General features: G+C 41.5%; 1 long non-coding RNA gene across 1 annotated transcript; it reads right to left on the bottom strand.

The window, feature by feature from the left end:
* Positions 1 to 16,343: 16,343 nt before the first annotated feature.
* Positions 16,344 to 66,633, bottom strand: LOC107200101. The gene is made up of 3 exons (XR_004495981.1): positions 66,367 to 66,633; positions 48,210 to 48,300; positions 16,344 to 18,850 (listed from the first exon to the last, which is right to left on the bottom strand). It is a non-coding gene; the product is annotated as an uncharacterized LOC107200101 (long non-coding RNA).
* Positions 66,634 to 72,089: the final 5,456 nt, after the last annotated feature.

Genomic DNA, 72,089 nt, shown 5'->3' with positions numbered 1-72,089 from the left:
TCAAATTAAATCAAACAAGCAAGGAGAGAAATAACAAATACAGGGAAAACAAACAAGAATGTAACTCACTCTAAGGGCTATCTTGCATTGATGCATAGCATTCACTTCTAGACTACAGCCAGGGGAACACTTTATTTTTAAAGGTCCCACACGCAATAACAAAATCATACCAGACATACATCTAACCATATGTATCACTCATCTTTCCTTACCCAGAAAAACAAGCAAATCTTAAAAAGAGATGTGAAAAAATAAACACCAGCAAACCAAAACAAACCAACTAATGCACAAGCACTGAATTAAGTATTAGAATTCCAGTCCTTATGCATTCCTTAGCCCATTCAGATGTGCTTTCATGTCCTCCACTCACTCATATTTCAAGACTGCAGCAGACTTCCATGAAAATTCTCTGAGATCTGTGATTCCTGTCCTTGATCCTGGGTGATGTAGGATTCATTAATGCCAGCTGCTGCTGTTAGCTTTTCCCCATTTCAATGGCTCAATGTCACCACCACCCAGCACAAAACCCATGCCATGTGGAAAGGCTCTGTGGTTGAGCAGGCTGCCAGCCTTGGAGCCACAGTGGGCATAGCAAGGTGGCAGCCATCCAAGCTCAGAAAAGAGAGCAAGGGCCCATAGGGCTCTTCAAATGAGTTGGCAAGAAAATTTTTAAATTAAAAACAAAAAAAGCAGAATATTGCAGAGCAACCAAATTGACCATCAACTGCTCTTTACAAGCTGGAGGTAACATCATGAGTTTTCAGCCAGCCTGATCAAACTGAAACCTTCTACTTGCTTGTGTGCCTCTGGCACTGGCACATGAGGGCCCTGAACAGCATATCCTGCAAGTCAGGAGAGAGCCCCATATGCTTCTGACAGCAGCCATTGGAACCATTTTCCAGCCACGTTACCATCAGGTATGGGTCATTACTGGAATTTGGTCTGCATCAACAGACTATAGAAACAATATATACTGGACCCAGCAGATACTTCAAATGGGGCCAGGATATCATTGGCAGCACTTAGATCGTCTGGCCAAGCCCAAGCTGCACTGGCCTGCATTAAAAAAAAGCGCAAAGAAAAGCAAGTCTGTTATCAGTGTGTTTAAATTTGTTCAGTAGGAGCACACACCTCCTTTGCAAAACATCTGTGAATCTGGAAAGTAGAAAAGGCTAGACACAGACCAGTCAAGCACCATTTATTTAAAATGTGTGATGCCAAAAAGAACTGAGGATCCTTTCTAGCTAGAAATCCAAGCGAGAGTGGATAGCAGCCCCCCCTGGACAGACAACAGTCCAGGATTTAATTCTGGACCTACAAACAGCTGAACAAGTGCTCATACTAATGGCAAGAGAATGGGAACCCACAGCCTTTGCACTCTACACCTTTTCTTCCAGTGCTCAAAAGCCATGTGCTTTGGGCTTCCATGAGATGATTTTAGTGTCTTTAATGCAATATGAATGCACCAAAGAGCTTGACATCATTTCAACTCTTCTAAGTCACGTCCTTGGACTGCCTCTAAAAAAGCCATCCTATCTTCACTGACAGCGTGGGCAGCCTGGTAAGAGGAGGTTTCCATTGCAGACTCCTGCATAATGTGCTTCAAGTCAAGTAGTGACAATATTGCTCCTGCCCCCTCACCCTTCCACCCCTGTTCTTCCCTTCCTTGGCTAATGAGATGTTTTACTTTGGCAGAGCAAACTATGCCAAATAGGTACAAGCAACTACGAGACTGGAGTAAGAGTGCATCTGTATGAGCAAAACAGCCCTTTCTCAGCTTCACATTGGCTCAAGACCAAGTGAGCATCAATGTGCTCCATCCCATCTCCAGGCCACCACGGGCAGGAGAACCCAGCCCAGCAGCTGGACTGGAGTCCCCCACTGTTGCAGTGAGCACTACCCTTCACACGGTATCTGCTGGCCAATTAAGGTACAACCACAGTAATTTTTTGTCTCTTGAGCATATTTGCAGGGTTGTCCCCTTTGACTTAAGTATTTAATGGGTTGGAACCCAGTTAACACATTTGCACTCCCTCCCAGACACAAAACCACACAGAGTTGCTAACATATCGCTTTCCTTACAGTTCTGATAATCTGGGTAATTTATTCAGGTTGGCAAAGTTTGAGTGTTTTTCCATTTCCTCTGCAGAAGGGGAGCAATGTGATTGTTGCTGTGGTGATTCTTCCCTTAATATTTTTAGCCATAATCTGACTTAAAGTCATGACTGGCAGTGGAAAGTGTCATTTTTTTAAGGCACAATACCAAAACATTTGTGAAGAGCCTTTTATTTTTCACACTGAATATTATATATACATATATTTTTATTACATATATATATATGTATTTTTACATATATATATATATATATTCATTGAAATTCACATTGATAAATGTAAATATGTAGACGCACCTTTATCTTAAACAGGCCTGAGTTTGGCCTTTCTTTTGTAAGCTCTGTTCTCCTCCATCCACTTGGGCTCAAGCTGCACAGTCAGAACCTTTGCTACCCTGGGTTATGTTTTCAGAAAGAGGCTAACTTACTGAAACATATCAATGCTGACATTAAGAGCAGTTACTTGTCTAATCCCCCAGGCATGGGGTTTAAAAATCTACCCCCTTCCCTGTTACTGAGGTTAATGACTTCCCTGCAGAAGGGGAGCAAAGTGATTTCATGTTTTTCCTTCCTTTAAGAGGTTGCAGAGCCAGAATTCCTCTCTGTGCTGAGGGTACAGCAAATGTCAGCTCCCTACCTTCATTTACACCTTGATCCATGAAGCTGTTGGCAGAGAAAACCGTGATGCACAGTGAGGAAAGGAGCACAAACCTGATGGAAACAGTGATGTTATTCTCATTTGTAGCATGGACTGTAGGCATATATCCCTGCAGGGCTCTACCAAAGCAAGGATGGTAGCACCACCCCACCAAACCTAGAGATCTGCTGTCACATGGCATTGGTGCAGAGCACACAAAGAAGCTGAGTTGGAGGTCCAACACTCACGTGTCCTTATGCTTGTGTCCTTCCTTTCATTCCAAATAGGAAACCTAAGAGGCCTGGGAATGAATGTGTTCTGAAAGTCACAAAAATTTCATTACACTGCTTTTCCATAACCTGTTTCACGGTGAGTGAAATGCTTAACATTGAATTAGTCCCATGGGATTAACCATGGAAAAGGATGCCATGAAGTATAAATGAAAATACAGCCAAGGGGGCCAATGGAAAGCTGCCCTCCCATTTAGCTGTGGTTTCTTGAAAATTATCGTTTGGGATGAATTTTTGTTTGTCATTTAAAATCCAGGATTAATCATTCTGGAAGGCTGACAATTCTGTTTTTACACTTTGTACCTCTGGTGGGCGTTTTCCAGCATTTAAAGCAATTTCCAGATTATTATTTTTTTTGAGGTGGGGAAAAAGAAGGGGCTGTTTATTTTCCATTCAGGCAAAAAAAAATTTGACATTCCAAATGATTATATAACTTCCATCATTGGAACTAAATATGTTTGGTGTATCTATACATATACATATCTATATATATACATATATATTTGTATGTATATGATTTGGATATTTGTTCCTGAAATGCACCAAACAGAAACCACCACAATACTTTTCTTCTACAATGGCATTCCAAATATAGGTGATGTGAAACCATATATTATCTTAATTTTAATGTGAAGAACTCCTAGAATCATAAGTAGAGAAACTACTTAATAAAGAGATTAATACATACTTAGTTACACACACATTTACTATGAACTGCATTAAATATGACAGGATTATTATGCCCATGTCTCTTATTTCTCACTGCTCCTCTAGAAATTTCAAGACTTAGTGTTTCATCTGCAAGTTTTCAGTAAGCGCTAGAGATTCGTGCCTTCCAGAAAGGCAGCTCAATCCTCTGAGATCTTAACACTCCCTGGATAGACTCTGGTATATTCAGCAGCCTGTTGATGCAGCAGATTATGTCAGAGGTGCAAAACAACAACCAGTGCCTCACTGGTAAAATTAGGACACAGTTTTCTACCACCACTTTAGTATTTCCCCACCATCACCACCCTGAGCACTTGGACTCTGCCTTCCCACTGATGACCCTGAGGCAATGCATTGGACACAGATAACACACCTGTGGCCAGACTGCACCGGCACAATATTCTGGGGACACCCTGGATCCTCTGCAGTGGCTGAACAGTGACGCTGCACTTGTGCTCATCGGGGCAGTGCCAGCAGACCTCCCATGGCTGCAGCCAGCATGACACTGCTCCTCAGCAATTCCCTCACCAGACCACGCAGGACACGTCACACCTTGGGACATTAATCATGTGCTGGCATGGAAAGGGCAGGAAGTGAGAGCTGATCTGCTTTCACCTTGGCCCGTTTAATGCCCCGTCTCACACTGTGATGCCACCAGCACCTGAGTAATCTGCAGGTGTGCATGTTGTGTGTGTGTATTCTTGCCCACACTGTGCCTCAGGAATGAAAGAATTCAGAGATGACTCTGAATTCTGAAGAGATGGCTCTGGGGGCTGGGAATAAGCACACAGGGTCAGCTAAACCTCTTTTCTAGGTCATTTTATGAGGTTTCACTACATAGACCCACTGTTATCTAAACCCAGTCCCACTGTTAGAGAAAAAGAGCCAAATAAAGCTGACTGTGGGAAAGAGCTCAGCCTGCTTAGAGCTACTTCGTCACTTTTCATTAGCTATAAATGCCAGGTCTTGCTTTCCATACTGACCCAAAGGTGCTGGATCCTGGCTCACTTTCCCTTAGCATGCACCACACCTGACCTAAATGCAGTTTCATGAGACCAGACTGAACCTCCAAAGTCCTGCTCTTCCACACTCAGCTTCATTTTCTCACAAAGCCTTTGAATTAGGCAACTTTCCACCACACATTAGAAGATTTCCTACCTGTTGTAAGGCAGCAGTATTATGAGTGTACACATAGCTTTTTACATGTGATTCCATACCAGGATTGCTGCCTTTTTTGCAGGGGACTGAGCTACAGCCCCTGTGGAAGCACTGAATGGTGCATTTGCAAGCAGAATGTAGGTTTCTGTGCTATTTCTGAAGCTCTGCAATTTACTTCCTGCCTTGCACGTGGACCAGGGTTTTGCTTAGATGCAAAGCTAAGATTGGGCTGTCAGTCACAATATACTTCTCCTTTTTTCACCGTTTTAGAAAAGGGATTCATATCTGTAAAGGATGCACTCAGTTCAAAACACTGTAGCCTTAACTACATTGGCTCTGGAGTAAAATATCAAAGAGAGATGAAGGTATGTGCCAGAATTAAGACTGTGCTATAAAACAAGCCTAACTAATGTCTAAATTACAGTCTTGCTGAAGTACAAACAGCAGCCTCTTTTGCTGTGCAGGTAAAACCAAGCTGATTTTTTCAACAGTATATTTCCTAGCAATTTCAATGATTCTTGCTGACAGTTTAGTTTTAACGACCAAACCCTCAGACAATAACTCATGACCTAATTCTGAAGTCAAGACTTCAGTTCACAGACAATTTTCCCCGTACATCCCTCAGCAATTTTGGAGAGAAAGGATTCTAAAAGAAGGCCATAGTAAGCACAAAAGAGACAAGAGCAGTTATCCTGACATTTAAACCAGATAAACCCAAGTACTAAACAGATTCTCAGCAGCAGTTTTGGCAAACCCATGTCAAGGCAGGTAAGAAGTTGGAGAGTCTTAACTGGTTACTGCTTTGTCACCCAAAACCTGCTCACCTCCACACCATGTGAAATGAAGGAAGAAAATAATTCTCATTTAAAACCAAACAGTGTGCTCCTCCTTCCTCCCTACCAAAAGATATTAAGATATTTACGTATCTTTAGTCAAAGCTGTATTATAAAAGACAGAAAGCACTCAATTTTTAAATAAAGGAAAAAAACCCATACAAACAAACTTAAAAAGGCAGCAAGACCAGGATATTTACTGTCTCACCTGTCTACAAAGCTTAATTTTGAATTACCTTTGTGGCTTGCCTACTTAGTCTACACATTCAGATATTTAAATTATGACTAATTTTTCCAGCTCTTTAGACTATAAGCTTAATTCTAGTAATCACAACTGCTCATTGTTATAGCTTGCTAAAGTTTATTGCAGTTTTGAGACCCAAACTTCAAGCCTCCATCTCTGGGTATCTTTAAGGAGGGTTAGACACTCCTCTGTCATTATGACGTTGATAAATTTGCACTTGCATTTAGAAGGAAATATGGTTTAATGATCTCTTAAGGTCATCTTTGGAACTAACTTTTCATGACAGAGTCGGATCATAACACAACCTAATTGCACTAGTTCAAGAGAAAGTAATCCCATCACAATGGCTCTCCCTCCAGCGTCCCCTTCCAACTTCTCTTCTGTTTCTATTTTAATAAGTCCTTTCCCTGTAGTGTAGTTTGGCTATAAGAAAAGTAGGAAGTATATCTTTGAGAAACAACCCCTAGGCCAGATGGACAACTTTCCAATGACAGAGAACCATCATCTTTATCTTTCTATTGTACCATCAGCTGTATGTGACATAAAAGCTAGGAAATTCAATACTGTGAGGAGAGAGGTAACAGAGAGTTTCTCACCAGGGTTTCACTGTCACAGACTCTGGCTTTCTCTACCAGCAGGCTGCTCTGCAGGACAAATTTGATCTGGGCAGAAGACTGCATTTCTATAAAATTAGTTGTAGTACCTGAAGGTAAAGGTAACATTTGCTCCAGTACAAAATCTGTAATTGCTGTTTCCAGCCTCAGAGAGTCTTTGGACATTTGAACCATTCCTGGAGATATGTGAGTGGTATCCATATTGTTGATATCTGCAATATCAGTGCTCCACATGGTGTGCCCACTTATCTACAAAAGGCTCCTAGGAACCTTCCTGTTGGGTTTGTTCCACTGTCAGAGTCTGGCCTAAAAGAATGAGAGCCTTGGCTCCCTAACATTTCTGACAGACTTTTTGAGGCAGATCCCATAAAAATTATGGAGCAGTTCACAACTCACATTTGAATATTTTTGAAGCGTAAAATGTCCCAGAAATTCCTGGTGTATTCTCTACAATTTCTACCTTCTGTGCTGTTTTCCCTTTTTTTCTTTTTTTTTTTGTATTTCCATTCACTCACCACTTCAGTAAAGATCAAAAGTCAGTATATTGTTCTGTTTTATGGATCAAATCCCTGTAGACTAATCTATGCAATGGCATACAGATCTACAGATATATTTTTGTGGAAAAAGTTAAAAAGCATTTGAATATTGTTCGGTATATTCTAACATTTTGTCTGTTCATTTTTAATTGCCTCTAGAGTGAAGCTTCATGGTTTTTATTTGAACACAAAGATTTCTTTTATGCCTGAGATTTAAATTAGCAGTGGGCAAAACAATTTCATAAAGAGGAAAGGAGAGGGGATCAACATATCACCTTCCATCAGAAAATAATACATCAAAAGTGAGATTGCAGAGGGGGTGTGCCCTGAGCTGAGACATCTCGTCTTCCCACCACTCAGTCATGGGATTTGGTGCAGACCCAAACCCACCAACCCCACATCAGGCTCCTGTTCAACTGCTCCCAGGGAGACTTTGGAAACCAGCACAGAAGCTTTAAACCTCCCATGCTCAAACTGAGTGTTCCTCTTTGCTTCTTTGCCAAAAAACATCTGAGAGGACTTCAGTGGCACTCCCTTACAGATCCTGTTTCCTAAGCAGGGCTGTGCAGTGTGGCAAGCCGTGTTACCAGGCTACTGAAGCCCTTCAAGCACCAGTGTTTGTCCCCAGAAAAGTGTCCAGGCATGAGACCAGGAGGAAAGCACTGGCCTGAGTGGAGCTACCAAAGTTTCAGCAAACACAGACTACACTGGAAGGGAATACTTGGTTTGTGGCCTGTTGGCCAGTAGTGGGAGAAGGAGCAGAGGTGTAAAGAAGGAGTTCCTCAGAGGAACAGATTACAGAGGAAGAAGACCATTTAGTTATCAAAACCATGTGGATGTCAGGGAACCACCTGGACTCCTCTCTGTGTTTTGCAGCTGATCTCCAAATATTTAGTGGAATGCTGCTCCTCGTGCAGCATCCCTACAGGGGAAACAGTAATACACAATTAGAAGTCTGTTTCATAATACTGTATTATTTACAAACACACTCACTTGAAAAGGATGAAAGCTGGTTTTAAGTGCTTTTGGTTTATATTTTAGTTCTCTAAAATTAACTCTGATAAACCTGACTGCTTCTGATGGCAAGATAAAACAGATTCAAAACCTTAATGTCTGCCTCTAAAATAAACCAAAACAAAAGTAGTCATCTGATTTCAATTCTCTCCTTTAAAATCCTCTGACTTTAATTGCATTTGACTCCTCAGATAAAATGAAAGATTTGTTCCCCCTCATTGCCTGTACACAATCCAAGTACAGGCAGTACTGAAGACACTTCCCCAAATGCATATGACCAACTACAAAGTCTGATCTAATGACTTCAGGAAGAGTTTTTCCAGTGGTATGTGTGTTCTGTAACCTGCTAGGGGAACAGCACATTTCTCTGCACTCCTGGTACAGCACTTCCATTACACAGCCCCAGACAGATACATGTGATAGCTCTGTGTCAAAGTCATGAATAACAGAGATATCAGAGATAGAAGAGAAGTAATGGAGAGTAACAATTTCCATTTTCTGATCCTCTAGCAGATGTACTCTCAACACTGACTTTTCCCTGGCAAGAGGAGATCCACAAGATCACACACACTTGTCCTTTGGAGCAGAGCATGATGGGAGGCAGCCCATGACAAACTCTCCTCCTCTTCTCTGTCCACCATAATTTTTAAAATTGCTCTTGTCTTCCTGTGCTTTATGCCAGTCTCCCTTGCAAAGGCTCGGCACCTTTCAAAAGAATCATTTGATCAAGGATTTGTCTATCTATGCTGAGAAAACAATTGCCACAGTCCCTCAAGGAGTTCAGTTTTGATCAGGTGAGAGATACTGATGATGCTGCACTAACACACAGTCCTAACAGTCTTCCATAAAATCCCTGGTGTTGCCAGCACCATTGCCTGGTTTACACTACACCAGTTCTTAGGTACCACAACATTTCTCTGTTCAAAAATATTCTGTGATTTGTCTGGGTAAACTTTTTATGCAAGCACATGCCTCTGTCTATTGGTTTTGTTCCAGTGCAAGGTGTTAGTTTTTCCTAGCATGGCATTGGTCACACTAAAAAATAAACTCACATATCCTGTCCTAATGACTCAGTATTTTCATGCTTTTCAAAGTCATTGTCTCTGTAATGACATCCCTCCAAGGACCTGCTAATGGGTACTAGATTATGCATCACTTTCTAAACTGTACACCACAGGAAAAAAACCCAAACAATACAAGTGAAGTGTCATTTTTGTGAATTGTATTTATAATACCTAAAGAACCAACAAGTGGACTGCCAATGTGATGTACTTGGATTCAGATGCTAACTTCTCATGGGATGAAGTAGTTCCATTGAGTGCTGAAAACCATAACTGGTAAAAGAAGAGCTCCTAACTGTATTCCAGTCTGACCAAGTATAAATGTTTTTCAAATGAGAGGTTACCAGATTTGTCAAAGATATAAAGAAAACCTGCATAATCCTAGAAGCTGGAACAGGGAACTTAATGGAGAATGTCAGCCTAACACCTAATGGACAATCTGTATACTATAAAGACAGAAAATGCTATGGCGCCACCACAGAGCCTGCCATTTAACAAAACAGTTCTGGGAACTGCAGTCACATTCTCTGCCTTGGCATGCCCAAATAGACTGGCACTTGACTCCCTCTAAATATTCAGAAAACCTGGGGGATCTCAATTACAACCCTCTACAATGCAAAGAAAAAAAAAAAAAAAAGAAAGAGAAAGAAAAAGAAAAAGAAAAAGAAAAAGAAAAAGAAAAAGAAAAAGATACATCAAGTACATTTGGACTGGGATGAAATTTGTTTTGATAGGGAACAGATGATATTATGGTTCAGCTGCAAATAAAACCTAACTGCTCTTAACAACATCCTGCAAAGTTGCTAAGGACCTATACACAGACAGCAGGATCAATATAAGCTAAACTTGCATTTCACAGCTGAAATCAGAGCCACTTCATAGTGACAAAATAATAAAACAGCAAAAGAACAATGAGACACTCTGGCACATGTGTACATTTTCTAAAACCACATAATGAAGCTTTAGCAATGCAGAACTCAACCTCCCAGCTCAAAGTTTTATTGGCCATTATCTCACTGGATTTGGAACAGCAGTTCTGAATGCAGTAAAAGACATTCATTTTTCACAACGTTTCCCCACATAACTGACAAATTTATTACTGTTATAAAAAAGGACACTATTTTGAAATCCTCAGGGTGCTTGACTTGTAATGGTGCCAAACATGTTTCTCTTTTCATTAGCATTCAGGGAGCACTGAATATGCCCTAACCAACCTCATCTACTTTTCCCCCTCATGTTGATGCAACTGATACTGGATCTCCAGCCATCTCAGTTGTGGTCCGAGGTAATAGCTTAGGACCAGAGTAATCAGATATACTGAGAGGCCATTTCCGAGTTAGACTGGAGACTGCTAGACATTCCCAGCATAGCCTCACACTGGCCTGTTTCAAAACGGTGTGGCTACCTCACAGAACAGAACAGGCAATGTTAGAAGAGACCACAGTGGGTCACCTGGTCCACAGTTCTCCCTGCCTGAGAAATACAGACAGTATTTCTCAGTTTGTAGGATGATTGCAAAAGCAGATATATTCAGAAATTGGATTAATAAAAAAACACACCTCACAGGTGTTATGTAAGCCTCTGGAGTGCATGAATTCTTCTGCAGGTTTGACATACCTTCCACCTCCACAGGAGAAAAGTAAATGAAATGGCAGCACAACATGTTTTAGGTGGTGTCTGAAGAGATCACAGGCAAAAAAAAAAGGACAGTAATTAATAGGGATCAAGGTATCAGCCAAATTGTGTTTCTCCCAGGGAGAACTCCTCTCCTCCCTTCATATTGCAACCTTTGTAAAGAAAGCAGGAACTCACAGCTCAGAAACCTCCTGCCATCTCCCAGGACTACTCAGCTCTTTGGTCCTCAGCCTAATGACCCAGATCTGAACACCACAATCATTCTGAAATTATCTTTGATATCTTGTCTCTTTCATCCGTGAAGTCACTTTTGGGGCCTTATATGATACAAACTTTGTTCCCCTCAGCTGGACATGACTAAATTTCCCTACTGGAAAGAGGCTTCTTCAGGAAGGCTGAACCCTTTTCGTTCCGTGACTTCCTCACTCTGTCTGTTCACCCTCTTTGTCAGCACAGGCCTCTATCTCCTCTTTGCCCACAACTCTCTCAGAAACGCATCCTGGAGCTCACTATATCCAGCGATACCAGGGTGGTGGCTTTCACATAATCCCCTGCTATCCCCTTGCATCACTTGGATCTCTGTGTCCCACAGGACAGCCAGGCTTCAGCAGTCAATGGTATCACAGCAGGTGCCACTAATCCAGTCACACCCACACATCACATCTTACATTAGAGACCCTGCAGTAAGTATTTGTCATCTTAATTTCCACTTGCCTTTTTCTCAGCCACCTTCACTGTAGCCCTCACTCTGGTTTTGCTTTCTTTGACATACTCAGACCTATCTCCAGTGGGCTCAGGTTAGATTCTTCTCCTCTCACCATGTTTAGTTAGGAGTTTGATAGAGCCTAAATCAGCTCAGCTGTTTATGCTTTCTCTGCAGTAAATAGAGAGAGCTCCAGGGGGCTGTTCATCCCACTGTATTTAAGTACACCAGAAAGAGGGGGAATGCATCTCTTTACACAGAGTAGATCAGACAGCACAAGCTTAACAACAACACAGCTACAGTTCAGCACTGCAAACCTTAGAGCACAAGAACAATAGAGATCTGAAAACCAGAGAGCACTGACTGAGAGCTTCACTCCCATGGAAGTTCAGATGTCCTCTCTGTGCCATTATCACTTTCAGGTTGAGGGGTGGGGATGGTGTTTTCTGGTATTCCCAGGAGGTTGTGAAGATCTTAAGGGCATAATCAACACTGTTCTTATGGGGCTGACATCAGTTCTGTGAAACACCATGCTCAGTGTTAGGTTATCATTTGGGTCAACAGCCACAAATGTTTCGTTCAAACTTCTTCTCAGGCTCTGCATCAAGGTTAAATCTAGTTCTCGAGGATCCACATCAACCTCCATTTAAGGCAAGGAAAACAAAGGAAACTCTTCCTTTGAAACTACTAATGATTGAAGCCTTTTAATTCTTTTCCTGTTTGCCATTAATTTCTGCCCCCATGAGTCTCAGAGCTTGCTGCTTTATCTTCTAAGCCTTAGAAGCCTTGTTCTTCCCAAGGACACATTGGATTTATGAACATTTCTTTCTTTGTTCACCATGTCCTTCCTATTTTTTTTCAGAATAGGGAACTCATTACAGAATCAGTTCATTCTCTCTCCTTGCCAAGTGAACCTTGAGTATGGAAAGTGTTTTCTGTATGCAGGGAACCCTTTCTTGATAATTTTCCAAGTAATACAGAATGCCTGTTATGAAAAAGAAATCTCTGCATATTCTTACAAAAATATAACATTGATAAAAAGAGACAACTCTAGACTGATCCTCAGTTTCCATACCCAATCTTCAAAATGATTAAAGAAAATTATGTAGTATCTTCATTCAGTGAAAAGATTGTCTCCTTTGTAAATCAACAAATCCACTTTTTCTGAAGTCTGCTTTTCCATGGCAGTCTCATACACACTTTCCTCCTTGTCTTGATTCTTCTCTCTCTGCTTATTATCATTAGGAGTCCTATTCTTACCAGGCATGAAACAGGAATCTTGAAGACTTTACTGGCCTAATCTCATTTTTCCCTTATGACCTTCCTTCAGAGTTCAACATAAGCAACACACAGTCAAGTCAGAGGCTGTGTATCATTGCTGACAGTGAGTTCTACTTAAACACAAAAAAATTCAATCTCTTCTCTAGTTCCACAAGTCTATCAGAATGGACATTTGTTCATTATAGGATATATCTTCATAACAGACTTAAAAGTTATTTCAGGTCTCTTAATTCCCCTTGCCAATTTGTACAGGCAAACATCATCCAAAATACTTTTTAAAATAATAGTAACAGTCCCCCAAGCAACACCCCCCTCCCACTGGGCAATCATGAAAAATAGTCTGTATAACAGACCAACTGAATGTGTGGTCAAACCATCCATGCTGGCAGGGAAAGTACTGAAATAATGAACCAACACCAGGCTGAGTTAGTATACGTGTTTGTTACCAAAATCACTCATAAAGTGAACAACAGAAAGGTACCTTGTGCACCTCACTGATCGGCTGTGGAAGGCAACAGCAAAGCAAAGGGCAGAGCCTGGTCACATGCATGGGAATAATGCATTCATTCCCGTGGTCCCTAGGTCCCACTTGACCTAGAAGACTGAGGTATTTCCTACTGGAGTGCTGACTGTGATCCACTGGGAGGGACAGACAGACAGAGATGGGGATTTCCAGTCAGCAACCTCTGTGTTTACTAGAAGACTCAAAAGAAGTGCAGCTCTTAGTGAGGTCCTAATGTTCCCAGAAGTGGGAGAGAAAGTCAATCCATGGAGGAAAAAAAAATAAAAAAGAGAGACTAAGAAATTGATACATTTGCAATTTATCCCTCCATCATAAGCTCAAACCTGTTTCAAGAGAAGTCAGGGACAATCAAGGATTTGGGTCCATTACAGTTTTTATCTTTTAACAAATATTTGAAATATCAGCAAATGTGTAGGTTTCCAGTTCCTTTCAGCACACAAAGTCATGTGCTCTTTTACAATATAAATATTTTAGAACTGTTGACTCCTGCATCTTGCTCTTACCTTTACAGTCCTCAGAAGCTTTAACAATTGTTATGCATACTTAGTTAATTTATTTAAAATCTCATCATCTTGTCTGCACAACAAGGGCTCTTATATGGCTGAAGCCACAGACATTCCACAGGCATATCTGGGCTGCTCTTCAGAGCTTTAAGGAGAGCAAGGCACAACATAAGCAGCAGCCTACACCTGAGAGCTGTCCTCATCTTCCTGCTACACTGAGGTGTAGCAAAGCACATAACCCTCATAGAAAGACTGTGAAAGATCGTCATATGACAAAGCCAGAAAAAGGAGATAAAATTCAGGACAAGAAGCAGAGTTCAAAGATTTCTTATTGTGTTTCCCCATTTGTATCTCCTCCTGAGTATTCTTGGACATGATGAGGAAGTGCAGGAAGGTTACTGCTTTCCTGACAAGCTGGACTCAAGCCTGGGTCCACATAATTCACAAGAGCTAATACAGTCCAAAAAAATCTGCACAGTGAACAAAGTCTGGACATCTCATCTTGCCCCCTCCTCCTGGAAGGAGCTCTCCTTCCAAGTCACAATATCAATATTAAATCAAAAGTTGTGTGAGAAAAATTTACATGAGTGTAAAAGATCTGTAGACAGAAAAGTTGTGGAGGAAGTTACCAACCCTGAAAAAGAAGCAGCCTATATTAAATAAAATCTAAAAAAGGGAGCAAAAAGTATTGATCTGATCTTTTCCAGAATAAAATATTAATCATAAGACCCTTCCCTTACATCAACCACAACCATTATAATGATAAAAAACCCAGGAAGATAATAAAGTAATCTCACAAAAGAAGAAAGAAAATAACCCAGGGAGATATGGAACACCATTTGTATCAAACGTGTTTTCTTAAAATATTTTGCCACAAATAAAAGCCTTAATAAAGTTTTGTTTGGTTGGTTTTTTTCCACTTACTAAAGTTTTACTTCCTTTTCTCAGGCAAATGTTTGTAAATCAGAGAGGAAAATGGCCAGTAGCAATCCCTTGCAGATCTGCAGGAACCTTCTTGTTGCATATTGCAGGACTCTAGCTACTGTGTGAAAGTGATGTCCATTGGGATGGCTGGGATAATCACACAATAAATCATAGAGAATTCTACCAAATTAATCTCTCCCTCATCTTCGCCTGTGCTCTGTCTAGTCATCTCTCTCTCTGAGATCTACAGGATAACACATCCCAATTCTATGGGTAACTCCAATTAGCAACAGGCCATAAATCAGCCTCTTCTTGTTGCTCTGAGTGAGTTGCCTACCCTACAACCCAGGAGTCATGACTTTTTCATATTTTCTTCATCTCCCATCCTGCAAACACTGAAATAGGAGCTCTCAGACAAAGGATATGGGGAATATACAGTTTTTCTAGGAAGAAGCAAGAACTTAGTCAAAGCCCTGGAAAGTCCTGAGGCTTGCATTTAGTGTCATGAGGTTATTTAATTTTTTCTGTGATTTTGGAGTTGCTTTATAATTCTAATTCTAAGAACTTCTAACTAAAGCATTTGTCTTCATGAGCAAATGAAAACAGTCCCAACATACTTTCCAAATCTGTCTAAAATAGTTCTCAATTACTTCGACTGAGTTCTGCTCTAGCAAAATCCACATAGCTTGTAAGCTGTACAAATGGCACAGTCCAAAAAATGTGTATGATCCTAACCCAAACACAGCCCATGAGTGACTGAGCCTGTTTCCATGCACACACAGGCACAGGACAAAAGCATCAATTCTCTTCCCATAAGGACTACATAAAAATGCAAGGCTGGTCACTAACACTCAGCTGCCATGTGCTGGTTTCTCTTTCAAGAGTTCTCCCAAGAAAAACCCATGTGATGGTGCTCAGGGTGCCTTAAGAGCTCAGGGAGCTCTGAGCAGAGCACCCAAAGAGAGACAGACACTTTCTTAACCTTATGGATACTACTATTTCACAAGTCTGTTCTGCCCATGTGAAAAAACCCCAGCTGCCGCATACCTTAATTGGAGCCATGGAGGAAAAAATAGAGGACTCAAGAGTTATGAGGTCACAGACAGACACTCTTCAGTGGCTTCTCACACAGCTGGCCTTTCAATAGGACTGCAATGCCCAGGAGAGACCTACAAATACAGTATCCAATAGAGGATGGAAATGCTGCAGAGTATTTAGTGAGACACGAGGTCAGTAATGTCAACAGTTTTGAAGTAAAAAGGGTACTGAATGTAAGAACTTTAACCTTGCTAGTCAGCCTATAAAGGAATTTAGGGAAGGATGGCAGAGTTTAAACAGTAAAAATGAAAAAAATCCCTCAGCACTTGCAGTTTGGAGAAACCAATGGTAGTGCAAACATGGGACAACTGAGAGATGCAGTTTTCTATAGCTCTTAAAGTAGATCAAATATTTTGGCTTACATTTTTCCTGAGCATTCACTTATACAAGTCCCCAGAGGCTTTTCTGTGACTTTTTTTCCCCAAAAGAAAGCTGAGTAAGAATTTGGCCCAGGTGAATTTGCAATAAAGAAACCACAAAACCACAGAAGAAACTGCATTTGGAAGGATTTACAAGGAACCTTGATACTGTTGCCAAGGTAAGAAAGAGCATTCAAATAAACTTGATGAACATCAAATATATTTCCAGCTGTTGCCATTTCAGCATGATGTGGTCCAGCACTCCCAGAAGAGAAAAGTCCATGTATATTCATCCAGATCTGATTATCATACTCCAAGGGTGGGAGCTGGGCCAAATATGTCTCATAAGTAACATACTTTCTCTGACTATCCCTGCACTGGAAACATAAACTGCTTTATTTTTAAAAGAATTTTCATAAATATGAGACTGTCTTTATCTCCTAAACTAGAAGTTAACTGTTTGTCAGATAGATAGATCTTGTTCTATACAGGGCTAAGGGAAACTTTCTGACAAGAGGGCATTTTCCTTCCTGCCAAATTATTTAGGAGTTCTTGTTGCTTTTCCTTAGGTCCTTTGAGGCACCATGACAACCCTGGTATGTCAAGGACAGGCAGAGGTCAGCGCCAGAGTTCTTTCTTCTGGAAGGTGCTGAGTCATTTTGTTCAGAGAAGTGACATTGCTTCACTAACACCAGACCAGTAACAATAGTACTGAAATAATAACTTCATCTGGATCATCAGTTCTTAAGGGCTGAATTTTGCCCCTAAGTTGCATGACTGCTTTTAGAGGAGGATTTTGCCTGGTGCTCTCTCCTTCTGATGTGAAGGAATCTGTGCCTCCTTGACCACATGTAGTGCTTGGTGCCATCAAATACGATGGAAGGTATCAGGGAGTAGGCTGTTTGAAAGATCAGGTTCTCCATAGATGAGCATGTCTAAAATGAAATTTTCTAGGTGGAAATTCTATTAGAAACCTTCTGCTCTCTTCTTTCTACTGCAAGATTTATTGCTCAAGGGATCAACAAAATCCAGTCAGCAGACCTATTCCAAACCTGGTTAGCCACAGCAGTAACCATTGCAAAGCAGCTGAAATTTTCAGTGGAAATTTCTATCTAATTTCCAAAACCTCTGGAGGAAGCTACTGGCACATATTTATAATGCTAAGATTTGCCTTCAAATGATCTAGCTTCAGGTCTGTGAATTTTTTGCTTATGTCTTCAGATCTGGAGTTCTCACAGATCACCTTCATTAAATGCAGGTTAGCCAGCTTGCCAAACCCAGAATCGAGAGCAGGCATCAATGATGACAGAACTCAACTGAATCTTGACCTCAGGGCACCAAATTTTTCTGGTAGAGTTACAGATTTGTGAAATGCGCAGTTACGCAAAAGGTCTAAGAAGTCAGGGAAAAGTCAGAAATTTATCAACTCTGTGCCCTTGCTGAACAGGAATTGCATGCCATGTTGAACAAGAATTTTGACATTAGATAATATATTGTGCAGCTAGGCTAGCAATTGCAATGTCTTCATCACCCATTGTGGGCTTTCTCATTTAGGATTTGGGGGAAGGAAATTGTGGCTAGGTGTGAGTGCACATTTCTGATGAAAGCAATGAGAAGACAGAGGGGATAATTTCCAAGAAAGTAAAAGAAATTGTTTATTCACATTTAATTTTGTCTTCCAATAGCTACAGTTTTCTCTGCTTGTTTTTATTATTAGCAGACTACTGAAATATCACTACTTTGACATTCTCTTCAGAATGGAGAGGTGATGATGAACGTATTGGGCCTTTTGAATGGTTGTTATTCCAAGCTCCATTATCCATTTAGCTTTGAATATGTCTGCTTCCTGCATCTCCTTCTCACATGATTTTATAAATGTCTGCAAAATAAGTACTCTCACCTGTGTCTGAGACATATCAAGAAAGCAGTGGGTAAAAGTACAGAAGATTTCCTCAAGTTTTTGGGTATCTGAATATCAGCTAAGAATAATAAAAAAACTGGAAGTCACCTTCAAGTCACCAAGCAGCTTAGACCCACGATTTTTTGTCTCTGTCATGGCACTCCATCACTGACAGGATGAGAAGTCCAACTCTATTCAGGTGCTGCTTTCATACTTTTGAGCATCTTGGTCTGCCTCTCTATACTTTTTCTATCCCTCCACAAGGACTCCCTCCCTGAGCGCTAGTTTGTTACACGAGTAGCATGATTTCTCTCACCAGTTGCAGCATTTTTCTGAATCCTCCATCAGCAGTGCCTAGCAAGCCCTAGAAGCTGCCATTCAGGCAAGGATACCTTTGAAGACTGTATCCCTTCAATTACGCTATTTCAGAGCAGGCAGCGACGGTTCCCGATCATAGATCTCCCACATGCAGCGTGGTAGGTTAACTGACCTCAGCTGGTCTTTTTTTGGCTTCTAGTCAAACTCTGGCTCTTCTCATTTCAACTCTTTTGAGCTGCAACCACCTCAAAGGACGTCTCGCTGGCAGCAAAGTTCTCTCCAGTTTACACCTGAAGTCTGGTTCTCTGCTTTCCATCACCATCTGAGGGCCTCTGAATCACTCTGTCTCCTCTGGAGGGTTGCAGACACGCCTGTGATTTTCCAACCGCAGGATGTTCTGTACAGAGAAATTTCAAAAGACACGTAGAAATAAGAAAGTGCTGATTCACAGGTACTCCACAGCAGAAGTAGTGGGAGTATTTCCTCAGCATGCTACTGGAAAGCCTCTCTTTCACTTCAGGATGAACATGTAATTTTAAATACCACGCTATGAGTCCATGTGTATGTCATAAATTCCTTACTGATCTCCAGGGCTGTGGCTATCTGATCCCCACTCTGCTACAAGCCACAGATTTTTCCCAGGTCTCATTAGTCTGTGGAAGTTCCTTTTTCCATCCCTGATGTCTGTGAGATCAAGCCTCAAACCAGGCTGTTTCAATAGACCCTCATCCTGAAGAGAAGTGCACTGGGGAAGTGGGCACACAGTTTTCATTGTAAAGAGCCTAATTCAGGACATTCCATGACCATACATCTAGTGTTATTGATATCTTGCTCTAATTTTGAAGTTAATGCATACAGAATGAATAAAAGCACTTTAAAAATATGACCATTTGGCACTATCATATCTAAGCGCTTCCATTCCCTCTACTTGAAAAACAATTTTTTCTTTTTCCAATAGATAAACAATATTTGGCTTCTCTTTTGAAATTCAGACAAAAGTATTAGAATTAACAGAATCCCCTGTGGAACTGATGTTGCAGTTCCTAAGAAACATGGGGTTTGGGTTTCTGTTTTGTTTCATTTTCTAATAAGATAAGGTACTACATAGATAAGTTTGGGATAATAAGTTGGTTTTTTTTTTCAAAATAAATAGTTAATACATCGAGATTTGAGCAATTTATAATGATTGTGAAGCCTTCTGAAGGCAACTGAATTTTGTATGTTAATCTCTAAGCAAAGTAACGGTAAAAAACCAAAGATAACATAAAATCCTTTTTACCTTTTCAACTGTTCAGCTTCCCAGAAATATTGCCAAATTAGTGCTACCCAGTTCCTTAGAACTAGGCAAAACAAGCTTTTACAAAAATCTCAAGTATAGAAAAATATTTCCTTTCACATTCTCACAAGCAGAACTTGAGTTAATAAAGTGAAATAGTCCTTTTTAACAGTTCCTATTTTAATTAAGGTCCTTAAAATGGGCATCATTCCTTCAACTTGAAAAAAAAGCTTATTTTTCTATTTTTTATTTTCAAACATATATGTATGTATAAAGAGGAGTGAGAAGGGGAAAAAATGCCAAGGGAAAATGTGATTTGAAAGAGTTTTCAAGTTTTTTATAAGTATTTTTTTAAGAGAGAGACAATTTTTTAACTGATTCTGTATACAAATAACTGAATATACAGAAAGGACAAAATCTATAGTCCAACATGTCATGTGAAAGAGAATGAAATATTTTGACTTCACCCTGTCAAATGCTTTTTAAAATTCTTTGTAAGATTCCCCACGTAGGCCATTACTGAAAATGGGTCTTTAATGTAAGGTATGCTATGCCAAGCAAAAGTTCTACCCTGTATAAACAAGAATTTCAAAAACTATGGCACACACACTGCTCAGCTTCAGCTGCAGCAGAGGGGTAAAGAGGGCTCTGACATGTGGCACTTCAGAGCTGAGAGTATGGATTGACATGAGGGAAAAGGGTGACATACTATATTAAGAAACACATTTTAGGATCATGCCAGGAATGTGCCAAAACTAGAAGAGTGTAAGTTAAGAGAACTGAGCCACCAGGAGAGATAGCTGGTCAGAAGCCAGGTAGTGTGAGAGGTTAAGGGGAGGGATGTGGGAAGGTACCAGAGTTTTCCCCTGTGCTAGCTCCAGAAGCTCCTAAACATGACCTGACAGAGCTCAGCCTTTAAGATAAGGCCTGCATCTGCTCTTGTAAGCAGAACGGCTTCTGAAAAAGGACCAATGTACCTTTTGAATCATGAGATATCAAGGTATGAAGCCTGCTGTGGCTTGGCAGCAGCTGTGGTTAGTGCTGCACAGTCACCACTCAAAATGGGTTTGAAGAGTGCAAAAGTGCCTTTGTTCTGGGTGCGTACACCACCACCACTAATATATTTATTGAGCCAGTAATGGGGTGCTGCCCAAGGACACCTGACAAATGCTGCTTAAAAATTAACACTTTAGACATGAGGGTTTCCAAAGAATTCCAAATAATCTAAGCCACCTCATTTCAAACACCCACTTGTTTTTCAGCTTTCAAAGCCAAAAAACTTTTCTGCCTGTCTGAAATTCTATAAAAATGACTGTTGATCAGAAGAGGTTGGCAAAGGTCTGGGTGACCTTTTTTTACTGTATTCCAACAAACCATAACACTAATTTTTCTCTAGCTGTGGAACACTGTAATATTAAGAAATGCATTCTTGTATGTTGCGATGGTTGAATTTTTTGCCTCGTCTTTGAAGCCAGTTATTTTCTTCACTAACAGTCCAAGAGATGCAATTTCTTTATAGGCAACTATTTCCATTAATACAGTATCACTTGGTCGGCCAGAGACCTAGCCCTGCAAAGCTGGCCTTAACAAGCACCATTTGTATGAATAATCTGTAGTCTCTTACTAACAGATCACAGTAACAAATTTACCCAGTGACTATTGCTCTAGTGTGTATTTACAAGAGATATGTGAAAGAGTACTACAATTTGACTTATTACATAAACATATTTTCCTCATGTGAACCTCCAAGTATGATTGTTATGCCATTACAGCCAGCACTGTTCAAAAGAGATGTTTGAAGAAGCACTTCAGTGATCAGCATTGGGATTTCAGGCTGTTATTATCAAACTATGAATTGACCTAGTGGTGCTTTCTAACCTAGTTACAACTTTCTGGAAAAATAATGAATACTTGATACAAGAAGTAGAAATCGAACGGGATACACTCAGACATTTCCAACATAAAATTGAAAAACTGCAGTAAATGTGTTTTAAATTTGTCTCCTCAGAGAAAATATCTCTACTTTAAATCAGCTCCTCTCAAAATGATTTATAACCTTCATCTTCAATGATACCAAGGTCTTTAAAAGATTTGAAACTTGGTGAATCATGGCTATTCCATGGGGTGATGCAGCACGATACTGCTTGAAGATGCACCCAGAGCACCCACAGTTTGCATTACTTGGTGATACACTGCCATGGTGGAAGAGCAGTTTGAGCAGGACAGTAATTGTTTTGCTTCAGCAGTGAGAAAATCCTAGGATTTTGAAGGTATGCTTTGAAATGAGTAAAGGCTCCTTGCTTCTAACTTCTTCCAAAAGCATGGCAATCCATCTTTGCATCTCTCATCCCTTGGAAGTGTACCTTGCATTCCAGTAACAGCCAGGACTCTTTACACAAGCTATTCTCATTAGAGATTGCCAAGAAGCTCTTCACCACAAATTCTGCTGACCAAACTGGTCAACAAAAACTATTTCAGAGAAAAATGCCAATTCTGAAAAAAATCATTATCCTGGTTTCTCAGATAAGACTTCTTGACTAACTGAAGCAGCAGTTATTTCATGATTTTCCAAGATCTCATCCCAGACACAAGAGAACAGCAGAACAGGAATGTTATCATGTGACTCCCTCATGAGTACTTTAGTCCAACAAGCCATTCTTTCCCTGGGAAGCGTAAGGGATGTTGGTTTCTCCTTTGCCAACATGATAAGTATCACCATTGCAAGAGAACTGAAAAGTATTGCTGGAATGAAAAACGTGATTTTTATCCAGCCATAACATATTTAAATAGTCAATCAGTTTAATTACAGATATGCCTCAAATACAGTCAGTTTCTTATGTAAGGTTAAAGCAAAGACCTTGGGATACCTAACACATGCCTCAGGTTTCAAGAAAGTTTCATACTGAGGAAATTTATATCTCTGACTCCTAGTAATTTGACACCTTGAGAATGAGACCTGGGTCTGTGACAGGTGTGAACCAGATGAGAGCTGGAAACAAAAGAAGGAGACCCTGATACAACTGAAGGACAGAAATCACGCTTTTTATGACCTCTGTCATTTAGGCTTCATTTTAATAGGCTCTTTTTAAGCCTTTAAGTTGTTGGCCAAACTTCAGTCTAACCCATGATTGAGGCTGAAATTGAGCTCTGAAAGTTCTGACTCCACTAACTAGGAATCTTCACTTTATTACTGTCACTAATAGTGTCCTCCATTATGACAATTATAAAATAATTTGGCCCCACTCAGCATTGTACCATTTTGGGAAAGAAGGCTGGGTAACCAAAATGGGAATTTGAACTTGACTTGAGGTTTACCATAATAGAGAGAATTAGAAGACATTAGTATATGTTCCATAAAAGAAAATACCTCTCTTCATACATCTAGCATATCAACATATACCTCAGTAAAACTATGGATTCACATCAAGACCCAAACCATGTGATTAGAAAGACAGGCAGTATGCCTTTTTTTTTTTTTTTAATTCAGTTTTTTACTTGCAAAAATAGCGTAAAGTGTTTCTTTACAGAGAGACTGCAATAGTCTCACCGCTAAAAACCCCAGCACAGCAGATTAAAAGGAAAGCTGTGCAGAGGCAGCAATGTGTTGTACCACCCAGGGAGAGCTTGGGTACACATCAAATGATCCCGACCTTCAGCGTGTGGGTGTGCTGAGATTTTAAAGAGGTTCCCAGTCGAGGAGAAAGAGGAGTCTCCATTTAAGCTAAGTGCCACATTCCACATGTGTTAAGCAAGGTGAATTTCTGGATTTCAGGCAGTCTGCCTAAGATGCAGTTAAGGCATTCCAACAGATAAAATCCTCTCTGCATGCTGCATTAAAACACAGCTAGCTGAGAGACTGACCTCTGCTCTGCCCATTGTTATTGATATCAGTAGAATGCAGGACAGCAGGGAGATACAAGGTGGAAAAAAAAGGTAATGCAGGACACCAGGCACAGCTTGTTCACTGGGTAGCTGGAACAACAGTGCTGGAAGTAACTTATTACATAGAATCATAGAATATCAAACTATTTTGGCAAAAGCATGGTCTAGACAAGACAGCCTAGCACCCTTTCCAGCTGAATCTTAAATGTGGTCAATACTAGGGAATGTATCACTTTCCTATGAAAGATAATTCCAAGGGCTGTCTGTCCTCATTGTGAAAAAATTTCCTCTTTTGTCCAGTTGGAATCTTCCAGAGAATAATTTGTACTCTTTTTGTTTTCCATGTGACTTCTTTCAAATGGGAATGTACAACTTCTTTGTAGCCACACTTGAAACACTAAAACATGGTGATGAGGTCTCCCTAACCCTCTTTTCCCAAGGCTGAACAAATCCATCTCTCTCTCAGCCTTCCTTCACGTCAGGCTTTCCTGGCCTTTGATTACCTTTGCAGCCCTTCTCTGGACCCTCCCCAGCATGTCCATACTTTATTTTTGCATTGTGGGGACCAAATACGAACACAATATTCCAGGTGCAGCCTGAGAAGTGCCATTTAGAGAGGGAAAATGACTTCTCCATCTCTGCTGGTGATGCCCTTGTTGGTGTAGCACAGCACCCCGCAGGGCTTTCTCTGTTGCAGGAGCAACACACTGATCAAGTTAATCAAGTACACACACTCAGATCAAGTTGCTTGTCCACCAGGACTCCCAGGTCCCTTACCACAGATCTGCTCCCCAGATCATTCCCTCATTCATTTATTAGCCTCGGGTGTAAATGTTTCACGATGCTCTGAGAAGTCTGACTTTTTAGCATACAGCCACAGCCATGCCAGCTTTCCTCCATGGCCTCCAGAGAGCCCTCACCTCCACCCACTGTGCAGCAGTTTGGATACAGTTTGTCTACCTGCCTGCAAAAATGAAAGCACAGGCAGGGAGGGAAGGTGCACATGGAGACTCTCAGACCTGGCTTGCTGCCCTATGACAGCATGTTGCTCTGCCAGCTGAGACACCACACTGCAGCAAGGCTGGGAAAATCACCCAGTGCACATCTTCCCAGACCAAAGAGAAAATCAGCCCTACTCTGCTGGGGAGAATATTGGCAAAGCATGGACCCCAGCCTACTCATTTGAACACTTGTAGCTGCAATGGCTTTATAGCATTATGACACAGCAAAAGAGTAGGAACATTATTGACCTTAGATCTGAAAGCCAGAAAGATGCTTGATGGGAATCTTCCCTTATCTCAGGACAGTGAGAAAGATAAGAGGTGTACGTGCTTTCAAACCTTCACTGGCATACAAGTAGGGATGTACAAGCCTATACATCTCTCAAAAGTATCAACTTCTTCTTTGTAAAACCAAACCAAATACATTCTGAGGGCAAAATAAAGGCTAACTACTTCAGGAAGTTTAGCCAAATTGGACTGATGTTTCAGGGTAGCACAGAGTGTACTTGTGTGACTTTATAATAAAACTGTTGGTCTAAGGTAACATAGTCTCAGGGTCATTTCCTGTAAGTGTGTGTATAATCCCCTAAGCAACAGTTCCATGATTAGACAATATCAATGATTAAACCAATGCATCTGATCCAAAATACCACAGAGAAAATATTTGTGGCCAAAACTTATCTGACACCCATAGACACTACAGGTCTGTTCAATGTCAGACTTTTTGCACTAGTATGTCTTTGTGATCTGCCAACAGTCCTTCTCTTACCTGTGTCAGTACACACACAACTTCTGGGTTTTTCTTTACCTCAAAGGCTATAGATAGCAGCTGGTTTATTGGTAGAAAGATGTAGTTTTTCACAGGCAATGTTCAGGTGTGAATCACAATGCTGAGCAACTTTATCATTCAGGCCTCCTCCCTGTTCCCATGGGGATGGCATGTTGAAGGGGCCTTGAAAACACAGAAGAAAGAGGGGGAAATTTCCCTCCCCTACTCCTGTAGCAACTCCACCAACTCCTCCATTTCTCTGAGGGATTTTCCCCTCCAACCCAGCACTCTGGCACTTTCAGCTCCATGTGCATGGAGGTCCCTCTGCACCACCGCAGAGATGAGTTCTGTGCTAGCAAAAGGCTGTGTACTGCTTTCTGAAGCCACAAGCTGAGCATGGATCAGCACCTGAAAACATCACCTCCTCCACCTGCTGCTGCAGCAGGTGACTGACATCAGGACACACTACTGTGTCACAGCTTTTGCAAGTGGGTGAAGAAAAACTGCCCATAGAGGAAAACCCTGAACTTGGGGCACATGGAAAAATTGCACTTTTACATGCTAATAACAATGCACTAAAATCCTCTGAACTGAGGCACCTTGATGAACAGTAAACTGTTGGACTTAAACAGCTGTAAAAAAGAAAAGCTATTAAAAACCTTAGTCTAAGTAGTTTTTAAGAGATGTGAAAATACAACACAGAAAAAAACCCCAACCCAATTCAAAATTACATTTGTTGCTTTACATCTTCATTTAATACTTACTTGGAAACTTCCAAAAGTTTAGACTATAATATGAATTTAAGCACCACTTAATGATTTGTCTCCAGCTAAATATATCTTCATTAGGCAAATGTGTCTTATTTTGTTCTGATTAAGCAGCAGTAATTGTTCTTTGCCACTGTTATTTGAAACAACCCCATGGTCCCCAGTAAAGCAGTCATCCCAGCTAAACATATTCCCCTCAGAATGAACCCAGGAAGTTCAGACAGGGTTCCTTCTTTGATGTCCACTAAATGTTTCATCTGATTCTATGATTATTTGTTAAAAATCCCATACTGCCAGTGATAACATCTCATGCCCAAATTAATGGCCAGAGATAAAGCAAAAGGAAATTCTTGAAACCTTTTATATTGTTCTCAGTGAAGACAATAGGGTAGATCTTTTCAAGGCTGAGGAAGAGTTAATCCTCATAAATCCTATTAAAAGCAGTAGGCAGATCCCCAGGAGCTATTTGGAAATTTCAGCCCTGACTTGTTATCTTGCTGCTCTCACAGGGGACAAGCCACAGAGCATGAGGGATAGCTCACTGTCACAGACAGGCATTCTCACCAGCCAGGAGAACGCTGTTACTTGGCACAATGATATTACTCAACATGCAAATTAAATATGGGTAATATGCCACGGGATGAAGGCCCTGTAATAAACTGTCCATGGAAAGAAACACCCCCTGCTGTGTTTCCAGAGCATCATGTAATTTACAGTCACTGCTATGAGTTCTGCATGAGAATATTAATGACTGCATTTCTCAGCCAGAAATATTAAAATCATTATTACCGTCTGAGACTGTAGACCACAGGCTGGAAAGAAAAGGGGTTAACTGAAAAGGACATTTCCTTGCTAGGAAAAAGAAATTAGGGTCTTAATCCAGAATCTGCTTTACTAGCATACCCTAAAAGTAAGAACAGAAATAGCTGCTTAAGTAAGATAAACATGAGTTGACTCCTAGAACTACCTTTTTTTCTTCTGTTCAGTAAGGTATATCTTTCAGATTCCCACAGGCAACTTCATCAACCTGTACAAGGGGAGTTTGTGATTCTGTTCAGACATTTCTCTCAGTAAGAATAATATCACCTCACAATTCAGACCATCTTTACATGATCAGCTAGTGTGATAATGACAATGAATTTGAGTGTTCTCAACAATAAAATTCTGTGCCTCTACAGTGTCACAGTTGTGAAAGGTGACAATAAGATGTGCCTTCTGTGTGTCATGCAGCAACTCCATTCTGCTAATTAACTTGGCCACATACACCAAGTGTGTGAAGAAGGATACACACACAGTGAAGTGAAGAAGGATAATTTACTTTAACATCTTAATTTCAGCTATGACCACACAGTCATCTTCTTAATTTCAGCTGTGACCACACAGTCATAAAATGGGAGCGCTAATCAGCCTGGCACGGCAGCAGACCTCCGCTCTGGAAAAACTTTGCTATCTTGTTAAGTCAGGCACCAACTATACCATCAGAATTCGACATTCCCAACTACTTTAAAAAGAAAGGTGTTTAAATGAGGTCTCTGTATTTTATTATGGATGCCAACACACTCATGTGGTGAGCTGGGAACCCAATAGAAAAAGGGAAATTTTAAGGTGATACAAACAAACAAACAAACAAACAAACAAAAAACCCCTATGAAATAATTGTTGCATCTAAGATCTGGAACAGGGAAGTTTTATGAACATTTTCAACTGATATATCTACAAAAATACACATCAGCCATATGAAATTGAAATGGGGGGAGCATCCCTATCCCAAAGCTGTTTTACATTAGTTTGTTAATTTCTGTATTTTATCAGTAATGGACCAGACTGAGCCCAAAAATATGGGCCTCTCCTATGACAAGATGCTAACAACTAGTCAAAGAATTCTGACCCCAGAGTAATCAGACATGAAAACAGGTATTTCTAGGAAAAGCTAGAAGTACAGAGTGAGCCTGGGGTCTTGTTTAACCAGGGTGATAAGCTGTTCTTCTGAGGAAAAAACTGGTGGAAGCAGACGGCTGAGCAAAGCTCAGTGAACCGCCAAGTGCATGCATGACCAAGGACAGTTTGTACAGTGTGATTCAACATGTCTTACCCAAACTATGATGGTCAAAACTATCTTATACGAAGATGATACTGGGATTTCCAGAATTGCAAGAAGCCACAACTAACAACAACATACACATATTCTGAACATCTAAAATCTTTAATGGGAGAATGGGTCACACTGTGTGGCTGACAGCAGCTTTGCAAGAGACACCCAGGCCACAAGGATAACTGAGAAAAGTTGAAGGGTACATGTACACAGACTCAAACTTTTGACTGCCCATGCTCCATGTTGGCTGGATTTGGAGCAGTGGGGAACTTGTGTAAATCCCAGAGTGTGGATAGAGAAGGTGAGGCTGTTAGCCCTAATTTATATAGGTGTGACCTCAGACACTCTGCTTCATTCAACATTTTGTTCTCTGACTGCAAAAAAATGCATTAGAAAAACAGGGAATGCTGTGGTCATCTGTCCTTTAACTAAATATATGGTCATAAATCATTCAGCACTTGGAGATACTTGGTTCCTGATTCTTATGCATGTCAAAACCCATTGTAGCATTCTTGCAAGGGCAAAGGAACTTTTCTGTTGCTGATGGCACAATAGGGGCATCAAAAAGGGTCTGAGTACCAATAAAAATTGAGTCTACAGCTTTTTAAGGTTAGACTTGATTCCTGACCTGTGGTGAAGCACTCATTTTTACTGTAGCAGTTAAAATATGAGGGAAAAAAATATAATAGGTGATGGTAGCTGTTCACAGCCATGCACTCAGAAGGCAGAGACACACTGAGGCAGAACTGTGAGCTGGGGCTCTGCAGTGGGTCTGCACATGTGCAAAAGACATACCCTGGGTTTCTACATGGTCTGCAGAGTCATTGAAAGTATTTTGGTTTGGTTTGTTGCTGCAATTTCTTGTTGCTCCAGCCAGGAATCTTTGAAGAAGTCTGAAGTGCTCAAATTGTTGAGGTGGGGGGGGTGGGTGGGTACAGGGGGCAGAACCGAAGAACCTGAAGGTAGGGTTCCATTAGCCAAGGAGTACATCCAAGCTAAAAAGCTAACAGCCCGGAATGAGGGAGGGCAGGGGAGGAGGTTTTTTTCTCTGAACTAAATAACAGACTAGAAATCCTCAGTGACTTGCAGAAAGCCCATCTGCTTCAGTGGTAAAATCGAGATTCCCACCACTTGTCGTGGCTGAAGGCAGGAACAGGACATAATGAGCAAGAAATGAGAAAGTTTTTGAGAATTTTTACCTCCAGCTGGCAGAATTTTGTGTTGCTGTTTTGAGGAGTCCTTTGTTGTTCTCCAATGGCATAAGGTACTGAACATCAAATATGTTTAAAAGGACTAAAATTCAGAAGTGCTCTACAGCTAAGGTTTATCACCCTTAATGTTCCTCTTTAAAGTGTCCCTGCAGTGCAGAAGGTGACTTTGTAAACACAGAGTTTCTGTGCGACATTCATTTTCCCTTTCACTTTCATGTCAGCTTCACTGCGTTTTGCACAGCTACAATTCTAGGTAACCCTCAGCATGGCCATACCAGTGTGGCTTAAAAAAATCCAACCTGGAATTATTTATTCTTTTTTTTCAAAAGTATTTTTGCCTTCTGTAGAGACCATTTCAATAGGGCAAGATAATTCCTAATTCTATATCTAGCAATTCAACTTATGTATGTATAAATGAGCATGGACAGACAACAGTCAGCCAAGCAGAGCACAAGGCTAAAGAAACCCATCTGGAACAAATGCTCCAGGAAAAATAGTCTCCCCTGGTAATGACATTAACCTGAACAGCCAAAGGGATATTTTGCCTAAACCTCAGGCTGTGAAATTTCATTTCGTTTTCACTCACCACTCCCATCATTTGAAATCATGGCTGTTTTCAAAGCCATGTGTTTGAAGTGAGTTACCTAACTCCACATCTGGGCTTACAAATAATTGGGATGAATGACAGAAGCATTTAACCCCCCCACATTTACAAAAGAATCCAGAGGGTTAGATACAACAAGAGTGGTAATGATAGAATCTTAGCAGAAATATTCAAAAGGGAGTTGAGGTACTTAATGACCATCTTTATTTTCTGTAAGTGCAGAGAATTTGCCTTAAGTAAAGCAGGCTCTTCAGAGAGCATAAGTTGAGCAATTGATACCACAGATGGTTCTTAACGTGTTGGTCCATAGCCTGAAAAATGCGGTTTATATTTTTAAAACATGGCCGTATCTAATTAACTTGTTTAAATATTAGGCAGAATGGCAAATATGAGTTGGAAGTCACAGAAAGAATATGACAGGATGCAGACACAGGAGCCCATGGTGGGAAGGTACTATGAGCCAGCTCATACGTTTTAGGATAAAAGTTAGTATTTCCCCAAACCAGAGTTTTCATTTAGCCCATTAAAAAGAAGATACATAATATTACAAACTTCATAGACAGATCTACAGCTGTGAGAAGGGATGAACTTGCATCAGATTTCTCACAAATAAATACATGTACAATAAATACATATGCACTGTTACATATTCACTTTTCACAACTTAAAGTAGGAGGATGCTTTAAAAAATGCATTAAGCTTGACAGCTGGAAAAAAATTAATAATAATAAGGCTGATCTAACATTTCAGAGTACAGAAGATTTTATTTCAGCTTGAGAGAACTATTGAACTTCTGCTGTGGAAGATGAAGACCATCAGTGCCAAGAAATGGAAAAGCTGGTAGACAAAAGTACAGTGCGTTTGAAATGTTGCTAGAGTATTAAAATGTTAACTATAGTTGATCCACAGGCAAGGCTCAAATCTAGAAGTATGAGTTGTGTTGCAAGAACAGCATACTTTGTTTCAAACAGGGTTCAGTGTTATTTCTCTGTGTACTAGTAAATTAGTCATATTTCAGTATGAAAGAGCATGACAAAAAAATAAGTTCTTGCAAAACTGAGGTTTTCTGTCTTGTCACTTACGAAATCAGAAGATTGCTCTCCCACCACTATGAACTATGCCAGCCACATCACTCCTCATGCTTCCATAGGGTTTTACCCTCAAGGTCACAGGGGTTTTTTGCTCTATTGTGGGGCAATGCAGCCAGGTTTTGCTGTTGCACAGTTAAGGACAGAACACAGAAATGTGCTGTGGCAGCGCATCACAAAAGAATTACTCATTCCCTGGGTTAAGTACTAAAAGGTCTTTATCTCAGGAGTTAGGTCTACGAGGACCAAACACTGGGAAGCTGGTTATTGCCTTATTCCCCTGCAAAGCAGAGAATGTGTTTAGTAGATTTGTCTCATCCCTCATCTGCTTGTCACAAAAGTGGAGCACAAGCTAGTACCCTGCAAATCTTTTGATGTTCAAACTGGAGATAAGAGGATCAGAAGCCTGGCAGTCCAAATTCAGAGAGACAGAGCCTGAAAATGCATGCACACAGCCTTTACCTTAGGTGCACTCATTTCCAAAGCAAAATTTTTAGTACTGCAGACACCAAACTCAAAACACACTTTGAAAACAATTCTAAATAGCAACATTACATCACTGCAGCTATTCCTGTGCTGTGAGATGCTAAAAAAGAAATGATTCAGAAATATCACTATCAAACCTGTTCATTAAAATGCCTTCTTCTTTCCTCACCATGTTGTCCCACTTGGAACTCATAAAAACAGTGAGGTTGACAGGATTAGGACGCTGCCTTGGGACATGACTATTCTGTTTGAGCAAACACCAAGCAGTGCTCCCTTTACCTCAAGCACAGTTTCTTGGCATGTGTCTTAAGCACAAGTCAGCTGCTCTTCACTTCAGTATAGAGCAGGGGCAGAAGCACTGAAATGCAGCCATCCCATCTTCAAATTTCTGACCCATATCAAGACACAGGCTTCATCTTGCTACTGAGGCCTGCTGATTTCATGTGATACTGCAGCTGTACGTAGCCCAAAGATGTCCTGAACCCATCAGTCCATGTAAAGGAGGTGAGTTGTTCCTGCTTGCCTTCAGTTTCAGCACCAAAGGAAACCATGGGCAGATGCTAAAGGTATCCCACCTGACTTCTCACAAGGGTATCCAAAACAGCGCAAGTGACCAAGTCCACTGGTGGGCTTTCAGGACTTTTCATCAGATTTGGGGCAGGGGGTGTGACTAGTTACTGAAGTTCTAACAACTTTAACAACTGGTAACAGCAAAATGTCACTATGTGAAAACTAAATTATCTTCAATCATTTAATCACACCCTGACAGGGCCAGAAGAAGTGCTGCTGACTCCCAGGAATGGCCAAAGCTCAGCAACTTTGCTCCTGTTACCAGAGGCGATGGCTGTGGGTGTGCTTTGGGGGAGCAGCATTCCCTAAGCTACTGATTCACTCCTCATTACCAGTCTGGATGAAGTCTGAATGGATGAGGAAGCCACACCATTCACCAGAGAACTGTGTTCAATTGGAAAATTAGGTCTTATCTGTTTATGACTAGGAATGCAGACACTTTTTCTGGAAAGCACTTTCTGGTGGTGGGCAGACACCTTGCTGCAGTCACCTGCACGAACTGATTTAAAATAGTCCACGGGTTCCTTCCGGTGTCACTGTGATGCTTGGTCCCACGGTTTTAAACAGGCCTTCAAGACACGACTTCTCTGCACGCCTGTGACACGCACACTCCAGTTCCACATATCTGTTTTCTTTCAGTTGCCATCAAACAGCCCTTCTCCACACCTCCAAAAAAATAAAAATAACAAAGCCAACCCCACTTATCTTAAATGGCAACTTCATGCAAGGTTTCAACCCAAGGTTATTTTTTTCTACCAGTTGTTTCTTTGAGAACAGATGGCGTTTGCAATGGTTGAGGATATATCCTATTTTTAAGTGTCATATGTTTTTACTCTTCTGCAGTGGACTCAGCAATCAGAGGAAAATGCCACAAGAGATGGGCTTTTTACATGATATACAAACCACGCTGTCTTATGCCACTCAGGAAATTATCTCCTATTGCAAGTGCCCAGCAGCCAGGGTGCCTGTATCCACCCTTCTGGTGCAACGTTTCCTGCCAGTAATGGATAGGGAACAACCTGCATCCGGCAGTGCCAACTCAGCAGAGCACCCAAATATTAACGCAACAAAACTGGCAGTGAGAAAATTTGAAGTTGCATACCATGTCATGATCTCTAGTACATGGTGTCCCAGGGAACAGTCCCATCTTCCACCACAAAATTCAGTATGATGAGAATACCTCATTTGTTGCTTGATTTTCTTTTTCTGATTTTTCTTTTCTATTTTTTCTGCACATCATATTTTGACAAGGTAGCAGCTCCCACAGAACAGGAGAAGCAATAAAAAATGGAGCCAAGATCTAGCATGCTATTTAGGTTTGTTGTTTCTTATACTGCAAATTCGTAGGATAAAGTCAGCCTGACTTTGCAAGAAACTGCAAGCTCAGTCTCCCTCTATTTTGATCCATCTGCACAAGAATCCACTCTTATAATGGAAAGCCACCTAAAACAAAATCAGAGCTTAGGCTTTCAAAACCTGCCAAAGAGATTAGCCATGTTTTGGACTTTGCTAACATGCTTCTGGGTCAAACCTGGCTTCTACCCAGAGAGGACAGTTCATATCAATTTGCAAAGGCCTGGGTGTACCTGAAGTTAGTATTTGAAAGTAGCCACACAAACAGGGGAAAATGCTGTTGTGAATGCTTAAAAGGCATTTTAAGGATTTAAGCACAGCCACAGTGACTCATTCACCAAGGAAACACAAAAGTTGACATCTATAAACATCTGACAAAGGCCTCTGGGATGCCACTGGTACCACAAGCATCTTCACTTTGGTTCATGCTCCTGAGTAATTTCCATTTTGTTTCTCTGTCAGGCTGAGCACTGAAGCAGCAGCAGCTCAAAGGCGGTGCTGCCTAAGGCAGCTCTGGCTGCCTCCCTCTCCCACTGCCACCCCCTCGAGGCTCAGCAAGCCCTGCAAGGAGCTGCAAGGCAAAGGCTGGTGTCAGTGGCCTGAGGAAGCGATAGTCGATGGCACTGGGATGGATCCCCCTCAGGAAGACTGAAATTCAGGAGAAAGGAAAATTAAATCAATCTCGAATCAAACCTCCTGTGTGAATTCAAGCATAAGAAGAATAAGGAAGGGGAACTTTCCACATGTATGCTTCACACCAAGTCAAAAGGAGTCAGGAGTGGAGAGTCACTGTATTCCACTAGCTCCAGGTATTCAACTAGGACACTGGAGACCAGTGCTTCCAATGAAACAGGAATAGGATTTGATCTTAAGAGAATTTCTCACCCACCAAACTATTTTGAAGTCAGAAGCTAGAGGACTCTCCTGGTTCCTCTTCTTCTAACAAATTGTGTGTGTCTGTTCCCTGGCTGTTGTGATACCAAGTTCTTCTCATTCTCTTTGGCCCCATGAAAATGTGCTGTTTGCCAAAACCCCAAAGTGATCTTCTGCTCTCCTTTCCTGTCACATGAAACAATGAGAGATTTTTAGATGCCTACAACATTTGGAAAAACAGAATGGAAACATTTCTGAGAAATTTACTGTTTGCTTACTTCTGCATAGTTTTAAATCAACAACTTCTTGTAACAGAGAAGTCTCAGAAGGAAACAAAATAAGATGTATTCTAGAAAAAATGAAGCTGCTTTTCCATAAATATCATAGGAAAAATAATAAAATCTCTTAGGTACCCTTCCAGCCAGCTTACAGAGTCCACTCCCTTAATGCCAAAGTTTAATGTCTCTGCCATTAGGCTGGGTCCTAAGAGTATGTCACAGAAAGTTTGAGTGAGAATGTACAAGACCTGCTAGTAGGATAAATGTCCTTCTGGTCTCATATACACTTATTTTCTTGCTATTTTTCTACAGCACTTTAAAAGCCAATCTTGCTAGATACGGATCTCCATAGTAGTGCTATTTTGTAGCACATTGCTTTGAACTTAAAAGGCTACTTTTCAAAGAAGGTGCTCAATCAAGTCAGTCTTAAGAAATCGCATAACCACAGAGACCAAAATCTGAACAAAACATTTCAGGCAAGCTACAGAAGCTAGTTTCCTTCCTTCTGAAATGCCAAGAGTACGGTCCATAACCATCAGTTCAAAGAAATAAAGCATTGCAAATTCTATCCCCAAAAAATCAGAAGATGCCTGTGAAAACCCTAATTTTTTCCCATGGATTGTATACTCCAGGATCCAGTTCAGTGTCCAGTTACACAGTGTTTTCCCCCAGTTTCCAGCCTCCTACAGTGTATAGGATGAATTCAACTTTGGACACAAAGGCGGCATGGTTAAAGCAGACTCTGATCTGATAGGGCTTATAGTCACAGAAGTCGGGAGATGTGTGGTGCTTCCCTTTGATGATAAACCTGGAGATAAGGTACCTATCCAAATGAGAGGTGTCATGGACTGCTTTCCTGCATACTCACACAGATCTGGAAGCTTCATAGGATAAAGCAAGATGCCCTCTTGTTGCCCTAAATCCCTTCCTGCTAGGTCATTAGGACAATGTGGAAGCAAAAAGGAAAAAAGACCTATCTGTAGAGTCCTGTATATGGGAACCTCTGGAGCTGTGACAGAAGTCCACATGGAAGTTATAGAAATGTTTCAGGTTTTGTGAAGAAACTTCTCTTGTGCAGGCCCAGAGGTCCTCACCATAAAATTGAACAGTATAGAGAGGGGCTGAAACTCAAAAGTACCCATGGTCAACATCAAAGAGGGGCACAGCTCAAACTCCTGATCTGGAAAAGAGCTGTAATTCCAACCATAAATTTGACAGAGATGGAGCACTTTCCCAAGTTGCCTTGAAAGGGTAGTCTTGTAGTAGTGGCAATTCTGTGCCACTCTGAAAAAAAAGATTTTACCCATCTCCAGGCACAGCTTTTCTACATCACAGAGTTGCCCAAAACTCCTTCTAATCCAGCATCCTCAATGTACTCTTGTTTCATTTTCCAGGTGTCCATTTTGTGACACTTGGTAACATCAGAATTCCCACCTCCCACTGAAGGTCAGTGTGAGCTGTGCTTTTAATGCGAACACAAGGAGAGAAGAAAATTATAAGTACCTTGGTCCCCCATATCCTAGATACAGAATCAAACATCAGTGGGCACATCAGGCAGTAACAGCTGTAATATCTGCATCTCAATGGCTCACATACGAGGACACCTCACACCAGTGGAGAGACAGCTGTGAGCAGAAATCCTCTTGTGTCCATGAACAGCTTACAAACTATGATCAGAGCACTTCCAGTCCCCTGAGGAAGGCCTGTATTCAGTGCAGGGTTCGGAGGATGTGTGTGAAGTGATGTGAAGGAGAATAAAAGGAAGTGAAAAAGCACAATCCACCCGGACTGAGGTGAGAAATCCAAAGACAGAAAATACAGTGTGACCACCTACATGAAGACTGGTTTAATGCAAACACACACACAACAGAGGAAAAGGATGGGGGAACACATCAGGGGTTTGGACAACTGAATTTAAACCAGGCACATCTAAACATTTAGCATTTGGTCTTAAGAAGACATATAAACATACACATACCTATACTGAAAACTGATTCAGACAACGCCTACCACTATCAAATAAAAATATATATTTTTATGTTCACAAATTTTCAGCCAGGGGTACTCTAGCCTAAGCTCCTTTCCCCTGTGGACATAAGTCATACATAATATACTTAAACAGCCCTAGGCAGTGAATTAAAAACACTGTTTTATTTACAATTCTGTAGCACATGATTCACTGTAGATATACACCAAACTTTCCATTAAATATTCATCATTTGGTGGTTTGCTTCTGCTGCCATAAGGCAATGCTGTGGCAGTACCAGGGCTTAGATACAGCAACAACTGCCTTAGGATTACTTACAGTGTCCACCTCTGCAATAATGCAACCTATTTAGCAAGAATATAGATTTTGAAAATGACTTGATTTTCCCTTCAAGCAGCACTTTGACCTAAAATTCACCATCAGGTACCAAAATCTCTTTGATGCTACAGTCCTCTGGTTCTCTCCTGGGATTGGTCAAGTTCAGTGCGTGGATAGGCAGAGTTGTATGAGGTTCAACAAGGTGAAATACCCATTCCTGCATGTGGGTCACAACAATCCCATGCCATGCTACAGGCTTGGGGAATTAGTGGTTGGAAAGTTGCCCAATGGAAAAGGACCTGGGGGTGCTGCTCAACAAGAAAGCCAATCCTGGCTTCCTGGCCTATGTGGCCAGGAAAAGAACAGGAAAATGTGGCCAGCAGGACCAGAACAGTGATGATCCCTCTGTACTCAGCACTGGTGAGGCTGCACCTCGAATCCTGGGTTCAGTTTTGGGGTCCTCACTGCAAGAAAGACATTGAGGTGCTGCAGCATGTCCAGAGATAAGCCCAAAATGTTTGTAGATAGTAACATATACCGCCTCAGTCACTACTGAAGTACCAGTAAGTGCACAGTGCACACACATTTTATACAGTAACAATGGGAGATACTGCTTTTGTCCTTAACTTGGAGCTAAACCCGTAGCTGGAAAGCCTAGAAACATTTCTGCCAAGTTTCAGATATTCTACATAGACATATTTTCCAAAGAGTGTTTTGGTTTTTTCCCTGTTGGTCTTGCTCAGTCATACACAAAAGAAGAGAGTTTTATTTCAGTTGAAAACTGAACAAGATCATATTTCAGGCACTTAAATACAAGTGACTGGAAGCAGTTGCCTCTGAAATCTCACCACAAATAGCCACAGAGCTCCACTGACCTGGATTTTCTCTTAGCTGATGTTATGCTACATACATGGTTTATTACACAGAAGAAAATCAGGGAGCAGTTTACACTGATGTGTCTTGCTGAGCTGTTGGGACAGGTTACAAGAGGGCATGTGTTCAGCAGCCACACATCAGATGACTGACGAGAGCTCTCTGGGTCAGCCACACTGAACTAGCAATTTCCAGCTGTACAAAAATATCTGTTATAACAGATGCATAAGATGGATAAAGTCCATGCTGGCTTTTAGAACAACAAAGGAGAAACTTTTACCTTTTATAACTACTAATTCACTTATAACTGTGTATTTGCCAGTCTCTGGTACCCTGCCACCACCTTTTGTCAGTGTTAGATGACTGTTATGACATTATTTAGTGGAATCCAGGTTGAAAATGGTCAACATATTCTCCCATACAAATACTTCTATGAATGTGTAAGAAAGGGGAATGAAGGGCTTAGGAGTATCTCCATCTAAGCAAGCGCTGCTTGGGATGTTTGTTCCAAGCCAGTGGGCAGTTCCTGCCCTTTGCTGCTGCATTCAGAAGTAATGGTATCCATCCTATAGCCAACTGCAAAATTATTTCTGGCTTTCCAACTCTCAAAGGAAATACTTTCCATTCTGTTCCTGAAACCAGTCAATAATGCAGTACACACAATTGTTTCTAATACAACTTCATGAAGAGCACGTATAGGCACTGGGTGAGGGTTACCAGAAAATGACCCCTTTTCAGCTGGAACACAACATTTTTTACCCAGAAAACTGTTTAGTTCTCTGCTGAGTACACTGCTGGGACTGTATTTCTGCTTCAGTAAGAATCCTTAGTGAAGAAAGAATTCATGAAATGAAATGATGCAAATTGAACACATCTTTTAGAAAGCCACACTGGACTGATGTATATGTTGTGCAGAGGGTTCTGTATCCAGAGGTTTCCCTAATTCTAGTTTGCTGTGCAGTTCCAACATTGTGGAATATCATGGAAGACACAACCATTTTGTAAAGGGGAGCCAAATAGTTCATAATCAAGATTTATCTGCATGGACAAAGAGGGTCAAAGCCAAAAGGAGCCTGTCAGCCACAAGCAACACAGAACATCAGGCTCTTGTCTCTGGGGGCCTGAACTTATAATGAAGTTTTTTTTTTTCCTCATGACATAAATTCTATGTACTGCAATAAAATTTACTTTACTTTTACTTTGAAACATAGCAAAAAAAACCTGTTCAAACAACATCCTCTTCTGGAAAATATAACCACCCTGTGTTCACTGCAGAGCTGTCAGAACTCCAAACTCCATCATCACTTGCCACCATGGGAATACCAGGCACCCAATCAAAATCCAGCTGAGAGAACAGAGGAGGATGGGGAGCCAGGCTGCACCACAGTCTGGTAGCAGGGACATAGCAGACACTCTACCCTTGCTCACACAGAGTACAAATCTTGCAGGATTTGAAAAAGCCACCACATTTTGTGCACGTTGACCAGGGAAAAGCATGCCCTTAAACCATGATGCAGCTCATGACAGGCAGCTCCTGCTGTCAGAAGGGAACTCGCCAGGCAGGGGCAGCCACTGCTGAAAGCAGCTGGCCCCAGTCTGCACACACTCACCCTGATCCCTGCCCTGGCTCTGCCAACAAACCTGATTTCCCCAGGCACTGGCAGAGGCAGAGCAAGCGATGAAGACATGGCCATTTTGCTGTGCCCTTGGCAGGCTGCTGCTGCCCAAGGCAACAGCCCACATCACCTATGCTCCCAGCTGGCCCTGTTTTGAAGTCAGCTCTCTGTTATGTCTTCAAATGACTCTATTAACACCTCAAAATAAGTCATTTGGGCCCCACCTAAGGTTTGGAGAGATTTTTAACAGTTGTCTTGACTCATGGATCTGCAGACTAAATGCAAGTATCATCCAGGAACATTAAATCCCACACACAATTGTGACAACTTTGATATTATTGCTTAGAACAGTGCCCACTTGAGTCATGCTTTAATTCAGTCATTAGTATTTTCATGGAAAAAGGCATATTTCCCCCAACCCTGTTTCACAGAGGGGAAGGATTTATCGCACATAAAAATAAATTGCTATTTGCATGTCAGAAAATGGCTGCGGAAAACAGAAATACTTAAATTATTCGGAGCAGAGAATAAACAAAAGTGAATTTTTTCCAATTTTTAAAAATAAATAGGTTATCTGCAAGTGATAGCTCCATTTCCCCACCTCACAAAACAATTGCCATATCCTTTTTCTGTATGGAGTATAACTATCGAGTCTGACACATTGGTTTGATTACTGTGAGAATGAGCAAAGCAATGAGCTTTTACAGCCAAAGAGCCTTGAATTCAATCTAACCTGTAGAGAGATACTCCATCGTGTCTTTGAAAACTTGCCCAAAAAATAAATTTTTTTAAAAAGGAGAAAAATAGTATTTCACACTTTTCACACTTTGATTTGAGAGAAAAAGAGATATTCTCCCCTTTTAATCAGTGACCTGACTCCTCTCTTACACATTACCATGCCATCAGAACACAAGTTCAGGGCAATTATCCTGGTAAATGTGACTTAATGCAATCTAAGACAACAGAGTGAGAAAGAAGCCCATAAATCTCACTGTTAAATTATTTACATAGCATTGCAGCCAGCCATGCCTTTGGGTGGGGATGAGAGTGCTGCTCTGCAGCCTGTGTGCTCAGTTTGGGAACATGGGTCATTGTCTTGGCCTCTCTGTCTTCTCCACCACTTTTTCCCATATAAAGTGGGAGGAATAGTCCATCCTGCACCTACTGATGTTCCAGTGAAATTATATCCCCATGGAATGAATAGGGTCCAGCCTTGACTTTATCACCACTGAGAGGAGCAACAGACTCCCCCCCACCAGTTCCCAGACAGAATGAGCTCACTGTGGATTTCGCTTGTTCTTTCTTATTCTGGAAGATTTTAATGAGGATGAGAAAAAATAGGGAGCACAGATAATCAAAATGGTGTTTTGTGCAGAAAGTTAGTTTGGTATTAGTTTGATGGAGGGATAAAACAGTAAACTCTGGATGGTGGAGTCTTCTGCTTCATCATCTATTTTTCTTAAGATAACAAACAGCTAGCCAAGTGAGTTAATAGATAGTGACAAGTAGTTTCCTGTGGTTTTAAAACAAAACACCAGTTACATAGAGCGTTTTCAGTTCTAGAGGCCAAAACCCATTCAATACCATTCACCTGGTAGCAAGTTGTTTGGGTGATGAGAAAACAAAGATATGGGGAAAAAACAAAAACAAAAAGAAAAACAACATAGAAAAAAAATAGAAAAAGAGAACCTAATGTGCTTTCTTCCCACCAGTGTGCTGCAAAATAGCTTAGACATTCAGTGTCCCCATAAAACAAATGGCCCTCTGAAGAACCTGATCTTGGCCTGATCTTCATCTCACTTGACCATCTTTGATTGGCAGGGCAGTAAAGGCTCCGGTCCCAGAGATCAAATCATAGGGCAGCAAGAAGGCCAGGCCATAGCTTTACTGGATACTGCCAAGAAGGTTCATTCTCATCACCATTTCTTTCCATTTGAACCTTTCTGCACTGACAGAGTCAAGACAGAGGAGATTTCAAACCAGTTACTGAAAAAAATCTCTTGTGAAAGGCAGGAATTTCCCCCCCACTGGAGTGGCAGAGAACACCCCATACTCCTAAACCTGCCCATTCTTCTCTTCATCTGAAATGATCCTAGTGAAAAAGCAGACACTGTGCAGACACTAGCAAAGGTTACAAGGCTGGTTCGTCCCTGTGATAGACAGAAGGAGGAACTGGTTGCACCACTAGAACATGCAAAATAACAGCAACCTAAAGCTGTATCCCAAAACAGAACATTGGATATCTGGGGACTATCAATCTGAAGAGAACCAAGAAATCTCCCTAGATGCTCTTGCAGGAAGTTTATAGGGTCTCAGGTAAAACAGAGTTACTGTATTTAGAATGGTGAGACAAACATGCTGTTGAGCTGTGGGCACAGAGTGGGCACCCACAGTCTGGCTGTACAAACACATCTACACCTTTTACTCAGTAGATGTGAGGTTTGGAAAACTCAGCTGTAAAAAGCACAAAGTCATACCCAAGCACGCCCTGCTATTACAAGCTCCATGAAGCATTTCAAATGGAAGAACTAGTTCTGATTTGCTTTTCACAAGTAGATTGCAGCACGTTATAGAGATGGTCTGAGAGGCCTCTGTGTTAGGCATTAGCTACTGCCACACAGCACGGCTGGTTTGTGGATCTCTCCTGTAGCCAGCGTTAGAGCACTCAAGACCCACAGCTCTGTAACTCAATATGGGACTCAGACCTTTCCAAAGTTCCAGAGGGGTTGTATCCAAAGGTCCAGGTCAGGATCCATCTCTAGTCCCTCATCCCCTCCTTCACACCTGTACAATGAGGGAGCAGTACAACTGTATCTAAACCAACATAAAGAGGGGTGAAAACACACAAAAAACCCCCCGCAGCATAAGCAAGAAAGCTTTTTCTGGACAAGTGTAATGTAGACATATTCTTTTTAAACACACTACATCCAGCTCCAGCAGGACAAGGGCTACCAGCCCCTTGCACCCACTGAGGGTGCTCAGAGACAAAAGTCCTGCCCTTGTCACTCACAGCCAAGCACCAGACAGCAATTATGGACTGCTGTGCCAGCACAAAATAGTAAATGCACACACAGGCACAGCTGCTGGGCTGAGTTGTGTGCAAGGCAGCTCATCGTTCATGAAAGCTTTCTCTGTCTCTACAAGGCAACAGCAGGGTCTGATTTTGTCTTTGCATGTGTACACTTGTTGAACTTACAGAGAATGTGAAAACAAGTAACACAGCAAAAGGTGACTTTCTGTAAATGGAAAGCTCTCTCCAGAAACCTGGAGAGAAATTCTCATGACAACAGATCATGATTGTTTGCTTGTGCTGTTGTATTCCCACTGCATCATCATATGATCCCACCCCCCTCCATCCCAGTTGTGTGGTCACGCTGTGACCAATAAAATAAGGCCTGTCAAGCCATTTCAGGTTCAGACTACCCTTATTATTCACCCCTGCGGATATTGTGCCTTTTAGATAGACGGGTGGTTTCACAGGAACTGCATGGGTTATCTTGCTATAGTGTAACCACAGTGCCAACCACAAAGAAAATATTTCCGCCCACATGAATATTTAATGCAAGCATTTTCTTCATGTAGAAGGAAGGATAGCAGGGACCCCTGTGAGACTATCTTGAACCACACCAACTACAGTAGTACCACTTCACTATAGTAAGCATTGTCCATAGCTGGTATCTCTCAGAGGCAAGACTTATCAATGCAAGCTTTATAACCTCATTCAGGGTGAGTTTACTAAAGTCAGAAATTAAATATAAAGACTCCTATTAGTGTGACCTCTCCACATCTTAGGTCAAATACCAGTGAAAAAAAATGCTCTCCCTATTCAGTCATAAATTATGTGCTTAATTATCCAAATGTCAAACTGTGCTTGCAAATAACTAGGAAGGTCAGATCAGAGTGAGAAAGACCTTTGAAAGCTGGTTTCAGCAGCCAATCCTTTCCACAGCAGACGTGAGTACATCACAGTTAGAACTCACCAACATTTCTTGCAAGTTGCTTCTACAAGGGCCATGAGCAAGCAAAATAACTCTTCTTCCTGCCTGGAAACGTTAAGGAGCCTGGGATACCACCGTCTGTTCTATGCACTTGCAGGTAGACAGGATTTCATTTCCAGCAGTCTCCTGTGAGCATGTAACATATGGAGCAGGGGGTAATCAACTGGCTCTCATTGTGGAGAACTATTCAGATTCCTCATGACTGTTCAGATGACTCATGACCTTTCACACTCTGGACAATTTCAAGGGGAATAAACCAAACAGAGTGTGGAATAGAGGATGGGTGAAGGCACTGAGTGTTTTCTTTGAAGTATTAGTCACAGTAGGAAACTAATAAATCAATACTGGGTTGCAAAGAGCTCCACGCAGAGACCATGGGACAAATTTTCATGACTGCAAGAAGAGACATACTGAATGACATTCAGTAATGTATGTAAGGGTGGAAGAATTAGAGTTCAAGGGAGACTCACCCTGAATTTTACTCTTTGTTGGGTTTTTTTTATTGACTGTAAACAGCCCGGGTCCATCTTTGCAGACTCAAAAGAATGCTGCAGATTTCAGCATGATTTGGATGGAGGGCAAGGTGCTTAAAGAATACATGAACCTTCAACAGACAAACACACACATTCCCTGACTTCTCCTATTGGCATGATGTGCCTGGAAGCAGCTCAGATGGAAACCACTGGCAAGATGCATTGGCCTTGGCAGCAGACAGACAGCCATGGTCACCACCTAAGTCTGGGGAATCAGGACTGCTCCAAACACAGGCACCCAGCACAGCTGAACCAAGGAGCATCTGGGCAAACAGTGGGGAAGAGATCAGGTGCACTGTCTGGCAGGGCTGCCAAAAAAGCCCCAGATCTTCCACACATAGACTGCACATTTGTTTTGCCAGGTATGGCAGACCCGAGCAAACACTATGAAGGCCATCAGGTAGTAAGAAGAAGGCTACAATATAATGCTTCCCAACCCTGATCTCACTGGAAGATGCCAGCTTCCTTGGCCTGGGTAAAATCAAGCCAACGGGTCTTGCAGCAAACTGCTTTGCTTCTCCAGAAAACACAGAGGCAATTGCTTTTCCACTCTGCTCTTACTCTCTTTTCCCATCTCAGGGAGGCAGCACTCCTGGTTGTTATTCTATCTGCATGAGTTTCTTCTGCTCTCTAGCAAAGTAGGTCACTGCATAATGTTCTCTACATCTCAAATCATCTGCTAATTTTCTGTATAACTCTCCTATTCTCTCCAGGCTGTTTTTTGCCCCACTGAACTCAAATCCCACCCTTTTTGAAAGCAAGAGTAGCAGCAGGCCCCAGATGTGCCAGCCCTTCAGCATTCATAAAGTAACCCTTGAGCTCTGCATGCCACCACACAGAGATGCAGAGGTTGCTTCTGCAGAGCAGAATTGGCACCCTGAACAGGACTGTGTCTGCGCCACTTCTCCTCCAGCTCGACTTATCGCCACACAGAAAGAGCAAATGAGGTCTCAGTGAACCCAAATCAAAACATCCCATTTCCCAGGTGCTTTAAGGCACCATATGATTGACTGAAGGAATTTCATTGTGGCTGAAAGGAAGAATAATATCCCTTCACCGAGGAAAAGGCACTACCTTCAACCATTTCATGTGTAAATAGTTGCTGCCTGGGCTTTCACTAAAGCTCCAAGCTCATTAGTGCTTAAATGCTAACTCATGAGAAAAGCCCAGAACACAGAAACATGGCAAGGAGACATCACAGCTTTAATCCTTCATTGGATTAGACTGTTTAAATTTGATGAGATAGAAGGAAAAATAAAGGATGCACATGAAAAGACACCTGGTTATATCACCTCAGCAGTTCCGTAAGTGTCTTCTCTTGTACTATTTTCTTCCCTTTATTTTTTTAACATTTCTAGGGATCTCAAGTGAGTTAAAATGTCCTTTACTCTCACACACAAGAGGAGCTGCAAACATGTCACAGAAATTACACCTTTGAAGAGCCAGGCACAAAAATCAGATTCTGCTGTAGCATTAAACATAAATTACACAGCACAAACTCTGAGCTTTCACCTAGAGCTGGCACCTTGCTTTTCTTGTCTCCAAACCTGCAGGCACTGCTTGGATGTGTTTTGTGAACCCCTATCATCCATTCCCCAGGAAAAGAAAAAAAAAAAAAACTTGACAGAAAGGTTCATTTAACAATTGAACAGAGAGAAGGAACTGGGTGAGAACTGCTGGCGTCAGATATGGGCAAATGAGAAGCCAAAAGGGAAGTATTGTGCTTTGAGTGACTGGGAGTGGTCAAAGAAAGTTGTGCAAGACTAGAAAGCAGGAAGAAACATGTGGTCTCTACATGACAATGTATTGGGAGAGGAAACAGATGATCGCCAAAGACACAAACATTTGTCAAACAGAACAACTTGAACTCCTCCTGATTTTTTTTTTTTAATATATAACTTTTAATTTCCTCTCCCCACCATGAGTTGCTTTACTAGATCACTCAGTCCAAAACCAGACCCAAGTGCTTACACCTCATATTTATGTATGTGACCCTTTTCTCATAGATGTTGGGTATATGACTTTCCCTAAAGATAGGCAGTAGATATTCACTATTTGTAACCATTGCTTTTCCAATTAAACTGAATGTAAATGTTCATCTCTAAAAATTTAACCTAGAGGCTTTCATTCCACTCCCCACCAATAAAATGCATGCAGGGGAGAGGTTCTTCAAGGATGAGTACAACAGTGAGCTAAAAAATAGCAGGATTTATAACATCCTTCTTCTCTTTTTAATTAGGGAAAAATTAGAAGAAAGACACTGGAAGCAAAATCAATTTGCTGCTCTTGATCTGGCTTTTTGTTTAGTGACAATTTGACTCCTAGGACCAAATTATCCCTGGGGAAATAATTTCTCTTATTTGAAGGCAATTTCTCCAATAGACAGGATGCTTACTTTGCTTTCTTTCTTGTGTCTGTGTGCTTCCCTCCTTTTTTCTCTGAAATATCTTTAATTTCAGGGCATTTCTCCATTGGCCCTTGAAACGAGATCTTCAAACTGAGGAGCATTTCCTCTATACAACTAAGCTTCTCTTCATACCTATAATTTTGAAGCAAATTAGAAATTACTTTATCAGCAAAACACCAGGGAAAAAGCATTTTAGATTATACAGCATTCCAATTAGAAGAGTGAGCAAGGGAGACACAGTGACTGATTTCAAGTCTATGTGACAGAAGAAGAAGAATGACCTTTCATCAGACCCATAATTCATTATTATAGTTCCCCCCTCCCATCTGGAAGCCAGTCATATTGCTACAGATCCTGTACATCAGCACAATTATTTAAGTATTCTTAATCCAAATGATGATCAAAAAATCATCATTTATTTCTGGGTTTTTTCCTTTATCCTACAAGAGTTTAAACTTCATTTGAAGATTGTGTCAAAATAAATTTTGAGGATTGTGGGTTTAGTTGAATCCAATCTGTTTGGAATTTATTTTCTCTTCTTGTTTTCAGCCTTGGTACTCCTCTATAAGATTTGACACTGGGAACTAACCAGGAAACCATTTTTGGGGTGTTTTTTTTGTTTGTTTGTTTTTTGGATTTTTTTTTTTTTTNGGGGGGGGGGGGGGGGGGGTGGGCGTTGAGGATCTTAAAAGTCATGTAAGAAAGATGAAATGACCATCAAAAGTTCCCAAGGGGAAGACTGGAAATAGATCTTAATGCATCAGCTTTTTCCCACACATTCAAAACCCACATGAAAATGGGAACCCACGCAGTAAAAGCCCTTATGAGCCTGTGCACCACTTAAAAATTTAAACAGTCCTCTAATGGAAAAAGATAACCTATTAAAGACAAGAGTGCCCATTTAACAATGTAATATTCACACTGCTCTGACTGTTGCTCCTCTCTGTTTTCCTATTAAAGTCCTTTCTGCTTTTTTCTTTTTGTGGAGCAACAACTGGGAAGCCTAACAAAGGTGTTGTTTCCCAGGAGATACCTCCTGGGAAAGTTTCCTTGCTTGCTGTACTGAGGGAACTGGGAGACACACCGATGTGACTGCTAGGCCACAGGGATGGAGTGTTGACAGCCTGGCAAAAGTAACAGGAGCTGATCCACTGGCACTGCATTTCATAACTCTTCAGTCCTTTGTAATTTGCACACACTAATCCAACCTTCCACTTCCAGTGTGGGCAGCTCTCTTCTTCAAGTTTTTCTCTGATTAGCATCACCTCAACATTAACCATGGACCAACCATTATAAAGAAACTTCTGGAAGGGCAAAATCCACACCTCTTTTTACCCCGAGGTAAATTCAGGGTAAATATCCTGAGGTATTTCCTGAAGGAATACAATCCACAGCAAGGGAATACACTGCTGCTAAAGAGTAGTTGCGGTAAGCGCAGCCCTCATTCTGGTGAAATGTGGCTTGAGAGACAGTGGGAACACTCATCCCAGATGAACATTCAGGAGAGGATTTCCATGTAAGCACATCCACCTTTTGTTCTGGAGGCAGGCTGAGAGGTCACATACGGTGAGTTATTGTGGCTCAAGTGCTGAGTGACTCTTTTCTCCCAAGACAGAGACAAAGTTGTTTTAGTAAAAAGTTTTATGAGCTGCAGACTCAGCATGAGACAGCACAGCCAAAACCAAGAGGAGTAGGGAGAACAAGAAGGAAGAGGATCTCTCCCACTAAATAGATATAAGTTGTTTGTAAACTTGGACAAGACATGGAACTTCACCTTTGGCATCAGATAGATGTTTTCTCCCATCACTACAAAGGCATCCAAGCAGAGTGGTGACGAAGGAAGGGTAAAAATTCTTTGGAGTACTCTGTCAGAAAAAGAGAAATGTGTATGAATAGAGTTGTCTAAACATTTTTGTGGAAGAAAATTGCAGGGTGAGTACTTCAGTAAAGAGGATATTTTAATCCCTTTTTTTTTTTTTTTGCCTTTTTTAAAAAATCTGTTTACCATTAATCACAAACAAACATTTGGCACAAAGTATTGCCTTCTTAATGATTCAGTGCCTTGATTCTACCAGTGATAGGAAGTACTAAAATTCAGTGTTTACAGTCTGGCTAACAAGCTGTCAAAAGTAGTTAGGAAAACTCCTAACCTTTCTAGGGGGGAATAGAAAAGAAAAACTGAAGGGGAGAGGGAAAAGGAAGAGAAATGAATACATCATCATACAGCATGAAAATAGATCAAAAACCTCATTCTTTTTTAGTTCTTTGCAGGTTCCATTTCAAATAAAAGATGAGACTTTTAAAAGGCCTGAAAGAGCACAGCTTTGCGCTTCTCATAAAGACTTCTAAAAGACATTAACTTCTGTGTAGCCCACAGCCTTTTCCTATGGGGGAGACATGAAATGGCTGTTGTGTCAATAAACACTGCTCTCACAGCCAAAAATCTCCCCTTGTAACCAGGCACAGCTGGTTGTTTGCCCAGGAGCAGTGCCCCAGGCCTCCTCTTACCAGTGCCACTGGAGAGGCATCGACAACAAACAGCTGCTACCACCACACCAATGAAGTACTCAGCCCTTCAGTCTGGGAAACAGGCCTGTGAGGGTAAAAATTGCATCATCCAACAGTATATGGCTGCCCATACTCAGCAATAAAAATCATCACAATAGCAGGTCAGAAACAGAGATGGGTAACCAAAAACCCTACACAGAAATTGCATCGTATGATTTCCTTCTCTCGTGGACCAAAGACAAGCTATGCACTCAAAGTGCCCACGGTGGCCTGCAGGTATTTATTATTTACAGCAGTCTCAGGAGATCCACACTAAAAGCAGCCTGGGGAAGCAGGCTATGTTTTATCCACCACATGACCCACTTTCCAGCAGCTCTGTCAAGCACTTCTGTCACCAGCGACAGGGCTGACTAATGTTCAGTGAAGTAGGTGATGAGTTACGTGGAACTAGCTTCCAGAGGAAATTAATTTCCACTGAGAGGCTCTGGCTACTTGAACTTTGTTTCAGAAAGGCTATGCTTTATTGCAGTCTGAGTTAATGAAGAAGGGTAGCTGTCAGGCTGCTGCACTGTCAGTGTTATCTCCCAGCCACCTTTCTTGCAGCAGAAGCAGTGGAATGTGAACAACCACTGAAATGAGCTTCCATTTGCCCTCATTTTAATGTTTCCCTTCCTACTGCCACATCCACTGCTCTACTATTACCATGGGAAATAATCAAACCTACTTTTAATACAATGCTGTGCATATGGCGTCTCTGCCAAGACCATTCTTGAGCAGAGAAACAGATTGCAAAAAGTACCACATGCTCAGCCTTCTGCCTGGGAGCTTAGGTAGGAGATAACATCTATATAACACTCAGCACTCCTTAGGAGCACACAATCTCAAGAAAACCTTCTTTTTTCCTGCTTTTATTCTGACAGACCTACTACAGTGAATTTCCCTCCAGGGTTTCCATGTCTCTGCTCCATGCTTAACCTAGTCTTTTCATGCTGGAAGATTTTGGAGGCCCTCAGCTGAAACCTTAGTCCAGAGGGCAAGATAAAGATAGTATTAAGTACATCAGTCTGAAGAATGTGTTCTCCATATTACATCAATAGTACAAAATGTATCCTAAAATTTAGGATAAACTGCATTGTGTACACCTGTGTACCTCAAACCCTGCATTCACACCCAGGTAGGTTACTGCTTCTAATAGCAATTACCTCAAACATCTCAGTTACAACATCTATTGGCTCTCAACATGTTCAAAAGTATGACTTCCTACATTTCAGTCATGTGGGTTAATGTGGGGGAAATGCAAAAATACTCTTTCGCCGTGCAGTGGCTGTTATTCCACACGGTTAATCTTGGTACGGAAAATCAGGCACACACAGCTCTGCTCAGGATCCTTTGCATGAATATTGCTGGAAAACACTCTTTGGTGTGATCAGATCCTTCACAGTAGTTCTTCACCAAATGAGTTAAAAAACAGCACAAGAGTTAAAACAGGTTTCACATGATGGCGTTTTCTTGGGGTATTTTAAGTCGTTGTTTAAAAGGAAAAAAATATGAAAGACTTGAAGAACTTGAGGGTGCTTTAGTTTACATTAGTTTACATTTATTTTACATCTCTTTGAGACCCCATGTGTTTGAAACGAATCAGGTAAAAGCACATACAAACTATAAAAATAATTTTGAAAACTAATACTCAAAAATACCAGAAACTGAGACATGTTTAGGCATATACCTAGTCACAGGCCAGAATAAAAGGACAAAAATCTCCCACCTTTTTGCTGGTCTAGGAAATGTGGATACAAGACTAACCACTTCTCAGTCTTTATCTGCCTTTACCTTCCTCCTTCTTACAGTGTTTTACATGTTTGGCTAGATACCATGAAGATGTCCCATTCACTTCATTATCTGAAAAGCTTCTCAATAGTGCAATGGCAGGGGTTTCTACAGTAAAACCAAAATGTGCAGCTGCTTTCCTTAATATTTTAAAATCCTCTTATCAGTCTTAAACTCAGGCATGCCTGGTCCATTGAAGCACATACCCAGCCTTCTCACCAGTATTCCCTAGCTCTTAGCATTCAAAATTGATCAGACTCCAGACAGTAGAAATAAAGCAGGTTTTTCAAACAATTATAAATTCTAAGAATGAATTCTATTAATTTGTCTTCAGATTTTATTATGTTGATCATTTTTGCTTCTCAAACTTTTCTATGTGATCACCAACATCATTACCTTACTTTTTAAAATAAGACACATGAAGGTCACACGAAATAATATGATTCTAGAAGTCTATGTAATAAAAATAAATTTCTCATTTGTTAGCTTCACAAACTTTGTACACAATCTAGGGCAAAGAGTCTGGACTAGGCAAAGGCAGTCCTTGTTTATTGGAGGGACAAGAGGTAGCAGTGGGGTGAGAGATTGCTGCCCTCAGAAGCAGAGAAACCAGCAGGTGTAAGAGTGGAACTGTGACTTCACATCAGCAACCCATGGAGGTGCAGGGCTTGAGTGGCACCTTTTGCAGCAGTGGCATGAGGTAAATAAACAATACACATGGTCCCTACATTTCAATTGCAATGAAATTAAAAGCAAGAGCCAGATGCCTCTAAGTGAGGAACAAAATTTTGATTGTCCTCTTTGAGTCTAAATGGAAATGTGCACACTGACTTAAGTCTTGATGTCTTACAAAACACAGCAGATGCACACATAGTAAAACTCTACTACACAAAACTAACTTCAGACCTGGGGAAACCTCAGGGTAGTATTCTTCCAAGAATATATTTATGCCAAGTCATTTATTCCTGGTCTAAACTATTTTGGCTGCTAGAAAGCCAAAGGGCAGGGCAGAGCAAAACTTATTTTATAAAACCAAGAGAAGTTTTCCTTTTCCTCTCCACTTCTAACTAGAAACATTTGACCAGTGCTCCTCAAAATAGGCTGTATTTACTTCCAAGAAAAAAAAATCAAGTTAGATTTTCACTGGCAGCATAAATGATCTCAGAAAACTATGTGAATGACAAAAACAAATTAAAAATGAGAAAAGACAAAGAGGGCTAGAATCAAAATGCTTATGTGCTTCAGCCTTCAAAGTTTTTGCTTTCTTTCTGTGGGTACATCTCAATTTTCTCAGCATTCCACTGCAATTGCCATGAAGATGGGATCTGTTCTGTGGGAGAATGATGTCATGGTAAGAAAAGATTCCTAAGAATTTTATATCCGATGGGACAAGAGATGCTATTCTCCAGGTATAATGGGCACCAAGCTGTAGTCCTGCTGCCTGCCTTGCTCATCTACAGAACAGTGGTGGCAAGAGAGCTCCAAAAAACCCCATGTGATTCCAGCTGGGCAATGTAACCAGATGGGATGCAACAACAAAACAGCAGCCCAGAGTAGAGGAGGAAATGAAAACCATACTGTTACCCTGGGCAGATCAGGGGGCCTTTTGTGACAGAAGGAGGTGGAAGCCCTCTGCGTGCAAGCATGTGCATAGCTATCAGAAGTGAATATGTCCTAAAAATGAATCCCCTGTCATAATGAAACAAAGCAGAAGTTCTCTTGCGTGTCTGTGTGCTTATTTCCATAATCTTAACCACATTCCTGTGCTGCTCGTCAGCTCTGGTCCGCACAGTGGGGGCAGGTCACACAAATAAAATCCCTGACATTTTGCAGCTCCTTTTAAAAGTTTGCATCCATGCAGGGATCGTGACAGCTGCTGGACTGACAACCCCGAAGCAGCATGCTGCTGCAGGTTGGAGCAGCTGTGGCACAGTGGGCAGTGCTGTGTGTCCCCTCTGAGCCAGCCTGATGCAAAGGGACCACAGCAGGGGGGAGTCAGACTTAGAGCTAGTGCTTCAGCTTCTTTGCTGAATGATGCCAAGTTTACAGTCATCAATTAATTTTATTCAGGGTCTCTCACCTGGGGAGGGGCAGGAGTCACCACCTCATGTCACCAGCTGGTGAGCAGGCACTGCAAATTTGTACCTACAGTCAAGAAGTGCAAAGGCAGATTCTGCTTTCCACTGCATGAGTAAAGGACATCTCTGATTTGCAAAGCAGCCTCTGCCTGTCCCTACAATTCAAGTAGTTCGGAGGCTTTTTTTCCCCAAGGAGACAAATGTTTCATTTGCATTTCCCTTTCCCATGTTGAGTACTAGGAACAAATCGCTGATGGCAATCACACAGACTGTACATCACACAGCACTTCTGAAATCTCCTTTTGTGTGTTTCACAATAAAAATATTATGAAAATCCTCAGTGGCACAGGTCATCCTCCAAGTCACAGTATTTGCTAAGTGAAGAGAAACAGGCAAGGCCTAAGGTTGTGTCATCTGACTGCATGTTGGAAGCTTCCTCTGCATAGTACTTGGTAACACTCGAGTTCTTTTACAAAGTATTGAAACTGCAGCTTAAGTGAAACACATCTGCTAGCAAAGATATAAGCCATTTTTGAAAACTATATATTACTGATCTAGAATATACCACCACTGTACCCCTCCCCTTCTTTGAAAGGTGGGTAAAGGAAAGGACCAGACATCCAGATGTAACTACATAGTGAAATCTTCATTTATCAGGTACCCATCTCCTATTGCTTGATCTGCCTCCCTCAGTCAGGACCTCATCCTCAAACACCTCCATGTCTGAAAGCCTGGATCCATCCCCAAACCTCTCTGCACCCAAAGGCCACAGGTCTCACCCAAGGTGCTGCCTGCCCCTCTGAAAGCAGACAACAGTCACACTTTTCTCTCCCTCACAGAGGACAGCTCATATGCTGGGAAGAGCTACATTCCAATGATTTGAATTCCATGGAAGCCCAGAAGTAGCTTCTTGCCCAACTGGGGACTGGAGAGCATTAACAATAGGCACAGACTGTCTTTTTCTTATTTTATATAAATGCACAGGTTTGAATCTTGCCATCTTTTCATTTGCTTTCAATTCAAAAATTATCCCACTACTTTGAAAGCTAACAGAGAAACACTGAAAGAGTGCAAATATCATACAAACCCGAACATCACTTGTGAGCAGCCAGTTGGAAAGGAATACGAGTAAAAGAGATCTGGGCCTGGGAATCTGTGTCCAAGCAAGCTGTTTCCCAAAGGGCCCTTTGTATGCAAGCTTGAAAGGATGGGGCTGAAAATCAGTGTAGGCAAAGGAATCTTTTTGTCACAATAGTCCTTCAGTTATGGAGGACTAGGGATACACTTGTGTGACTTAATTTTCCTGAATACCATTTCACAGGAGGACAAGCACCCTGCATTTTTAAAGGAGATTTCATAGACTGTTGAGCTTAATATAATCTCCCACAAATCTTTATAGGGAGAGTTTTATTTAATACACTCTGTGATCTGTATAAACATCACCATGGTTTTAGGCTAACCAAACTCTGAGCTGATCTGGAAGTTGTGTGGGAGCTTTATTTGGTATACTAAAGTAGCACAGTTCAAAGTATGATTTTATTTGTGGTAGACTGCTAGGAATTAGAGATTAGTCATATAAGGATTTTAACAATTGTGTAGTTATGAGAGGTGGACTCAATGGCTTTTGTCTTGTAAAATGCCACCAAACTATCTTATTACTTCAAATTACAAGATTAAGTAGTTAAATGTTTAAATCCCGAAAGGAAGAGTTGAATTCCTGGGATGGGAATGGCAGGAGAAAAGTCAAAAAGTATCTGCAAACAAAATTCCACACTATTCACTGTTCTTACAAGTAACTAGAAAAATGGCAGTATAGCTTCCAAATGTAATTTGCTCTCATGACCCGGTGTCAGATTCATTCAGTTTACAAGTCAATTTCCTATTATTAATTGTCAGCCTTGAAAACTCCACTTGGGATCCACAAATCAAGTTGCATCTCTTCATGCCTCCTAAATCACCAGTAATGAAGATTCTGCCCTTTGTAATTTACCCGTCAGTGCTTTGGAGATCCAAACTCAAATCCATCTTACTCCAGTAAGACTTACATCCAGTGCCTGTATGTGCTGGCTCTGGATTATTTCTAAGGAATCACTTTTGTTTCAGCATGGAGAAGACTAAGACAGACATTTCCCAGATTGCCTCACTTTTTTTCCTCTACACCTGGCAAACAACCTCTATGGGTTTTATGCATATTTCTGGGGTGCTCAGAATATTTGCAAAATATAGGTCTTTAAATACTGGAAAAGATAAACTAAGTGAAGAGTGAGTTGTGATTATCTGTTGTGTTGCCCTAATGTTTTCAGTAGAACAGGCAGAGGAGGAAAACAAAAAAGGATGGGGACAACTTGATCACTGTATAGCAGAGTTTCAGTATACCCTGCATTCACTAGGTTTTATTTCATGTGCACACAGGAACACAGGTTTTTGAGACATCAAACTTCTGGACACTTTCCCACCAGTATCGACAGGAGCACTTGTCCTATTAGAAGCCCATCCTTCTTCACTTTCTAGACCAGGTATTGATTTAATTTGCCTGATCATGCAGTTTATTTAAATTTGTACTTTTAGGAAAGTGATAGTGCTTTAGATTAGGAAGTGTCACTTGCTAGATTCACATATGGCAATTGCATGGTGAGTTGAAAAAGAAGCAATCAAGGGCTGTGTGTGGGAGTTTCTGATTTGTGCCTTGGAATTACTGCCTCTCTGCCAGGTATAAAGGCAGAGACAGAACAAACTCTTCTAGCAAAAATATCACTATTTTTGACTTATCTCACATAACCAAGATCAGAGATCAATCATGATATCTTAGGTAACTCTAGACTCAGTGTATTAGGACCTGTGTTATTCTGCCTGCAGTCCAGTTTCTGGTAATCCTGCTGGCCTAGAATGAATCTCCAGATGGGCAGAGACAATATGAATGCATATTTACTCCCCCAAAGATCAAACCAACTCCAAAATCCATATAAACTTAAATTTCTGTATCATATCACTTTGGAGGATGGAAAAATGCCAATGGTCCATGACTTCATCCATTCATCAAATTCTTAGGATGGTGGAGCCAGGAGAAAGAAAATCACCATGCAGACATTAAACAAATGCCATGGAAAGCTACTACCTGTTAAGAAAAGTTAGCTATATAAGACTTCAGCAAATATTAAATGTAGTTTTTTCTTTACTGAACCAAGACTCTCCTTGCAAAACCACCTTCTCCTTAGTATGTTGCTTGAAAGTGAACCACATACAGGATATTTTAATAGTTGCAGAATTAAGGCCTCATATGTATTCTTACCATCTTGTCTGTCATTCATCTCATTTTTTTCCCCCCTGCTCTAATTTCCAATTTACAGGGCTCTAAAATAGCCACTGTACTTGACTGATTAGAGCAACACTTGTGTAACTTTCGTCTCAGGAATTCCCAAAGCACCTGACTTAAAGAATGCAGGGGAAGTGTGTCAGGGTAGGCATCAACCTCTGACACACCATGGCAGTTTTCATTTTCTCAGTCTTTTCAAACATGAATATGTTCTTCATAATATCAAAGTCATGATGATGCTCATCCTGTGTGATAAAATACACCTCAGCCAGTAGCATATTCTGTCTTTCTCCCTTGATATTCAAAGCTTATCTTAAGAATTTACACTGCATAGAATGGCAGATTTGCAGTCACAGGAAGAGACATCTTAGTACCTACAATAACCTCGTGGGTTGTCCAGTGATGCCACAACCACTCCTAGAAGCACAAAGGATAATAATCTGTTATTCTTGCTTTGAGAGGAATAACTCAGCCTTACGTTCCCAATTTCCCTTAATCATTGATGAACAACCATCAAGCAATCCATGTCCTTATTTTAACTCTTTTTAAATATTTGGACTTGCCCATACACTGTGGAAGTGAGTTCCACTGCTTATCAGTCACTGAGAGAAGTCTTCTTCCTTGAAGACTTCCAAACCTACTCTGTCAGGGAATTTCACCAGGTATTCCAACACTGTAGCAGCCCTTAGCAGCTCCTTGCTCACCTTCTCCAGAAGACCTCCATGGCAGGCCTCCACTGTCTCCCCACAGACTGGAGAATGTGACTTGCTCTCATGCCATATAATCCACAATATTTATCATCCTTGCCCTTTCCTGAGCATTTTCCAGTCCTACTGCATCCTGTTTGAGATAGTGTGATCAGAACTGCGTAGATTTATGTTGGGACGTAATAATGTTAGATCTCTATTCCTTTTCTGATCATGTCTAGCCTTGTATCAGGAGGTCATGAGTAAACTGAAATGATGGGTTTTATAATATAGAGGCAGTATCTTCTGTGCCCCAGCTGAAACAGCTTTTGGTTCCAGGGGATACAGGCTCTGAAGAATAAGAGAATGCCACCAATAAAAGAAATAAAATAAAAAATAAATAAATAAAAATAAAATAAAATTTAGATAGTCAGGTAGGAATTTATTTTAAAAGAGATGATAGTGAGATAATAAAACAGGAAAATGTATGCAAGCTTTCCTAACACAGTGTTTTGGAGGGGTGAAAAAACCCCCATATTTTATTTTCAAGCCATGGTTTGAAAAAACGTCACTGAGGAAACCATACCAGAAATTTAGGCTATGTCTATGCTGCACAATGCTAATTTACCTAGCTGTGCTCTGTGCTAATGCAGCTATATTGCTTACTGTACTTACAGCTAAATAGTTTAGGGCTCTCTCTGAAATCTCTTCACCAAATTGCACTGTACAATGGGGAAATACTTTCTTTAGTCTTCACCACTGTAGGGCACCTTGAAAAGCCAGGTATCACACTACTGTGTCCTTTACAAAAGTAGAGCAGTGGTTGTGCTACCCTTGCAGACTTAGCATATTAAACATACTTTGCAGAAAGACCCTGGCCAGGACAACCCACCTAGCTTAAATGTGCCTAGATGAACATCCCTACAAATTTCAACAGAAATGCTCTCAGGCACAAAGTCAAATCCAGGCACATGGGTCCTTTGCAGCAGTAGGGCCCAAGACCTGTAACCATCCCCACCAACTCTATTAAACTCTATTAAAATCAACCCTTCAGCAGAACCTGTAGAAGACACTGAGCTATTGAGGTGGCAGTGCCACAGACAAATGGGTGTTTTACCTTGGATACAGCACCTGCCATACACTTAAATGCACCTTACTCTATACAGGCTCAAAACAGAACAGCTGGACTGTGTCTTGCTCAGTCAAAAATGTCCTTGGAACAGGGAGACTTACTGCTTTAACTCTGATTTAGAGTTAAACCTGTTTCTGCCTGTAACAACATGACAACGCAAAGTTGTGCAGAGGCTGGTACTCACTGAGGGCCAAGGTCTTTTTCCAGAGAGGAGTCCCATGCTGTTACATCCTTGTTGCTGCATTCACCTACAGCCCTTGACCACACACAAGCCCATAGGCACAGCCCCACTGCCTTGTGTACAAATGCCTGGTGTACCCCCAAAACCACAGGAACAAAATATCTTCAAGCTGCCAAGCCCCCCCTGACACCACTCAGTGGTGCTTGGTGGGGGACAGACACTTCCAAACATTTCCTAGTAGCTCTTCACTGAAACAGGCAACAAAGAATCTCAACTCCTGGACACCAGAGTAGCTATCTACGAAGGCTGGTCTGGGAGAAATGCAGTACTAAATTAGCAGCTACCCATGAAACATGCAACTGACATGATGTATTTTTGGCCTGATTCCTCTCTGCCAGCACCCTTTAGTGAATTTTCTCCTCAGCTAATTTTAACCAGATTTGAAAGAAGGACTGGACTATCACAGATAATTATATTTTTATAAGTTTCAGGGATCTGACAGCTGGAGAGAGAATTAAGACCAAAATTAGTGCTTTCTATTAAGGGAAAGCAGGCAAAATTCAGCCGGTATATATTCTAGCAAGCCTGAGGCAGCCAATGAACCCATACACGTTTGGTGGCAGAGTAGCATTGCTTGGCATTTTCTCTTGCCAGAGCTGGTAGTTTTGCAGTAGTGTATGGTTTAGGACACATACTCTTAAGGGTCCATGTTTAATTATTTCTGATATTGTCATAATAGTTTCTATAATTTTGTTGAGGTATTTGTAATAGCAGAGCATCAACTGAAATTAGGATGATTTGTGAAGGAGTCAAAATCATCAATTATTGTAGGAAAAAAATGCAATTACAACACCACAGAAATTATTTTTTTTCCTCTTGAAGAGTCTGTTGCTCAACTTTAATCTTGTCGTTACCAGAAAGTAAGATTGGACAGTGAAATTTGTATTTATTAGAAAAGGAATTCAAAGCATGTCAGGCCAATCTTCTGTTATGTGTCAAATTAAGGAAAATAGTGTTTTGCCTCCAAATTAAAAAGAAAAACAATTCTTGAGGAATAAAAATGTCGTTCAAGGAAGAGTAATAAAGTATGAATGCCTTTCCTTCAGCTGACTCTCTTTGTAAATGAGCAAGAACACAGAGGTCAATAAATTGTCATTACCCGAGCTTCATAAATCCACAGTGGTTGGATTTTACCACATAGTTTAAGTTTCAAGACTTATAAGAGGCCAAGATTCATTTGGAGTATTTATAGGCAAAGACGAGGTCTCCAAACTTGCGGTTGTTACCTGCACTATCAACACAGAAAAAGCTGCTTGTCCTGGAAACTGCTGGTTCTAAAAGACAGCTCTCTGCACATGAAACCATTAATAGAGACCTGTGGCCACTGAGTAGAGTTAGGGGGTTTACCTGTTCTCATCAAGATCAGTTACAAAAGACAACCTAATTTCTTATTGCTTTTTTGGCTAAAAGTTTGGTTAAAGGGGCCAGCACAGATACAAACAGCAAATATCCCTGAAACTTGAAGCATGACACAGAAAGGAAAAAGCAGGAAAGTTGATTAGAATAGGAGGGAAAATATGACCACGTATGCACGAAGTTGTACGACTCTTACAGGGAGCTACCCAAGGACTGCAGATGGGTTCCTCTCATGAGGATTCCATCCCTACACTGAACAACATATTGAGCTGGAAAGGATATATAGTAGCACAGTTTGGAAGGGGAAAAGCAGAAAAAAACCCCACAGGGTGTCTAGTATACACTACAAAATTAAAATACTGCTGAAAAGCACTTTCAGCCTTGTGGAAAACAAGTCTCAACTTACATGAATTGTCCTGTGACTAAAGTGTGAAGGAAATGTGTGTATTTAGGTACAACATCCTGAAGAAAACCTGGAAGTGTAGATTCAATTAACTACAGGTAAAATTTGGGCTTCTGGGTACCCTAACTACCTCAAGTTTGAAGCTTGTGTTACTTGCACACTTCAGATAATTTTTACTCTTTCACTCCCTTTGAGTGAAGTAAGCTCAGTATGCCAGGCCCTGTATTACATGTCTCTCTCTGTAAGGATCCCAAAATACAAGCCATAGCTTGCCATCCTTCTCTAGCAGGACAAAGAGAGAGCCCTCTGTGGCATTGAACAAATGTGAGAAAGCCACCATGACTGAGCTCTGAGGCAGACCAGAGGGGGACAAGGGACCACAGGAAAGCTGTTAATTAAGCACTGCTTCTACAATGAATAGGCTGATGGAGGGCATCATTATCACAAGGAAACATGCATCACTTCAAACAAGCTGCTTCTTGTCCTTGCTTAGTTAACGAAGAAGCCATTTGAGTATGTCAGGTTAAGATTACTATTACACACTGCCACGGGAAGTCCTTGAAAGCAACCTATGAACCTAACAACAGAGAGCATGTGATAGCATTTAGAGCACAGCTCTGACTGCTCCCATGCCTTTGTGCAGCTCTTGGTGACCTTGGATATTCTGAGCAGGGACACAGGAAGTCTATTAAGAAGGAATTATTAAATATTGATTTTATTTTTTTTCCTGGCATTGGGTGTCAAGATAAATGCCAGAAATCCATCTGTCCTGTTGAAACTGACCCAGAAAAGATGCTTCATCAAGTTCAAGTCCATGGAAAAGGAAGCAGGGACAATGAAGCAAGAAATTTTCCATCATACCCTCATAGATCACTCATGAGAACTCAAGAAAGTGTCCTGGATATTGAGACCACAATATCTGGCAAGAAGGGACTTTGCAAGTGCTCAGGAACTTTGCTGATCCTACACTTTGCAGTTGTCTGTTTTCCCACAGAGTCTTGGCCATAATCTCTCAACCAGGAATTCCTCGGTTATACCCAGTAACCTGTGCCATCTTTCTGCTTAGCCAGCATACACTGCCATTTACCCAGGTTGCAGCTTCTTCTGCAAAGAAGACTCAAAAGTAATATGTATTTGCACCAGATCTCATCCAGAAATCCTTAAATGTCTTCACTAACAGTTTATAAAAGAGTACCCTTCAGCAACTGTATTTGTTATTCATACCAAATTAACAAAACCCCCATGTTTCTTCCAGAGCTCAGCACTGGATTTTAAGGCCAGTGTGACTTTGTCCAGAACTGGAAGAGCTCCAGGGCTGAAGGCAAAGAGGGTGCCAGCATTAGTGATGGCATTGAAGCTTAGCTGCAACTCGAACTAGGATACAGTCTTTCTGGCACCTCCAGTGCCACCAGATCTACTTTACTAAGGGAAGGCTGGAGGACATCTTAATGACTTATTCAGGCCGGAGTCAGGTTGTTCTCTGCTGACAATGCAACATACTCCTTTGAACCAGAGCTTCAGCTTACCGGTGTTTTTCCAGAAAATTTGGAACAATTGACCTCTTTGTAAGAGTCATAGCCCGAGGGGGTTGTGAAGTTTTGTCCTTGAGGATTTAAGGACCTGATTGATTAAAATCCTTAGTAACCTGGTCTAACCTCACTGTCTATCCTACTTTCAGCAAGAGGTGGGACTACAGATTTCCCAAGTTCAGTTCCAACCTGAACTGTCCTATAATCCTGGAAAAACATAGAAGACTTGTGGATAAATAGTCTTCTGCAATGTTTTTTTTCTCACATAGAGTAAGAGATGAAATTTTTTTAAAAACTTAACTTATAGAAAAAATCTTGATTGCCTTGTGTCCTACTCAGAGTTGCTGGTATGTAATAAACAACATTTGTTATTTAATGTTATCAAAGCATTGATCCTCATTTCAACCTCTTGAAACCTAAGCCAATGTCTCTGTTTCATTCTGAGTATTGATATAGTGCTTATCTGCAGTCTGTTTAGGCCTGGTGGGCAGAAACTTCAGGGGGGAAAAAGAGGAGAGAGCTCATCAATTACATCAGTTGGTGGAAAGAGAAGAACCCTCTCTGAAAAATCCTCCTTAGCAACACTTGCCAGAGGAAGATGTTTTCCATGGGAATCTGTTGAGGAGCACAGGAAGATACCTGGAAAGCTCTTTGGCTGAAGTAAGCCTAATTTTTTTGTGTGTCTTCATGTACATTTCAGTTTCTTCATTAAAGCAGATGTTTTCAGCCAGAGATGGGTCTAAAAGCCATTTTCTCATACAAGAAGACAAAGGCAAAATCAAAGTTAATTGTGCATGGGGTGAGGGGTGTCAGCCTGCAAAGCTGTGGAAAATTGATCATGGTATGGAGAGTCTTGAGGAAGTTTTGTTTCTGAAAGGAGTACAAAGATGCTTGGGAGTCCTTCTGGTGCCTTACAGAGGCAGTACGGATTGTGTAAAGCACTTGCTCAAACTCTTGCACAAAATCATGGAACCACAGGATAAAAAGCACAGAAGAACCTCTGATGGTCATCTAGTCCCACTTCCAAAAATGAGATATCATAGCTTTTCTGAACTTCTTCCAGTGTTTGGCCATGCTACCTGTGAAAATTTTCTTCCTTACATCCAACTGTAATTTCTCACGCTGTGACTTGTGCCTGTTGCCTCTTGTCCTTCCTCTGCTACACCGAAATCCAAACTATATTGGATGGTTCTCACAGTCCAAGCTTCCTGAAGAGATGGACAAGCAAAGACATCAGCTAGCAGAACATACAGTAACCATGTCTGGTGACAAAAGTGACTAATGGGTGACACAGAGAGGTGCAGCATCTACTTTTTAAGTAAAAAAGTGAAATCTGCTATATTTACTCTTTCATGCAAAGTCTGAACTTACTTAACTCATGGCTGAAGTACTGTAAAATCATAGTGTGAAATACTGGGAAATGTCAGCTATGCTGCTGAGAAAAACCTTCCCTGAACCAAAATTTAGACATTGCCTTAAATAGAAATTTTCATTGTAATTGACCTCCCTTCACCATGTTGCTCTAGAATGGCAAATCTTCTTTGTTCTCCTAGATCCTAATACAAGTTCATTAATTTGCTCTCCACTTTGGAAATTAACCAAGTGTTACTAAAAATGACCATTCAGGTACAATTTCTATCACTTGCATTTGTAGCAAGTCATGTTTTGCCCTATGACTATTCCTGTTTATTTGTGGGTTGACAGAAGTGGCAAGTTCTGGCCTATAATAACTGTGTGCCTCAAAAATAGAGAATGGAAGAGAGACAGTGAGAAGAGATTAGAGTACCATGTATGCTCAGTAACCACCCACACAAGCCTGCACCCCCACAGAAACAAAGTCTCACTCTACAAAAAGTTATTAATTGTATTTTAAAGATCGACAGGTTAATTGAGCTGTTTTGGAAAAACTGACTACAGAATCAGTTTCATTCTGTCATTACATTTTGTCAAATTAAAAATCCAAGTATATTCTTTTAAAATCTACTAGGAAGCCTAATAAGGACTATGATGGAGTCTAGGACACCCTCACATTCTTTTCCACACTGCCTGCTTTCATTGCATATCATGAATATTGGCATCGAGCTCCCATATATCTAACTTCCAGACATTACCCTCCTTTTACAAGCTGGCTTTCACTGAGTACTTTGTATTGAGGGGTATGAGCCTGAAAAAAACATGAAGAGATAAGTCAAGTTTAAAGAGAATAAAACACAAACAAAAAACCTTCCAAAACATACTCATAAAAAGTAGAAATGAAGCACAAAGGAGTTTAAAGGAGTCAAAAAGATTTATTTTCCCAGACATATTAGTGAAGTGCCTGGCAGAATGGTGATTAAAGTTTGCAGTCACAAAAAGTACCTCCCACCTAACCCTATTTTTTCAGCAAATGCCTTCACTGTGTTTGGGCCCTTTTGAGGGGGAAGGAACCAAAGGACAACTATGACATTGTACCTAGGAGAACCAGACATCTCTGGGGGTTCTTCCAAAACATGCAATAATAGAAGGCATACTGTATATGTATACCTACACAGGCAGATATGAATAGCACAGTGGTGGGTTGTCCCTGCTCTACAGACTTCCAGTCTCTACAGACTTCACAAAATCTTAAAAAGAAAAGAGAAAAAAAAATTACAGCAAAAATCCTACAGATCATTAAAATTAAAGCTAGTTCTAGGTAGTCTGGTGCTGTGGGCTAGTTTATATACCAAGAGTACATAGTACACAGACCTCTTTGAATAGACAGTGTCACCAGCACAAAACTTGCTCAGTCTCAAAAATTTCCCACCTCTGTTCTGCACAGTGTATGTCAAGAGCTTCACACAAAGCAGAGCATTCAGGTTTGCAGGACCTGGCTGCTGGAGAGCAGCATCGGGTGGCCTGTTGCATAGGCACTGTGCCAGGCAAACTGCAATATTGACGTATTAACATCAATATTGATATATTAAGATTGACAAGCTGAGATGAAAAAGTGAAAAGATGAGGAGTCAATCTCATTTTTCACTTAGAGGAATTTTGGAGCTTGGTTCCAAACTACCAACTTTTCTCCTCTGCATATGTCAAGATGACCTCCTACTTCCCACACAGCTACCAAATTTTGTCTATTCACAACTTCTCTCCTTCACTCTAGCTCAGAAGCAGCAGGAAACAATCCAGCATTAAATAAAGAGCAGGCAGATTTTGCAGCCCATCCCTGGGGTCTGGGCACCAGAGAGCGGTTTCTGAGTGTAAAGGGATGGAGACGGCTTTCGGGTACACACGGCCTCCTTTCCCCCTGCTGTATCTGACATGGTCACAATAACCTTTGTTCCTTCAGGCCCCAGAGTTGCCACCAACAGCACCAAAGGAAAGGGCTGAAGAAGCATGGATAGTTACAGGGCCCTGTTGACTGGATTATTTTCTCACTAGTGAAACACTAGTGCTCCACAACCCTGGTTATCAGTGTGAGACTTCAATCACCATGAAAGCCACACAGTCCAGAAAATCCAGGAGTGCAATACTGTTTGACACTGGTGTAAGCACCACCATTACAGAGGACGCCTTCCCACTGGTTTTTCCTCAGTCAGTAGGTGAGGAGGGAGGCACTGCCACTAGCACATCTGTATCATGCAGCTGGGACATTCTGCTGCCACTCCACCATCAACAGAGCAACATCCTCCCTCTCAGCTGCAGGGTAAACTACCTTTACAGACCTCGGTGTCAGCCTTGGTACTCTATCCCAGACTCTGATTTTTTCAGTTGGTTCAGCAATGAAACACCTAATGATGCCGGTGCCTGAATCGTCATTGGTCTCTGAGACAAATAGCTTGGGTATCCCTCTGCAGAACGATTGCTCCAGTCTCTGTGCAGTCTCAAGCAGGCATTAACACGGGCATGTGTCCCCTGCACACTGTGCCCTGCTTCCATTAGAATGCTTTGCAGCAAGATAAATTGGTCTCACCACCTCCTCTGCTGCAAGTGCCTGCTCTTAAGAGGGAGTCTCTGATTCCAGCAGAGCCTCCCTCCCGGAGGTGTGGCACTGCGGGAAGGAGAGGAAGACTGGGTATTGCACTTACAGTGAATGGGATTAGATGGCTGCTCTTGCTATTTAATCAAAAGACCCCCTTCCCCAGGCAACACTGATTCCACAGATATTTAAGCAGAATCAAGGTGAGATAAAGAGTATTGTATTAATACATATATGTATTCCTCCTTCTTCCAAACGTCAGCAGTTAGCATGCCTGATGAGAGATGCTGCGACGAAATGATTTCAGGTTGAGTGCATCACGTACTGACTCACTGCCATGAAGCTCTACACCAACAGAATTCCTGGTGAACAATGATGAAATATTCATCAGTTCATATTTGTAAATGGCCCAGCAGCATACTGAGTAAATGACCTCCGACGAAGCGCCTCACATTAAAATGGAACAGCAACCAGCTGAAATGAGTGAACTACAAACTATGCATGTGTTTTGTCAGCACAAACAAGCAGCAAACACAAACAGAAAGAAATCTAGTTGGACTCATCATCCTGACAGCGAGAAACAAATGAGAAGCCAGCCTGTTTGCTTCAGCAAGACCCACTGGTGGTGCTGCCTGTGGCAGGAGTGAGTGGGGCGACCTGGGCTAAGCATTACTTCCTGCCCTCTGTCACAAGCAGAAAATGAACCAGGCAAGACAGGAGATTGAGCTGCTTGCTCTCCCCATGTGCTGGCCCAGATTGTTCATCACCTCAAGCACTGCTAGTCCTTAGGTGCAGGTCTTGGTCCCTAAAATGAAAAACACAAGCCTATACCCTCCAGAGGAACTGGGGAGCCTGCCCCCCCCAAACAGATATGTGATGCTGGGCAGGAGCATCCCCACAGTTAGCATTTCTCACCTTCCCTGTGTGCTTTGATGGGAGCATCTGTAGAGAACAAGCCAGGTTTGCCGGGGGGGCAGGCTGTGGGAATGGGGGTGCTACCCAGCACTGCTCTTTGTCTGAGGTGCTGGTCACCAGTGCTGATTTAAGGAGCAGACGGGTGGATTTTCTGTCCTGCTTTCAGCAGTCATCATTATTCAGGATGCGTGTTTTCCAGGGAGGTTGCCAGAGCTGCACTGCACCGCTTGTGATGGTTAATCCTTGTACGGGAAAGCTCCACAATGGAAACTGTGAGGAGAATGCAAAATAAATTAGGAAAACCTAGCAAGCCATCATCAGTCTTTACAAAATGCAGAGACACCCAGGCCTGGCCTCCCCCAGACCTTTTCCAAGGTACTTTCTTGAAATTTAGTTTTAAAACCCATCTGTTGTTGCCCGAGGGAATCACAGAGAGGTGAGCTCCCACCGCCAGAGCCAAGTGGGCGATGTAGCCCTTTTTTTATCATTTATTTATTAATTAAACGCCCTGTGATAAGGCAGATCTACATTCAGGTCCACACACAGCTCTGCAGGCTCGGAGGGGCCTCGGCGGCCGGGAACTTGAACAAACAGCACCATCAGGTGGCTCTCCGGGAAATAGATGTGTGGAAGCACCCAGGACATCTCCAGGCAGACCTGGCCATCCCTCTGCTCTCCTCTTCCAGCCCTCCCAGCAAGGAGGGCCCACAGCCCCTCCTGGCAAAATCCAAGTCCAAAATGGTTAGAGAAAGCTCCAATGGCAGCAAGACATATCCAGAAGGCGTTAAGGGAAAACTTTCGATCTGCTTCCCTTCCCCCTCACATGCAAGTCTTTTATGTCCTCTCCTTTCCATTGCTGTCAGCTGTGGGTATCCCAGCTTTAACTACATGGCTTAATTGACCCCTTAAGAGGCCACCAGGCATCCAGAGCACTCGTCTGAGCATAGTACAAGGCTTAATTCCTTCCCTTAGCCTCTTCAATTTTTGAGGGTGCTAGCAAATCTGTGTTTTCATCTTGAAAATGATTCTTGGTGTACAACCCCACTTTGGAGCACTGCTGGCATCCATCTCCCCTCACCTGCATAGGGAAGGAGGAGGATGCCTCGTTCAGCCTCAGGCAGGTATCCTTTCACCAAAGACTGCCTTTGACATAACTTGGTGCCTTCTCCTGGTGCTCACATATTTGGTCAGTGCAAAGTGGAAGCAGAATCTCTTTTCCACTAACTAACTAACCAAAGCAACTTCAATCTCCTGAGAGTCACAAAGCAGATATAACCCCAACACACATAAAGACAACAGATTCATCTTCTAGAATCCAGACCTCAGCCATTTCACAAACTCTGCTCTCAGGCTCCTGCTTGTCACATTTACGTGTCCCCCTAAAGGGAGGAGAGTGCTGGATAAGACAATCTGAAGGAAAGCAAAATGCTGTTGCACCCATGGTGCTGCAGTGATTGCAGCCATACCCACTCTATTTCCATGATTACCAGAGGAGGGACCTATGCCATCAGTCTCAGTTGTTTTTCTCATACCTGGATCTTAAAATATTTTTCTCCAGGTTGTTCTCCACTTCAGTGAATAACAAGATATTTCCAGTCGTCTCCTAGCAGAACTAAGGTAATTAAAATATAAATGCATATAAAGAATATGTTTAGTTGTCTGCATATTCATTTGCTTATACATACATGTCTTCTGTAAGGAAATATATGTATGCCTTACATTTATATAAGATGCAGAAAGCAATAGACACATCAACACATACACATTCCCAGTCACATTCACAAACCTAAAGGAAAATTATTCAAGTGTGGTTACTCAGTTCCTCAGTTCACAGTTAGTTTCAGCCTTGAGTGCCCACAGTTAGAGTTACAGCAACAGCTCTGAAAATCAGGACCTTCCATTGTTATTTTTGTGCTTATGCATACAGAAGGACTGATTTAAATATCTAATTTCAGGTTTCCAATTTTCAAAAATTTGTGGCCTGAAGAGACAATCCAGTGTTTCCAGTTATACTGCCCCCATGGGCACTTCTGTGCAAAGCACATCATTCAGTCACCTTGAAGGGATGTCAAAGCATTGCAAGTTGTTGACAGCCCATCTCAAAAACCTCTGCCTTCTGTAATAAAGAGACTTCCCAATTCCCAAATATGCTCAATGCAATAAAATTTTTGAACATCCCATCTAAAGTTGATAATAGAGCACCTATCACAAAAGACAAAAAAAGAAGAGGAAATGAGATTATATTTCCCATCATGGCATCTGCATTAAGCTCAATAGCTGCTTATTTCTACTATAATTGTGCCAAAGTCATTTTGAATTTCATTTTCTTTATGCACCTTGCTCTGAAGCTGAGATATTTTGGGAAAAACAATGCACAAGACAGTACTTAAATGCAACAGCAACATCTCACCAGTTGCTACTAATGATGTCAGAGGAGGTCAGGTGGGCACAGAAGTATGAATTGTCCCTACATTTGTACACTTTTTGAGTGGCTAAATAGCACTCAGGAGAACTGAGGTCTTTCTAGGACAGTAGGAAGACAGAACACTAAGACAAAGGAATGTCTTTTTTCCTGCCACCTTAATTCTCTTTGCTTTCAAGCTCTTCCTCAACCCTTGCCTCTAATTTTTCTGTAAAAGGAGAGTGCAGTGCTAGGGGAAGTCAGCTTGCAGCAGCATTGGATCATGGGAGAGCCTGCACAAGCCACCTCCAGGCACTTCTATAAGTACCTCTTTTCTACACTGGGCTGTCAGTTGTGCTGCTCTATTCTTGTAGAGCCATGGAGCAAGATGCTTGGGGTGGATTTGTTGGCAGATCAGTAGGGAATCATAATATTCCTGCCAAATTCATTTTCTCATGTGACCTGAGCTTGACTTAGAACATGGATTTCCTACAGAGACAAGTTTGAGCAGTGCCAGGAATTTGAAAGCCAGGTGGTCTGCAAAGCTTCTCCCCAGGCTCTGAGATCCTATTTCCTCGCATCATTCTTTCCAGACAGCATGGAGTGCAGGCTGGGATGCTCACAGCAAACTGAGTCCTCAAAACCAATGCAATTGCTCCTTCCCACCACCATAATCCTCTGGAAGAGACTGTGACAGAAGTGGGAGGAAAAGATGAGCACGTTTTCTGCTAGGAAACAGATTCAGACAGCCTTTGACCAAGAATGCTGGTGAAACTTTTCTCTGCCAGAGGAAACTCTAAAAAAAAAAATTCCACTTTTTCATTTCGGCAGCATCCGAATCTGGCTTAGCTAGTCCAAATGTCATGTCCTTGCTAACTCAAGAAAGCCTATATTTGCCTTATTGGAAGAGAAAGCTATCACGCAAAGGCACATAGGTTTTTCCAAAGAAAGCTATCCATAAGTTCACTGATCTCTTAGGACAAGAAGGTCCATATATTAATTTTAGATGTCTGGCAATCTGCATACTAGAAATACCATATGGCTCTGATCCATACTGACTTCTATTAAGGAAACAAAAGCTAGAATGAGCTGGAAAATCTCCCAGATGATGATCTCTGAAAACCCATTGAGAAAAAGCAGCCTACCCTAATATACTACTTGCCCCATCCCTAAGAAACTGTCATTAAAGAAAATACATTTGGCTCCCTGGACAGGCACAATACCAGTGTTAGCGTTATAAGGGGACATCAGACCAGGACCTGGACCAAATATCACAGTCACAGGATGGTCAAGTCTGGAAGGCACCACTGGAGGTCATCTAGTCCAAGCTGCCTGGTCAGGCACAACTTCATACAGCACATTACTCAGGATTCTGTCTAGATAGCTTTTGAGTATCTACAGAGAAAGAGACTCCTCAGTTTCTCTGACCAATCTGTTCTAGTGCCCAGTCACTCAAAAAGAAAAGATCTTACTCATGTTCAGGTGAAACTTCCTGTACATCAGTTTCTGCCCATTACCTCTGTCCTACTGCTCCCACGGAGAGAAGCTGGTTTTCTCACTGTTTTGTCTCAGCAGGAACCAGGAGTAATGCACAGATTACAGCTGTCTGCTTCTGCAATTCTTAATCTTCTTGTACAGATACAGAAGAATCCCTGACACAGACCAGGGAGTCACAGCCTCATCCTAAAATGGCTCCTCTCATTCTCTCTAGAAACATGACAGAAGTGGCAGTGGTCCACCACACATATAATCCCATATCTATAATTGCTGCCTTGTTGGCAAATTCCCGTCACAGATTGCACTCAGTTCTATCCCACCCTCACATCAGATGCAATCCACACCAACCTGTGCCTGCTGGAGCGCCTGGCTGAGGTAGCAGGATGGAGAACAGCTCACTGCACTGGCACTCTTGCGAGACAGAGAACTCAGACTTCGGCAAGTCTGAACCCTGCACCTCAGATGAAGCCGCTCCTGTATCACCTCTGTTTCCTGAGGGCCCAAGGAAAGGATGAATGTAGCATGTCCTTCTCCTCCACTCTCTCCCACTCCCCCACTCCTTTCTGTCCGCCTTAGATGCAGTCGCAGCAGCCAAGCTCTCCATGCACAATTACAAAAATTCTCAGCATGGAGGGAGTGATATCTTCCATGGAAGCAGCATTTGAAACAGCACAAGTCACTGAGAAAACAACCTCCCTGTTGGCATTGTGCTGATGGCTAGGGAACACTCAGAAAACCTGATTCTAGTCAGAGAACAGTAGGATAAACTCAGGAATAGCTTTGCTGAGAGCAACTGCAAACTCCCTTAGCACACTTCTGGAAGAATGTAGCTGGGAGAGTGTCAGCAGCAGCTATGAAATTCATTTGCATCAGACTCGCAACTTTTTGGCAGTAGGCTGACCAGTCTGAAATTCACTCCTTAAATCCATGAGAATCCAGTTTAAACTTAGTCTTTCTTCAGCTGTAGTTCCTCTGCCTCCTTTTTTAGTGTAAATGAATCCAACATCCCCACCCATCAGTCAGAAAGAAGAGGAGAAACACAGGTTAGGGAACACTCAGGTACCAAAAGGGAACAAATGGCATAGTAGGTCAATGAAATCCCACAATACTGCCTAATTTAAACCCTATTTTCTTGCTTGGAAGGGCTGAGGTGCTTGCTCACAATGCCTGTTCCTGGTAAAAGCATTCCACTTTCAATTGCTCTCTTTTATACAGTTCTACCTCTGAACCAATGCTTCTTTACATACCTCCCAGCACATGATTAAGAGACCATTTTTAAAGATTTCACATCAGGCCCCTGTGGAAATCAATTGGATCTTTTTAGGAAAGGAATACTATAAGTGCCAGGTGATCCAGAAGCACAAGGGCAGCTATTTTGGACATTTATCCCTGCTTGCAGATGACTGTTCAATCCAAAACCCTGCTGAGTTGCGAAGTTCCCCACATAATACTTGTGCAACTACAAAATTCCATACCATTGCACTGTGTGCATTGGCTGTAGACACTTGATACCCATAGATATCACTTCCTGCCCTGTTGAGTCACCTGCAAACGAAATTTGTCTGTAGAGCCAGGAACTCTGCTCCTTAGATCAAACATTAACTAGTCCTTGGCTGAGGTCCCAGGGCATATTATGAAAGGAGTGTCTGAGCATTTCCTAGCAGGAAACTGATCTTATTCTATACAGTCACTTCCCCATGAACACAAAGGAAACTGTGTTAGCCAAGGTAGAGAAACACTTCCACCAGGAACGGAGAAACATTTCCACCAGAGTTGCAAAAATGGACAGATACCACATGACTCAATGCAACTATCCTGGTATGCT

This window comes from Parus major, chromosome 2 (assembly GCF_001522545.3).
Source record: "Parus major isolate Abel chromosome 2, Parus_major1.1, whole genome shotgun sequence".
In the NCBI taxonomy this organism is placed as follows: Eukaryota; Metazoa; Chordata; class Aves; order Passeriformes; family Paridae; genus Parus; species Parus major.
The sequence above is the reverse complement of the archived record's forward strand: the minus strand, read 5'-3'. Positions and strand labels throughout refer to the sequence as shown.